At 36.6% G+C, this 72,089-nt stretch overlaps 3 protein-coding genes across 10 annotated transcripts in view; all 3 read right to left on the bottom strand.

Annotated features, from left to right (window-relative positions):
- Positions 1-12,432, bottom strand: part of LOC138692184 (oocyte zinc finger protein XlCOF7.1-like) — a 241,847-nt gene extending 229,415 nt beyond the window's left edge. For all 5 annotated transcript variants that reach the window (XM_069815251.1, XM_069815244.1, XM_069815243.1 and 2 more), the window contains exons 1-2: positions 12,238-12,432; positions 10,877-11,014 (exon numbers count right to left, since the gene is read on the bottom strand). The gene's annotated coding sequence lies outside the window, so the exon portion shown is untranslated. The remainder of the gene's footprint in view (positions 1-10,876; positions 11,015-12,237) is intronic.
- A 10,424-nt stretch (positions 12,433-22,856) lies between these two features.
- LOC138692182 (zinc finger protein ZFP2-like) lies at positions 22,857-58,312 on the bottom strand. 4 transcript variants are annotated; one of them, XM_069815239.1, is made up of 5 exons: positions 58,089-58,312; positions 35,942-36,079; positions 32,791-32,928; positions 29,529-29,611; positions 22,857-27,237 (listed from the first exon to the last, which is right to left on the bottom strand). In XM_069815239.1, the coding sequence occupies exons 1-5, from the start codon at positions 58,203-58,205 to the stop codon at positions 25,896-25,898; spliced, it is 1,818 nt and encodes a 605-aa protein (XP_069671340.1). In that variant the 5' UTR covers positions 58,206-58,312; the 3' UTR covers positions 22,857-25,895. The 4 variants fall into 4 exon arrangements, with proteins under 4 accessions (XP_069671340.1, XP_069671339.1, XP_069671341.1 ...); XM_069815238.1 differs by lacking the exon at positions 58,089-58,312 and adding an exon at positions 37,959-40,409; XM_069815240.1 differs by lacking the exon at positions 58,089-58,312 and adding an exon at positions 37,959-38,084 and having other exon boundaries at positions 35,942-36,154.
- A 6,892-nt stretch (positions 58,313-65,204) lies between these two features.
- Positions 65,205-72,089, bottom strand: part of LOC138692183 (uncharacterized) — a gene marked incomplete at its 5' end in the record, with an annotated part of 13,583 nt that continues 6,698 nt past the window's right edge. The window contains 2 exon segments of the mRNA XM_069815241.1: positions 65,205-66,580; positions 71,097-71,176. Of these exon segments, the coding sequence (XP_069671342.1) occupies positions 66,547-66,580; positions 71,097-71,176 (114 nt within the window).

Genomic DNA, 72,089 nt, shown 5'->3' with positions numbered 1-72,089 from the left:
AATAGGTAAATAATTAAAACAAATCAATAAGTTATTAAACAATTAATAAACATATCAATAAGTAAATAAATAAACAAAATAACGCGCTAGAACATGAAATGCTTACACAAGACAGAAGTCCTGTTACATGTATCACTGCATGAAGTAAAGAACGAGCAGCAACACATCTTGGTATACTATTTATGTATTAGTAAGCAAGCTGAATTCTAATAAATATTATTCAATTTCTATTTGTCAGTATTTAATACACGTCAAGATATAAAATAATAGGCCTAATCTTCTTTTCTAATATAAATGTAGGGAATAATAATATCTTAAAGATAGAAGATGTGAAAACGTTCGCATCTTGTATTGTATCGGTATTTCAACGTACTCGTGCCCTTGCGTATTGTCGTGCCGACGTCATCAACAATGGCCGACAGACACGACAAGACGGATCGTTTCCATGGAAACACTGTGGTTTGCTTTTCTCGGAAGAATAGTTCGGTATGTCTGGAATGCGAACTGCGTTTCATTTGCTGAAGAAGGGAGGCTATCCCTTCACGGGGGCAGCTGCATTTGCTGGGGGCTCTCGTATGGGAGCCTTCCAGACGGCGGGAAGACCTGCGTATGCGGTTGGACCGCGGAAGGAAGGACCAGCGGTAGCGGAAGGCGGGCCCCGATTTTCGTTCGGTAAGCCCGATTTGGTGGTCAAAATTGTGGGGATGGTTGGGGCGATAGGGCTGGGGGGCTACTACCTCTGGAGTAGTGGCAGTCCAGGGGACACGAGGGGTGCCTCCACGCCCCCTGAGCCTGTCCCTCCGCCTTCATCGCCTCAGCCTTCCCCAACACACCCCCGGTACTGTACAAAATTCAAATACTTTTATGCTCCCCCCTGCACTGAAATACACCCACAACAAGTGAGACGACGATCACGCCGCTCACGCCGCACACACCCACCGCCATCTTCTCCGCCTAATCCAGTACCGCCACTACCCCCGCCACCCCCCCATGGTATTCTCAGGGATCCTGAGAAAGACCTGGGTGCCGACCGTCCGCGCCCGAGGGTCACGTTTGACCTTCCTCCTGAGGACCCTCAGGAGGAAGCGATGGCGGGACCTTCTACAGCGGGCGGCCTAGGCACTGACACTACCCCCCCACACAATACAGACGACAGTCCTCCCCAGTCCAGTCGGCAGGATGAGTCCAGTACGGACAGTGAGGACTCTGACTCAGGCAGGATGTCGAAGGAACAGAGACCCTTTGAACCCTTTCGACTTTGGAAACCTATCCCGGCTGAGGAAGCTTTGGAAAGATTTTTGGACTCGGTTAGAAAACAATCTGGACGGAAGTAGGGGAACACTTCCGCGGCTGCGGTCCTGGATCCAAATTCTGGTCGACCTGGTTGGCGAGTTGGTATAGCGCTGGCCTTCTCTGCCCAAGGTTGCGGGTTCGATCCCGGGCCAGGTCGATGGCATTTAAGTGTGCTTAAATGCGACAGCCTCATGTCAGTAGATTTACTGGCATGTAAAAGAACTCCTGCGGGACAAAATTCCGGCACACCGGCGACGCTGATATAACCTCTGCAGTTGCGAGCGTCGTTAAATAAAAAACATAACATTTTATACAGTCGACCTGGTTGGCGAGTTGGTATAGCGCTGGCCTTCTCTGCCCAAGGTTGCGGATTCAATCCCGGGCCAGGTCGATGGCATTTAAGTGTGCTTAAATGCGACAGGCTCATGTCAGTACATTTACTGGCATGTAAAAGAACTCCTGCGGGACAAAATTCCGGCACACCGGCGACGCTGATATCCCCTCCTTTTGCGAGCGTCGTTAAATAAAAAACATAACATTTAGGCCTATATATAGTCGACCTGGTTGGCGAGTTGGTATAGCGCTGGCCTTCTACGCCCAAGGTTGCGGGTTCGATCCCCGGCCAGGTCGATGGCATTTAAGTGTGCTTAAATGCGACAGGCTCATGACAGTACATTTACTGGCATGTAAAAGAACTCCTGCGGGACAAAATTCCGGCACACCGGCGACGCTGATATAACCCCTGCTTTTGCGAGCGTCGTTAAATAAAACCAAATTAAAAAAAAAAATAAATAAATAAATAAAAAATAAAAAATTAAAAAATTAAAAAAATTGCAAACCACAAAAATTGAATGCACTGCCCAATGGTAGGGAGGTTGGGATGGGCAGGGCGGAACTCGACATGCAGCCACCTCCACGTGGTGAGTTCTGGGTTGTTTCAGTTCATACGGAATGAAACAAGCGAAGAGCTGCATCTCAACTGTGAAAGGTGGTACAAAAATTCATACAGGGTGGAAGATGTTCGATAACAGTAAGTTCACGCACTAAGTGCTTAAGATTAAAAGAACAGAAGCTTCCTTCTCCATTTCTTTATTTTTATTTAGTAAGTTTCTAGGAAAGGTCGCTATATCGCAGTGAATTCAGTAGCAGTTGCCAACAGATGGCAACACTCTTCCCTGCAGCACAGATGGCAGTCACGAGGAGATCGCCCTCACACCCTGTACCCGCCGTGCTCTGGCTTAAGATGAATGTAACAAAAACATTATCGTCGTTGTTCCTACAATATCTCCTATGTGCAAAATATAATTTTTTCAGTAGGAAGAATAAACACATTTATTAGTGGAATTTTGTTCATTTATTTATTCTACACATTTAAATAACATCTCTGTGCAGTCAGACTACATAATTGATAACAATAATCTACGCTTAATAAGCCAGCGTGTCACAACTACAAAAATATTTGCTTAATATTCACATAGGAGATTACATGTTCCTCTACTTTACATGGGAGGAATTGCATTGCATAGGCTACAATATAACAAGCGGTAGTAACGCGTATACAGTTACAATGAGACTCACAAATTGAGTTTAATTAAACAATTTAAATTGTTCAAAGTGTAATATTTTTTTATGTGTATTAAGAGTCATAAAGCGAATAGCACTCGACCGACTGCGCCATGCAGACCGACTACTTCACTTTGCTTATCCCCTCTTCTACTTTGTGTGTCCTCATTTTCACAGCTCTCCGTATATAAATATTAGATATATTTATATTTAGTTGGTACTATTCTAATACACGCTTCTATTGTGACGAGAAACGACCAGTAGATTTTATCCAGTGTCCTCTCTTTCTATGCAAGCTTGTTCTGCTTTAAAACTCCAAGTTGAGAAATTAAAATCTGTAGATTGAAGTGATCCCCATTCGAGGTAGGATGCAAAAAGACTGGAAAATACTCCCTAATGTCGGCTTTAGGCATAGTAAAGGTCATGTAGCACGTATGGGCGAATCCAGAAATACATATAGAGTGTTAGTTGGGTGACCGGAGGGAAAAATAAAATTGGGGAGACCGAGACGTAGATGGGAGGATAATATTAAAATGGATTTGAGGGAGGTGGGATATGATGATAGAGACTGGATTAATTTTGCTCAGGACAGCGACCAATGGCGGGCTTATGTGAGGGCGGCAATGAACCTCCGGGTTCCTTAAAAGCCAGTAAGTAAGTAAGTAAGTAAGTGCAAAAAGTTATTGCTGTATCATCAGCATATTATCATTGTTCATAATTATAATGTCCCGTAACAAATATTTATTTTCATCAACGATGCCTTCGAGTAACATAATCAAGATCAGAACCGCCTCAATGTAATGCTTTACTGAAGGCAAGGCTGGATATTGGTCCCAGCGTGACGTCATCTGTGCAAGTGAGAGGGGACGATAGCTGCGTACCGCCTCGCCGGTATTCTTCCACCATGGGACATACATAAATGGGCAGGTCCTTCAATGCAAACCCAACATTCTCCAATCTGTCCTATTTTCTGTCTTCCTCTTAGTCTCCGCACATAATCCACATATCTTAATGTCGTCTATTATTTGATTTCTTCTGCCCCGAACTCTTCTCCCGTTCACCATTCCTTCCAGTGCATCCCTCAGTAGGCAGTTTCCTCTCAACCAGTGACCCAACCAATTCTTTTTTCTCTTTCTAATCAGTTTCACTATCATTCTTTCTTCATCCACTTTTTCCAACACAGCTGCATTTCTTATTCTGTCTGTTCACCACACGTTTCATTTTTCTCCACATCCACATTTCAAATGCTTCTATTCGTTTCTCTTCATTTCATCGTAATGTCCACGTTTTTTCCTCACACATTGCCACACTCCACACAAAACACTTCACTAGTCTATTCCTTAGTTCTTTTTCCAGAGGTCCCCAGAAGTTGCTCCCTTTTCTGTTAAAAGCTTCCTTTGCTCATCTTTGCGATTTTTCTTCCCATTGCTTTCCGCACACCACTGTCTCTTTCGAATCTTAACAGATCACAGGGGCCCAAGCGTGGCGGTGAGAGAGTGGATTTGACTAATTGGGCCCTCCGGACTTCACCGAAATTCACCGCAGGGGTTAAATATTAGTTCTATCAGGAATTTTGACCTGATCAGAACCGGGAAATCATAAATAGCCTTTGCCCCCCGCATCCTGGACGAACTTGTACAAATCGTCGGGAAATCTTGGAGGGGGTTGGGCCACTTTTTCCACAAATGTTTGTTTACTTGTGCCCTCGTAGTTCAGTCGGAAAGACGTCGGAATTTAGATGTAAACGTCTGAGTTTCAATTCCTCGTCACTGCTTTTCATGTTATTGTGTTTGAAGATAGTATAATATAATAATATAAAAAGAAAAAAAACTAACACCAGTATTATGCAACTGTATTGTTCCAAACTTAATATTAAATGTATGTTATTTATGTCGCTTAAGAACGATAAGAGAATATGAATGATAACTTCAATATTATTTATACAGGATCACTAAAGAACGATAACAATATAAATGGTAAATATCGGTTTGTTTAATTTATATAAGATATTATATAACATACAATTAATTATATAAGGCGGTCTTGGAACTGTGTGGAGGACGGTTGAATTTCATTGGTAGAAGGGGTGGGAGTGAAGTATATTCGAAAACTCAGGTGCTATAAAAATTGAAGTAAAAATAAAATGATATCCCTGTAGTAAACCATTCGATATGTACATTTAAGGTTCAATTGAAGTAACAATTTTATTTCATGGGTTTGAGCTACAAAATTAATTAGGTTTCCATCACAGACATTTCATTTAGGAACATTTATATATTTGGTTAATACTAAAAACATTAAATTCGGAATGGATCAAGTTTGTTGAAACGAAATGAGTGAATCACAAAACTTATCAGGAACACGCGTAACTTATTCCTGAGTTCGTTGTGCGCAAGAAAGTGGCTTGTATTCAGAGTGTTAAGAATCTATTTCTCTTTAGAGAGCAGATCACTGTGAATCAAACCGTAACCCGTCTCCATCTACGCATGCTTATGAAATTTATGTCCATCCAACATCTACATAAGCGATTCACATATTTCCGGGTAGGTGAATCTAATCAGGACGCGAAGTCTAAAAACAAATTTGCTGTTGAAGTTGTTGTTCGCACTAAGAAGAAACTATCAGGTAGAAAAATAATACAATGTGAAGTAATGACAAAGATTATTTTCTCACTCTTCTATACATAGCAATATAGCTGTAAGAGAAATAGACCTACAACTAGCATCGGTCTGTTTTGATCAGAGCGTGTTGGTAATTTGCTGGATTGTGTACGCAAGCGGTGGGTTATATACGTCTATTTGATATTGCTTTTATTTATGTTTACTTAATTATCGGTCTTCTGACTTTATTAATACTTAAATTGCAACAGCGAAATAAATATACTCCTATGAAGAACACATCAATGGAACGAATATTGGAAACGTGTAGTTGATCTATTTCATTTCGAAAATTGTTTCCATAGTAACATCACAACAATGCGTTTAGGTTACAATGATAAGCAGTGTTAATGCGGAGCTTCTCCAACCGCCTCCAGTATCTCGCTGCATCTGTACTAAGAATAATAACACACATCAAACAATAAACGCTTATATTTCAGAGCATTTACACGTATCCACAAATTTATCGCTTATTTGAATGACTCGGTGCAACACTCCCCAACGCACCTTTGTGCGTCAATTGATTTATGTGCTGCTGCTTGTGACCCTGACTGGTGCAAGAAATTATGTTTCGAGTTGTTTCCGACCTCTGTTGGTTAGTATTAAAAGATGCTTTTCCTGCCGCTGCTTTGTGGCACAGATGTTCTAACTCACTCATTTATAGTGCGTAACACAACTTCGGTATTCAGCGTAATGGTTGTACCAAGAACTGACGTTCTTCTGCTTAAGTAGTAAAGTCTCTTGTAACCTAAGCTGTGTGCACACATTACGCAGTTCATAGCTCTCGCTGTAATGAGTTACGGATCTTATGGACCTAATTTGTAAATTAGTGAAGTAGGGACCCAATGTCTGCCATACATTTTATCGTCGACATACCGCATTTGAATTTCTTGCTTTCTGTATGGTGGTGTCCACACCTGTGGAGTAACGGTGTGCGCGTCTGGCTGCGAAACAAGGTGGCCCGGGTTCGAATCCCTGTTGGGGCAAGATACCTGGCTGAGGCTTTTTCCAGGGTTTTCCCTCAACCCAATACGAGCAAATGCAGGGTAACTTTCGGTGCTGGACCCCGGACTCATTTCACCGGCATTATCACCTTCATATCATTCCGACGCTAAATAACTTAGATGTTGATACAGCGTCGTAAAATAACCCAATAAAACAAAAAAAAATGTATGGTGGTATGCATCGTACCTTAAACCTATTCGGGAACATTATCACTGCCCATCGACATCGCCTTCACACCTGTACGTAAACATACATGCCTTCAGAGATTAGACAGAGTTCCGGAACTCTTACCACAGAGATCGCTCTTTTATGGCTTCTCGCCTGTGTGTACGCGCAAATGTAATTTTAGTGATGCACAAACATCGCATACGAACGGCTTCTCCCCCGTGTGTCAGCGAACATGGCGTATTTGACTTTACAAATTAGAATAAAGTTTACCACAAACATAACAACTGAACGTTTTATCGACGGCGTGTGTGCGTGAAACATGCCTTTTGAGAAGGACGGAATTCGAATAGTATTCTCCACACACATTACAACTGCATTGCTTTTCAACGGCTTCCGTGCATTTATGCCCTCTCAGACTTCGCGAAAAAGAGAAGCTACAGATCGAGCTTGTTTTCAAGTGATACAAACAATATCACAAAGATTGGCGTTGATATGGATGAAAAGAATCTTAAATTATGACAGAAATCTAATATATATATATATATATATATATATAATATACAATATATATGTACCAATAATAAAAAATGGCCACATGCACTGTGTGAGCTTTGGGATCACATTCTTCAACAGGAAAATAGGTTTCATAATTTCCGATTTCTCGTCTTGTATATTAAAATTACTATTCTTAACTATAAAACTCGTTTCAATACCTTACCCCAAGAAACCCATCTTCCGTGTGATAAAGAGTATTTTCATATAACGAATCCACACTTTCACAAATTTTGCTGAAAATACGAGTTTGCAACACCCTTCCTTTGATGGAATTTGCCACTTTGTATTCAACTATTTACTTACTTACAAATGACTTTTAAGGAACCCGGAGGTTCATTGTCGCCGTCACATAAGCCCGCCAGCGGTCCCTATCCTGTGCAAGATTAATCCAGTCTCTATCATCATACCCCACCTCCCTCAGAACCATTTTGATACTATCCTCCCACCTACGTCTCGGCCTCCCTAAAGGTCTTTTTCCCTCCGGTCTCCCAACTAACACTCTATATGCATTTCTGGATTCGCCCATACCTGCTACATGCCCTGCCCATCTCAAACGTCTGGATTTAATGTTCCTAATTATGTCAGGTGAAGAATACAATGCGTGCAGTTCTGTGTTGTGTAACTTTCTCCATTCTCGTGTAACTTCATCCCGCTTAGACCCTAATATTTTCCTAAGCACCTTATTCTCAAACACCCTTAATCTCTGTTCCTCTCTCAAAGTGAGAGTCCAAGTTTCACAACCATACAGAACAACCGGTAATATAACTGTTTTATAAATTATAACTTTCAGATTTTTGGACAGCAGACTGGATGATAAGAGCTTCTCAACCAAATAACAATACGCATTTCCCATGTTTATTCTGCGTTTAATTTCCTCCCAAGTGTAATTTATATTTGTTACTATTGCTCCAAGATATTTGAATTTTTCCACCTCTTCGAAGGATAAATCTCCAATTTTTATATTTCCATTTCATACAGTATTCTGGTCACGAGACATAATCATATACTTTGTCTTTTCGGGAATTACTTCCAAACCGATCGCTTCACTTGCTTCAAGTAGAATTTCCGTGTTTCCCCTAATCGTTTGTGTATTTTCTCCTAACATATTCACGTCATCTGCATAGACAAGAAGCTGATGTAACCCGTTCAATTCCAAACCCTGCCTGTTATCCTGAACTTTCCTAATGGCATATTCTAGAGCGAAGTTAAAAAGTAAAGGTGATAGTGCATCTCCCTGCTTTAGCCCGCAGTGAATTGGAAAAGCATCAGATAGAAACTGACCTATTCGGACCCTGCTGTATGTTTCACTGAGACACATTTTAATTAATCGAACAAGTTTCTTGGGAATACCAAATTCAATAAGAATATCATATAATACTTCCCTCTTAACTGAGTCATATGCCTTTTTGAAATCTACGAATAACTGATGTACTGTACCCTTATCTCACATTTTTTCTCCATTATCTGTCAAATACAAAAAATCTGATCAATAGTCGATCTATTACGCCGAAAACCGCACTGATGATCCCCAAGAATTTCATCTACGTATGGAGTTAATCTTCTCAAAAGAATATTGGACAAAATTTTGTACGACGTCAACAAAAGTGATATTCCTCAACTATTACCACAGTTTAGTATATACAGTTGCGAAGCTCAATACTTACTAAATATGCAAACATAGATAGTTGAAATATGCATCCATAGATAGTTGCTAGCCACCAGGATCGCTACTATCGCCTCATCACAGAGACTTTCCCTAGCAGACGATAAAATGTATTGTACTTTTGATATCGTGCTCTTTTGAAAAAGTAACACCTTCCTTCCACTATTGAAATACGAAATACATAAGGTTTATATATTATTTTCATAAAGTATATATTATATTTTATAAACTCACCTTCCTGGATCTTTCGGAAGGATAACTTTGACCTCTTTTTCTTAGAATTTATAGTGCAACAAACGTCTCCTTGGCCCATATTATTACTCAAATTATTATGTTTTAGCCATTTGCAGTTATTACAACCGATAACGAACATTTCACAGTTTACACAACTTTTCACAAAAATGCGAAATACGGCACAGTCAATGCCTTTTCGCTCTAGGCCAGGCCGTAATGAATGTTCGGGTTTTCTATTTCAGTGTATGGAGCTCAGTGAATTATTATATTATAACTTTATTGCGTATCATTGCTAAGTTTTATTTAGTGTAATGTGTCCATAAGTTCCGTTTACTTCTTGTTGCATAATATGTTGCAGAAATAATTACAAAACTGTGTTATTTTAATGTGAAGAGAATTTTGCATGTTAACATAATCTTTTCGCATCAACATTTTAAGTTTAGAATGGAAGCTATTTTGAGGTTTAATAAAAAAGAATTTATATTGTGATTTTAATATAGCACATCTACCTTCCTTGATAAAGACACAAAATTTATCATACCACTCTTATGAAATTAGTGTACGTACGATTGTTACTTCGTCTCTTAGGTAGTAAATAAATACAATAATTCAATACTCAATTGTAGTATTAAAATACAGACAAATTGAATGTGCGGAGTATCATACATGACATTATGCTTAACAATAATGTATAATTGGGAATTTAGGAATATAAGATATAGTAAACATAACCTATAATATTTCCATATGAATGGCAGGGCATTGGAGACCTGTAAAATTAGACAGAAAGGGGCAACTGGGACAGTAAACATAACCTATAATTTCAACATATCTAAATATTCGTGCGGTGCAACTGAAAATTATTGAATCGTGCATAAATGAATGTACAATAATTTCGCAATATTTAATCGAATTAAAAGCAGGTAGGTCTATTATACATACGAACAACGTAATTTTTACACCAAAAATAATATTACACCTTAACTCGCAAGGAATTGTGTCAGAAGTATCTCCTAATTAATATTTTAAATTTTATTAATGCAATTACGCTATAGTTTAGAGTCATATATGTTACTTTTTATGCATTCCATTTAATTTATATAGTTGAAACGCCGCCCTTTGTGATGGGGTTAAGCGAGTCACATGGTCTGCGTTACGGCCTGTATTAGATCATGATGGCAGTGACACAGTCTATTGTTCCTAGTACACACAGCGCTCCAAGCGGCTAGCAACTCTCGCGAGAAATGCAAAAAATCACCCCAAACTTCGTGACTGTATATACTAGACTGTGCTATTACCGCAGCGCCATGGTGGTAATGGCGAGAAGTACTAGAAACGAAGCTTAACTAACATTTCGTGCAATTGTTACTCCATATATCATGCAACTGTCACTGTATGGCGCGGCGTTCGTTAGTGGAAGCAGGTGGGAAATACACTAGCTGCGCGGGCAAGAAAACCCTGCGGCGTAACACAACAGTGTCACTGTATTTTCAAGCACACTGTGGAATGTGTTTCTTGGCAACCATTAAGAGTGTGAGTGTAACAAGAAATTTCGATATCATATTTAAGCGTAAAACGAGATAACAGTTCAACGTTAAAGTGATGAGATTTTGTTGTCTCTGTCATAGAGGGAAAGGCATTGCATGTACTGTTGTAAAAAGGCAATATCCGTTACTATCAAAATAGAAGATAAACACTGGAAGAAGAACAAAAAGTGCATTCCTTGTGGTCCACTCACCTCTGGTTCTCGTTTGACCACTGGGAACGAAATTGGCACTGGATCTTCCTCAACTTTTACCTCAGATAAGAGATCAGGGATCTGGTTCACATATTCCTCCTTTATACCAGTCACATGATGATCTAAGAAATTCCGTTCCTGCAGTACAAACAGACATCTTAAATGAGCAATTTATTAGTGTGTTAGAAGACGACTTCTAACTTTACAAGCTTTCTCCTATCTTCCACTTAAATACATTGTGAAGAGTAATTCTGTTCCGCTAAGTGGAAGCGAGCCTTACAAGAAATTTCAAACTTGAAACATGAAACCAAGTAACAAGTCAACAATAGAGTTGTGCAACATAACTTGTAACAGTAAACATTGATGATATTCAAGGTTGCCAGATTTTAGATATACCAAAGAGGGACATCTTTTTTCCATTATAGTCTTACTCTGGACTTTAAAAAAGGGAATAAAAATTATCCCTCTACGTATATGTAGTTAGTGACTAATATGTATCTCAAAATTGCAATTTTAATAAAAATCAAATTGAAGGAACAGGTTTCCTAGTACAAAGCAATATTTATCTAGCTGTAAGTTACATCACGTTTCTCTGGCGTCTTTCTCAAGGGCTTGTGGCAATAATATGTTTAACTTATGCAAAATTATTAGGCCTAACTTAATGATAATAGTAGTTCTGTCACATAGTTTTTTATTAACAGTAAAGCACAAGTTCCGAAAGATGGCTCACGTGTGACAAAATAATTAATTTGCAATGTTTATTAATTGATTACAATGACAAAATTTATTGATATCCAACTTCATATTTTACAAACTTCTGCTCAGAACCCATCATTTAACATAGAGTATACATTTACAGAGTTTGTATTTATTACTGGACTTCAGCAATCAACAAGCTTTTATCCATTCTTTGTACCACACATTTCTGATGAACATCTCTCCTTTTTTTTTTAATTTTTAGAAATACATTCTATTCACCATTGAATTCGCTGTTGCAAACCTTACACTTGATTCGTTTTCTCTATTGTTAAACAAAATAATCTTAAATGTAATGTAATTGTTTTGGCCTAGAAGAAAATTGTTACTAGGTAACGATAAAATCATACAGGTGATGTTAATTTTCTGAAGGAGAGACTTTTTGCGGCTCGCCTCGAATCGAAGCAGGACTCGAAAGTTTTATATGAAAGTCGGAACATGTCCTGCCAAACCGGGACATCTGGCAACCCTGATGATATTTATTCTATCTCCATCATAAAGTGCAAGGCACTACAAGTACTGTTGTAAAGAGGTAATGTCCTTAGAATCAAAATATAAGATAAATGCTTGAAGAACAAGCAGAGCATTCATTGTGCTCCACTCACCTAGGCTTCACTTTTCAATACAGCGGACGATATGGACACGGAAAATTTCACCTCAGATGTGAGGGCATGTCCCTGGTCCATATATTCCTCGGAGTAATAAGACATCATTTCGTAGGATTATGTATGACAAAACTAACAAGCGTTAAATAGTTTCATGCACCACCTCCATTATGTTACACGTTAGGTCAGGTGAGGTCAGGGCTGCCTAAATCCTTAACAAAGTTTCTTCCAGAAGGCCGTGAAATGATTAGACATTATAGTAGGGAGCAAAGATATTGGCGGGTCGTACATAGCACATTTTTGCACGTACCACCCCCTCTCTTCTGACCTGTCCATGGGGATGACTGGCTGATAGTGATGGGCGAAGTTGTTCTTTTCCCGGAACAGTTCCGACTGTTCCGGTTCCGAAAAAATACTATGTTCCAAATAACAGTTCCGAAATAACAGTCACCAGTGGTGATGAGTCGGAGTCGTTGAGTCGTTCAAACGAACGGTACAGTATCCTCCCTTTTTACCATGCTGCTCACACTGGAGCACTCATAGGCATGACATAGTACACATTCTTATCTATAGATGGCACTGCAATGCACATTCGAATCGATTTTGGAAAATTGCTGTGCATGCGGACAGAACTCAAAAGCTTAATGTTAGTAATTAAACAGCTGTTGACTACAAGGACAGAATACAACACTTTGTTTTCGTACATAAAGTTATAAAGACATGGTAGCCAACTAAAAAAAATAACATAACATTTAAAACATATGGTATGTAATTTCTGTTCTCTCTATTACATAATAAAAAAAACAAATCATTAATTTTTATTTTTACTTTTCTTAATGCACAGTTATAATAATAATAATAATAATAATAATAATAATAATAATAATAATAATATATATTACAATTTCATAAATAAAAAAGATATATATTGGCAGTACTGAAACCTGGAAACCCCGCAGTGGGTTAGTAAAATGTTGGAATCGCATCTTTACCAAAGTGTAATTTAAACTTCGCATTAAACCTCGCTCTCCAAATCAGTACTTATATGGGTAGTTTCCAACAAATAATGCTACAACATTTTTGTCGTTCTTTGATAACAGAGAAGATTGCACAAAAACTTGTGCTTGTCAGACTTAACCTCAACAAACGACATACAGACATTGTAACTAAACCACTCATTACCATTTACGACTTTAACCTTTGTATAGAATCAGCTGATCAATGAATTAATAATAGTATGCGTACTTTATGACTTTGTAGAATGTTTATAAAACAGAATTGGTCAACTAATGGTGAAATAAACCATAAAGCGGGAATGAATATTACAGATTATTAAATACTTACTATAACATTACAGATGATTGGCCAGTCTTACAAATGTTGATATTAAAGTTCGCGCCACCGCAAGGATTTCAATTTCCATGCGCCCCCCTCCAACCACGTGAGAGTTTCAAGTACCAACTTCATCCAACGAAGTTCCAAGTATAACATAAAGAACAACGAGAACAGTGTAACTGCAGCTGTCGGTTCATCGGAACAAGCTCCGACGTTCCGACTGTTATCTCGGAGTCGGAACATACCTTGTGCAACGCGGTACTGCGAGCCCGCAACAGCTGGGCAAGTGAGCAACTCGGAGTCGGAACACTGTTATTTCGGAACAGGAGGTTCCGACCTACTGTTCATTTTTGCAACAGTTCCGAGACCGGAACAGTTCCAAAATAACTGTTGTGTTATTTTTTACCCATCTCTACTGGCTGACAGTGTATCGATGCGTTCGGGTGTAGTTGCTTGCAAGCCAATCGTTGTGTATTGAGAGAGTATATAGTCATCGTAGCTGTTGTTTGTTCACTGTGTACATATTCAAACAGTATTTTTCAATACTAACAGTGGAATTAATTGCTTCTGTGTCTAGTTGAGCGACATGTCTAGAAAGGGAGCGGATACGCGGAGCGAAGCGAAAAGAATCATTTATAGTGTTTATGAATACTTAAAAAAACTTAAAACATGTGAGGACATTAACAGTGTTATATCTGCAACTCAGAAAGCTACTGCAGATGCATGTGGAGTTTCTGAGCGTACAGTTCAAAGAATTTGTGCAGAAGCTAAATCAGCAGGAGAAACAATAAATATGGAAGTGCCAGGGCTATCTTTCTCTTCCCCCAAGAAGAATGTACCACATACGAAGGTAGTCACTGAAGTTGATAATTTCGAGAAGGAGGTGGTTTGTAGGACAGTTCAAGAGTTCTACGAGAAAGGATTATATCCCACCAGAGGTAAGGTAACGGAAATCATGAAACAAAAAACCAACTTTACCGGTTCAAAATGGTCGATGGGCAGAATTCTGAAAGATCTTGGTTACCGTTACAAGAAGTGCAACGATGGTAGACGCTTTTTAATGCAGAGAAACGACATAGTAGCATTGAGAATATCATTTTTGAGAAAAATGCACTTAATTAGAGAGGAGGTACCACCACGACCAGTCATTTATGTAGATGAAACGTGGATTAATCAGAATCATTCCAGGCAGTACATTTGGCAAAATTCCACCTCAACAGGTGGACTTAAGGTGCCTGTTGGGAAAGGTTCGCGGCTAATTGTGTGTCATGCAGGTTCAGCACAGCATGGATTTATTGAAGAGGCAAGGCTTGTATTTCAGGCAAAGAATTCCGGGGACTACCACGACCAGATGAATGCCACAGTGTTTACAGAATGGTTTGTACATCTACTGGAAAGAAGAAGGTAGTGTCATTGTGATGGGCAATGCGAGTTACCATTCTGCGTTAGTGGAGAAACTTCCTTCTTCGAACTCCAGAAAGGCAGACATTGTGTCATGGCTTACGACTAAAAACATTCCTCACGATCCTTCTCATACAGTTCCTGAATTGTTGCATATAGTGAATCAGCATAAGTCCATGTATAGGATGTATGAAATTGATCAGATCGCATTAAATATGGGACATGAAGTAGTAAGGCTTCCTCCTTATCACTGTCACTACAATGCGATCGAGTTAATGTGGGCGCAGGTGAAAGGCGAGGTTGCTGAAAAAAACAATACTTTCAAAATTAGTGATGTTAGACGTTTGTTGGACGAAGCATTAGACAAAGCTACAATTGACGACTGGAAAAAGTGTGTCAGACATGCAGAGAAACTACAGGAAGAAGATTACAGGAAAGAGTGTATTCGAGACGTAACTACTCAAAATGTAATCATTAATTTAGAAAGTGACAGTTCTCACGATGACTTCAGTGCAAGTAGTGAAAGTGAAGATATGTGAAGTGACTAATTTCAAAATGTAGGCTACTAAATGAAATGGTTTCCTTATTTTCAGTTTTTATTTCATTTCGACATATAATTGTCTTTAATATACCATTTTTATTACATTTGGTGTCAGTAGCTTCGTTTATGGTCTTCCAAAATTGCTTTGGATTATTTTTGTTTTTGTTGAATTTTTCAGAATAATATTTGATTCTCCGATTTCTTATTACATTAGTGAGAATATTAATTCTATATTTTCTGTAATAATTTAATCAAACAATGTTTTGTGGGTCACGTTTAACTTGCTTAGCTAACTTATCCCTAAATCGTATTGATTTAACAATACCTGTGGTAATCTAAGATTTAATTTTTTTGTACTTACTTGCGAATTTGAGAGGGACATGATTAGAATATTTACAAATTAGGCTACAGAGTATTTTATAAAAATTATCGAAACATGTATCTGTGTCTTCATTGTAGAATATAGATTCCCAATTCATATTATTAATATGAGATATTAGGCTTTTATGATTTACCTATATTTAGCTTATAATTGTCCGAAGATTCAGTGGCTTCTCTGCTAATACTGTTATTACTGATTGACAACGAGATCTGTAAATTGGTTAGGTTAACAAGAGTATCATTAATAAGTGTTAATTGAAAATGTCTATAGCGTTGCAATGGGAAATGTCAATATCACTTAAAGACACTACGATGTTTTCCTTAAAATATACATCCATACCATCACATTTATTATACTTATTATTTTTAACAATTTTTTATAACCATTAATATCATAGCCAGAGTCATGATCAAGCCAGGTTTCAGTTAGAACTATAATATCAAAGTAAAAGGAAAAATTAAGTAAAATACAGAGTTGGGGAAAAGTTTTTGTTGATGCTACTAATGTTTAAGTGAAATATTTTAAGATCTGATAGTATATTGGCAATATACACATTGCAGTGAAGTAAATCGTTAAAAACCATTGTGTAATTATTATTATTATTATTATTATTATTATTAAATTTGCACTGATGGATTTCATTTAATATAGTATTACTAAGTATTACTAGCCATTGTTAAGGCAATTATATTGTATAATTAAAAGTGGGAACCGACACAATACTATTTATAAAACTTATTTACATCGTCAACATTAGTGATTTTACTCATCTTTTCTTGCAACTATTTTACCGTCTTTTGTCCATACAAATTTATAATTCTTCAGTCGTGCTGCATCCCTTGTCTTGTTCAAAAGGTCTCTGGTCACTGCTTTCAATTGGTCACCTGCTGTGATTCTTCCTGCCGGAAGGTCCCTGTTGACTTTCTTTGTCGCAATCCCAGGACCGCTGTCGTCTTTCTTGGCCTCATTTCTGAACAGCTGGAGCCATTCATCACGACTTCTCCTCTTTGTGAAGCGGATGACAATAGGACGCGTCTTCCCTGGCCTGGATGGTATGCGATGTGCTACGCTTACATCATGTTGCACCAATTCACTACCGCCTAAGACTTCCGATATTTGGTCAATGACTTCGTAAGTCGATTGTTCATCGATCTCCGGAACTCCAAATAGCATTATATTGTCTCTGCGTGTGTACTGCTGCAGATCACTCACTTCCTGTTTGAGATGGTCATTTTCTTGCACTAGCCTCTTCATCTCCTCCTGCGTGGAGTTGAGTCCATGTCTTGTGTGCGCCAATTCCTCTCTAAGACTGTCGAACTTGGAAGATAAGAATTCAACTGATTTTCTTAGTTCATTCGCCTCAAAATACGAATGCTATTCGATACCAGTATAGTAGTTATAAAATCATGTCGCATATTGTATACCAGTAGTTTGTATGATAACAAATGAAGTGTTCACATGTGCTGTTGTTTAATGAAATAATTATAATGCTGCGCAGAGAAATTACACTAAATACTGACACACAAACAATGTTTATATATAAACACTATTTCGATGTTATAAATTTTAGGTTACGTAGCGAGGAGTGAAAGATGTTTCGGAAGCGACCCTTCGAAGAACGTTTACAGTTAAAGTAGGGGTGGAGCGTGGGTTGGGTTAGTATGGAGGGGTATACCTCCATCCGCCAATATTCCTGCTCCCTAGTATAGCCACGTATAGATGGGATAAACTGTTCTTTTTAAGAAACGGTTTCGACTGTAACAGTTTCATGAACGAAGCTGTTCCAAAATAACAGTTTCAAAATAATATAATTACCGTATGAGCTATTCCATCTCAAATCGACCGAAATATAGAGAAAATTGACTTTACAATTTCTAAATACAATGAAACTTTTTTTTTGTACGTAGAGAACTATGTTACAATGCTTTGTGCAAAATTTGAGGCATCAGAACTTCATAGTGTTTAAATTAAAAAATATTTAAATTTATCGTATTTTCATAAAATTAGCAACTTTAAACTGTTGTGGCTCCGAAATCCTTTCACCAAATGATCAAAATCATGGTTTATTTTGATGCTGAGAAATTAAAGTATATATTGACATATAAACATAACTATGTGGGTCCCTATCACCACGGCATACCGCGTCCACAGGTTGCGGATAGAGATGGCATCCAGATATGGAGGGTAGCTGCGAATATATTGAATAAGCAGTCGTGGATAGCCGATAAGGGGTGGTCCTCCAGCTTGGGGGTTGGGCGAAGGGCTAATAACCAGGGGCGGCTTTCGAAGAGGGGCTGCGGAGCTGCAGCACCCCCAGACATTTGTGGCTCTTGTCTGGTTTTATGTTGTGAAAAACATTTATTATACAGTCTCTATTTAACAGCTCGAATTTTTAAAAAAAATTAATGACATGCACGCAATCGTTAGTGAAGTCACTTCCTCCTCTGGTGCTGCCAGAGCGAAACCAGAGACAAGGACTATAGAGTGAAGCCACTTCCTCCCCTGGAGCTGCCACTTAAATGCCATCGACCTGGCCCGGGATCGAACCCGCAACCTTGGGAATAGAAGGCCAGCGCTATACCAACTTGCCAACCAGGTCGACTATATATATATTATACAACCAACTACAACATCGCCACTTAGATATTTCTAAGGTTCAAATCTGTATATAAAAAATTAAATTGCGGTTTATTTAACGACACTCGCAACTGCAGGAATTATATCAGCGTCGCCGGTGTGCCGGAATTTTGTCCGCAGGATTCTTTTAAATGCCTGTCTCATTTAAAGACACTTACAAGATAAGGCGTATGGAACTAATCTTTAAATAAAGTAAGTTGCTTGGTTTACTTTGGATGCACCCCTCCTTAATTCAATACCTACGAGCCGCCACTGCTAATAACCCATCACCGTAAAAAACAGCTTGTTACGAAACCTAACAGTAAGCGTCAGAATGGGACTGATTCTCCGGCACGACCACAGCAACGGAGGGAAAAGACCTTTGTGGAGGCCGAGACGTAGATGGGAAGATAATATTAAAATTGATTTGAGGGAGGTAGGATATGATGGTAGAGACTGGATTAATCTTGCTCAGGATAGGGACCAATGGCGGGCTTATGTGAGGGCGGCAATGAACCTACTGGTTCCTTAAAAGCCAGTAAGTAAGTATTGACATATAAACAGATTTTCTTACTTTTTGTGGAAATGGAGAAATTTGGATATTTCCTCATTACGACGCCTTTGGCTAGGAAAATATATTTTAAAAATATATAGCCTAGTTAGATTCCGCATAGACAGTACACATAAACACATATTTTTTACTGATGGTATGTTGATAAGAAAGTATTGAAAATATTAAAATAAAGAAAATAATAGTATGCGCGTGAAGTAACCAGCTGACTGTGAGACGGGAGCTAGCCGAGAGAAGCAAGGCCAGGAGACAAACACGTGATGTGTCGTCTAGCAGCGCATGGCTGTGCTAGCTTTATCACAGGTTTTTATAAACACAGGAGTAAAATGACGCCCAACGCTCGCTTATCTTCAGCTGTCGGCCAGTGCGTGCGGTACTGCGCCATTCAAGTCTAGGAGTGTGAAAATAATCTATTTAATACCCTCGAAACGTATTGCCGTACCACTACGCAAACAATGCGAAATCCCTCTTAATAATGCAAAGTTTTTTCTCAATGATTTTTTATATTTTTACAAAAGGTCAAAAAGCCTAAAAGCAAGTAAAATCTGATTAGCTGTCTCTCTGTGTACAATAAAAATAAGGATTACTTGTTAACATAACCTACCAAATTTCAGCTTCAAAATAAGCTCTCGTTCAATCTTCTGCAGTAAATGGTTCCAGAGTTCTGAGCGCTGAAAGAGGCTTGTTTTTATAAAATTGTCGCTCAATATTACGAAACCCGTTTGACTTCCGATAGCATATTTTTGAACATGCACTCCCCTCTGCACCTTGTATAAGTAGGGAAAAAATTAGAGTATAAAAAAATGCGAGGTTTTTCACTGATCGATTTCATAATATGGAATATGCCATATGTACAACATGTAAAACATCAGTGCCAACTGTTCCAAGTGTTGCAACTGTTTCAACCTCTTATCTGCTTCGGGAACATGTTTCAAAGCCCTTGAATCGGCTTTAAATCAGCTGTTCAGTGTATTATGATGACGAAAGTCATTTTTCATAGGTTACTGTTAAGTTTACATTAAATAACTACAATTTAAAACGAATCGATTTTAGTAAAAATTATGCTTATAACCCTAGGAGAGTTTAATAAGGATGGGATTAACCGGTGGTATTTTTCGCGGTATATTAATAATTAACACTATGTTAGGACACCATCAACATATTCTCCATCAATGGACAGCTAATAATATCACATTTATTAGCGAGTTTGATACGTACAATTAAATTGAGCGATCGTACATGGCTACTGTTGCACGAAGGCCGTGTGGAAAATGGATATTATATCAACTTTCGATTGGAGGTCAATGTTAGGGCTACAATTGGCCTTTGCAGACAGCAAAGAAGAGGAGAACTGTTTAGAAACTGAACTGTTTATTTCTTGGAACCATGTGGAACGTTGAAGTGATCACTGGAGCAGTGTTATACTCTTTGGAACAGTTGGAACAGCCTCAAACGCTTAACGGCGTCTTATTACGAAACTAATGTACATAGACACATGGACGATTTTCGTGTACATAAAAGAAAAAATTGCAAATTTGATACCTGCCTAGCATGACAAGACTTGGCAAAACAAGATCACTTGAAGAGCTTAAATATATAGGTAACTTAATATGCTAAATGACAAAAGCATTGATTTCTTATTTTGTCTTAAAGTGTGCTATGAAACAACCGTTATTTAAATACAGAACAGCGAAATAAAACGTGACAAAAAGTAATCCTAAATCGCATACATAGACGTAGCTAGAAACATCACTGTTTCCAGGTATAATGAATTAAGGCCTGTTACCAAGCAATTATTACATTGAAGGTGTCATAATTTTTGTAAGCATTACACCTTCTTTTGTCTCATGATATCGTTACAACATGAGTGATAATGCTTGTAATGCAATAAAAAAAGATGAAGAAAGGACAAGTTCTATGGAGCCTCATTGGAAAAAGATTCGTGACAGTGAAAAAATACTAACAAATTATTCATTTCGTTCAAATCTGAATAACAATCACGAGTGAATAAGGTACTATACCATAATAGTTTAATTTAAAATACAAAATTGCACATTTAACAAGTTTGTCAAATCGTTAATAAAGTTGAAGCTCTGTAATCAAGATGTACAAGAAATTGGATGTTATTGTTCTCATAGTTTTACGTCATGGCTAAGGAATGACCAAAAATAATTTGTTTTAGACCTCTTTCTTAAACCGTCATCGATTTTTGCACAAAACGAAAATAGCAAGATTAAGTGCAACTGTCAAGTACCATTAGATCTATTAAAAGTAATTATTGTTTTATAAAAAAATCGACCATTCATACGTTGCAAATATCTAACTCAGGCATGTCAAAACCCTGCACATTGTGCACTGGTCTCTGTGCAATGTGCAGTTCCTATTCCCCTACCTGGAGGGAGTGAATCGATTTGGAGGGGAACGCGACAGGGCTGTACATTACCTACAGTAGCAGAACAGCTTTGGTTTCTGTAACACAGATCAGTACGGGTGCTCATTGAGCTGTGATTGTGAATGCGTTATGAATATAAAGTGAGGAGTCCACAGATATAATGAAGAAGAGAAATCACAAATCATATAATGTAACTGTTATGATGTTTTCCTCAGCCAATAGTAATTATTTTAAAATGAAAGGCTTTCATCATATCATGTGGACCTAATTGTGATGTGAGAATTTAAATCAGATTAGTAAAGTTCTCAAAATATGATGTTCGCCAGCTCTTATTTCTTAATTAGTACTTTGACGGCAAGATAAACATGACAATGATGTTTTGGAGTCTGTACTAACACAGCCATGAATGGTTAGACGACTTACAACTTTTATTTGATAAGCTGATAAGTGATGAAAATATTGAGTGAAGAACACATAATATGAGGGTCTTGAGGTTGTAAGGGAAGGAAGAAAGCAACTATTTGTAAAGCCAAAACATTTTCTCGAAAAATAATATATAATGGCGAATTTTCCATCTCACGTTACTATATTATCACAATATATTTACGTTAATAAATCTTTAAACCTGACATAAAGAAAATGTCCCCGCTTCACAGCTTGTGGAGTACTCTTTTAACTCAATTCAGTAACGCTCCCAACTTGCTGATACTTGCTCAACGTTTTCCAAATAAACTATATATAAATTTAATTTCAAGCTTAATTTATCCGATTTATTAATAATAATGTGAATTTATATTAATATACAGCAAGGAAAAAAGCCTCACAATGTCCTGTTGCATGTAATTGGGAGTAAAATATTTTCTTTAACATTTGTGCACCAATGGTCCCAATAATGCTTGAGGAACAATGAAAGAGTATTACTTTGAAATAATCAGTACCTACTATGTATAATGAAATACTGTGTTCGTTTTTTTTTTTTGTTTCGAAATTACTGCAATTTTTACATTTTCTTCAAATATTGTATACAAATCGTGTAAATAAGTAATTCTTTACAAACGACTGCTTTGCGAATTGTTACTGAGTAAGTCTATTGTTTCTTGTGTTACAATTATTGTCAAATATAGACACTGCCAATAAATGTGTTTTTTCCTTCTGCTAAGTATGTTTATAATGTCCAAATGTCAATTTAATTGAACACTAGAAGTGCAGAATAGATTCTTGTACATGCCTCCCGCTAAGAACTGGTAAGAGCAACACGTGAATGACGGAATCTGCACAGGCCGGCATTCCGCGCACATACACTGCACTTTCAGTGTCTGATTTCTGACATGCCTGATCTAACTCATCTGAGAACAATGGCTTTAAAAGTGCTTCTCAAGACACACTTCCAACAATTAAACTTAAGATCTCGAGAACTGAGTGCATAAGAATTACGACTGACAAGCCTGGAGTAACGACAACTCGAACAAATGTACAGCGACCTTGAATAGTTGCCCGAGAATGCAGTTTTCGGCATGAAAGTGAATTTGAACAATATTCCTCTCTCTCTGCTGCCTTTAATTGTATCAGCAAACTTTCAGCCGGAAAGAGAGGGGCTTGCAAGATATTATCTAAAGAATGAAAATAAACCTTTTTATAAAATCCTCATCAATATTATTTCAAACAGAAGATATTTAACAAAATAATGGTTCACAGATGAAAGATTTACTTCAACTAATTAAAAACCTTTCACTATTTTAAGGAAAGTTTATTCTTGATTAAATAAGTATAGGTTATTATTTTTGTACGGAAGAGTTGAAGGAAACAATCTGTTTCTATATCCATATTGATCAATTTTATTCCACTCATACTAAGTACAATATACTTCACATTGCCCGTTATATTTCGTAGTCTTCTAGCACAAAGCCTCATAAAGAAGTACTAGAAATAAGAAATAACTTAATAAATATACAAAATTATATTTACTTCAATAAAATTTGGTAAGTACACTGGAAAACTACAAAAGTGTTTTATGATTCACAATAAACCATCGAACAGAATCGACAATGTGCATAACTGAACAATGGCGTTCTTTCGTGAGTATAAGCCAGTTAATATAAACAGTTTCATTCATTCATTCATTCAATGTTCTGCCCAAGTGCAGCACTTTCACGCAAACCCAGCTTCCCGAATCTTTCCTATTTACTGCCTTCCCTTTTGCCTCTTCATAAGATCCATAAATCTTAATATCATCTATTATCCGATATCTTCTTCTGCCCCGAACTTTTCTCCCAATCACTATTCCTTCCAGTGCAGCCTTCAGTAGGCAGTTTCTTCTCAGCCAGTAACACAACCAATTCCCTTTCATCTTCCTGATCAATTTTAGTATTATTCTTTCTCCAATGAATCTTTCCAACACAGCTTCATTTCTTATTCTGTCAGTTCACTTCACACGTTCCATTCTTCTCCATATCCATATTTCGAATCCTTCTATTCGCTTCTCTTCATTTCGTCGTAATGGGCATGTTTTTGTCCCATACAATGCCACACCATACAAAGCACTTCACTAGTCTCTTCCTTAGTTCTTCCAGAGGTCCACAAAATATGCCCCTTTTCCAATTAAAAACTTTCTTGACCATTACTATTCTCCTTTTGACTTCTTGGCAGCAGCTCATATTACTGCTTACAGTATATTCCACGTATTTGAAGCAGTCCACTTGCTCTACTGCCTCATTTAGAATTCGCAAGTTTACCTTCTATGTTTTTGTTCGTATGACCATGGTTATCGTCTTATTTGAATTAATCCCCATCTCATACTACCGCTCACAGCTGTCATTTAGCTCTAGTGGCAAATTCCTTAGTATCATCTCTTCTGCTAACAACGCCATATAATGAGCAAATCGTATGTACTTAATTCTTTTTCCTCCTGCTATCATTCCTCGCGTGGTCTGAAAACAGTCCTTCAAACACAGATAAACTTACTACCAAATTTAAAACAAAGAATTTTTTAAGAATTCAAGTGGTAGCTTAATACTGAAAGTAAGTCTAATGAAATCCTGTGTTAGTTAGACACCACGGATAATAAAGATATCTTTTACGGCCTCCTTACTACAAAACATAGCTCTATGCTGACAACAGAGTGAATCAACTTTCACATTCCCTGCAATTTTCTCGTTATTTGCAAAAAGCTCACCTTTCAAAGTATATACTGTAAAAGTAAAGGCTGGTTCACAATAAACCGGAAACAAGAATCGGAAAGAAAACGCAAACGGTAAAATTGTTAAAAATGTATACATTTAAATGTGAGCATTCACAAATTAACGAAAAGCTTGCCGGAGCCCGAGATCGGGAACGGAGAGTTGGCCAAGTTTCAACTTTGGCGTTCATGTTTCCGATCACAGCACACTAATTTCATTCTATTGCCATCTAAAAGCTATTTTGTCGTCATATATTTTGTAGCAAGAAGATAGTGACATAACATATGCATTATTTTGTTCTGTGCTGTGCATCATGGGGCAAGTTTTATTAGAGGAGATTCTAATATTGAAATCCTCACGTTTACGATAAGCGGCGCGCCTCGTATAAAGATGGCTATCAATAGCTGCATCTTTGAAAACCGACAGGAAGCGAATCATATTTTATTACTGTATTGGTTGTATTACACACTACTTATTCACGCTTCAATTCAATAAATATTGTTGTGTTCATTTTTGTTCTATTACAAATGCCTCTTCTCTATTTTACGTTATGGTAGGCTTAAAATAGGTTGTGATGATAAAGATGCATGGGCATATTCATAGTACCATACCTAATGACAAGTTTCAGTTGAAATTTCGAAGTTGGTTAACCTGTGCTTATGTTGGCTGCCTTGTACTCATGACAGAACGCCACTGGTCAATTATACATTAAATAACATCAGAATGCGTAATATCGACTTTACATATCGTTATTGACATACATATGGATATGCATAGTCGTCTACGTTATCGGTTTATTGTGAATCAAAAATTTTCATATTCACGTCCTCTGCTTCTCGTTCCCGGTTTATTGTGAACCAGCCTTAATTCCATTCTCGTACTAGTTTTCGTTCCCGGTTTATTGTGGACTAGGCCTAAAATTTTTAGCTTGCAGGACAGAGAAAAACACATTTTACAGTCATCGCATTACCAAATCTTTTCGTCACTGTTAGAAAACATATTTTAAATAGCCTTGCAAAATAAACGTTTCAGATACCAGACATGAAAGGATTCTCGCCTATAGGCGTTAAGGGCTTTTTAGGATACCCGCCCGCGAAAATAATTAACCACAAAACTCGCATTAGAAAGGATTGTTACCAATGGGCTTGAGTGCATCAACGCTATAGCTATTAGCAAAAGACATTTGACGGCCGTCACGTTGAGTGCTAGAGTTCATGGCATTTATGACTACTAAGCTCAGGCAATCATTCTAAACGAACATCGCATTTCAAAAGTCTGTCGCCTCTGTGCTGGCGTCCATGGTATCTTAGGGTACTCAACTGGGTGAAACTTTTACCACAAACGTCACATATGAAAGGTTTCTGACCTGTGTGCAGGCGTTCATGGTTTCTAAGGACACTCGAATCTGAGAAGCATTTACCACAAACTTGACATTCGAAAGGTCTCTCGCCTGTGTGTCGGCGCAGATGTCTTTTTAGGACACCGGATGTCGTGAAATCCTGACAACAAATGTCACATTTGAAACGTTTCTCGGCTGTGTGTATCCGTTTATGGCTTCTTAGGTTAGACAAATCCGTGAAACACTTACCACAAACGTCACATTTGAAAAGTTTTTCGCCTGTGTGCCTGCGCAGATGGCTATTTAGTTTAGTCAACATCGAGAAACCTTTACCACAAACATCACATTTGAAAACTTTTTCGTCAGTGTGCTGGCGTTCATGGACTTTTAGAGAATACGAATGCAAGTAACCCTTACCACAAACATCACATTTGAACGGCTTCTCCCCATAGTGCACACGCTCATGGGCTTTTAGGTTACCAGACTCAGAGAAACACTTCCCACAAACATCACATTTGAAAGGTTTCTCGCCTATGTGCACACGTGCATGCTTTCTCAGAGAACCCAAATGCGAGAAACACTTACCACAAACATCACATTTGAACGGCTTCTCGGCTGTGTGCAGACGTTCATGGGTTTTTAGGTGACCCGACTGAGAGAAACGCTTACCACAAACATCACATTTGAAAAGTTTCTCGCCTGTGTGCACACGTGCATGTTTTCTCAGGGAACTCAACTGCGAGAAAGACTTACCACACACATCACACTTGTAAGGTTTTTCGTGAATGTGCGTGCGTTTATGAGCTTTCAAGTAACACAAAATAGAGAAACACTTACCACAAATATCACATTTGAAAGGTTTGGAGGCAATGTGCACGCGTTGATGTACTCTTAGGTAATACAACTGCGCGTAAAACTTGCCACAAACATCACATCTGAAACGATTCTCCTCAGTGTGCAGGCGTTTATGAGTTTTTAGGTTATGAGAGTTAGAAAAAGACTTCGCACAAACATCGCATTTGAAACTTTCCTTGCCTAAGTCATTGGATAAATGACTGTTCAGTTTTCCCGTAGTCGAGGAACATATTTTAGAGAATTCTAATTCGAATTGTTTCTCATCTTCACGAGTCCGCACAGGCTTTTCCAAGGAACTTGAATTCTTGGGAATCTCGCGCACAGTCTCGTTCTCTTCAAGAGCAAGACTGTCCAATTCTAATGATACAGTCCTCTGATTGGTAGCTGCAATCCTGAAGCGAATATACTATCAGTCTATAAAATAGTCGCAACAAATATACATTCAATTTATTGAATATTCAAATGAAGAAAAACCTATTTCATGGAGATATATTGCGATTAGAGATATAGCCTTGTAATTAATTAATGAGTAAAAAAGGATGTATCAGAGTGTCTCAACAATTTGGACTTCACCCGTACAATATATTTTATAAAGAGTACACCACGTTAGTCAAGTCTTGGTTTTTATTTATAATAAACCTCTCTGTTCAAACTCACCTGCCTTTGCTTTACTATTTTTCAACAATCGTGTTATTTTAGGTAATTGTTTCGAAATTCGGGATTGCAAATGTGCTATAAAGTTCTGTATCTCTTATTCTTGTGATATATGGGATCTATATAGTATGCTAATTCTGTCACTTTAAAATTAGAAAAATTTGCAGGGGAACATAACTGATTCCATTTCGTAGCAAGCGTAATACTGAGAAAATCTATATTGGTATTATCTCTAACTTTATATTTGTTGTCTTGCGAACGTTAAATTAATAACAATGCTTTAAAAGTACTGCAACAATTTAAATTACAATTGTAAAAGAATATAGGCATTTTTAAATAATGTTTATGCCTTATTTCTTTTTTTTTTTTGTACAAGCTGTTATATAAATTAATTACACTTAAGGGGAGAGGATGGTATTTTGTGCTGAAAAATGAGTAAATTTAAAAAAAAAAATGCTTTAAAATACTCTGTGACATGTGTGGAACGCATAGCATAACATTTTGTGCATATCTGTGCCCTTATCGGATGTTGAGACGTCATTTTTAAACTTCCTGGGATATGAATTTTTAAATCACACGCCCGCTTATATCGGTTTCCAGTAACTTCATTTTTTTACCACATTGCCAACTAATAAGGATATAATTTCTGAACTATTAAAGATACATGCATGAAATTTACAACACACATTCATATTAGGAAACTTTTCTCTGTAACAGAATTTTGTTAATTGATTTGATTTTAAAAATACGTCCGTGTGTTTGCAAGAAAGGAAACCAGATAACTGTTATTAAATTTTAATTGTTTATTTTACACACGTAGGGACGAATATCAAAATTCTGTTACAGACAGTTTGTAGAACATGCTTTTACAAATATATTGCAAAAAATTGTTTGAATCTATCTTTAAAAAGGGTTTAGTTATATCGGTTTTAGTACAATCCTGCATTGGGTATTTTTTTTATTTCAAATTTTGGCCCCCAAATATTTTTTCTTCAAAATATTTTTATTTGGTTCAGTTGTCACAGCTATGAGCTCTCTACATAAAAAAATTAATATTTTACAACAAATAGGAAAAATGTTAAAAAAAAATACCATCCACTCCCCTTATTTTACTGCTGACTATTGTGCTTGACGTATTTCAGGCACTAATAACATGAAATATTTCATTTATATGAATGTGATTTTCACTACAACTATAATACCTCACTAACAGTAACACGTTCTACATCCATGTCCGAACGCTGACTAGTCATACAGTTATAAGCAGTCTTTTACACAGAATCACACGGCCATCCCATAACCATAACCTCTAAATCATAAGTTGCTACGCTGATTTCGTAGCAGCTCTGCTCTAAACTCACAGAGTGTGAGAAATATTGGAGAGTAATAGAGTTAACGACTTTATTGCTAAGAACTCTGTATTAGTTAAGAATAACAGCAGCAAGTTTTGTGTCTGAGTGGGACAGTAGGGCTAGGTCTATGCAGTGGAAGAAGAATCAGTGGCTAAACAGAAAGAAATCCAACCCCTAATGAAACATTGATCATGAACCCTTGTATGTATTATTGTAGTTGTAATTTTGGTGGTGTGAAAGTGAAAGACTGATGCCTTAACCACACCAGAATGCATGAACGAACAGAGAAATAAATAAATGAAAAATAAAATAAAATATGAAAATTAATGTTACACAGTACTGTAAAGGTGATGAGCAAAGAAAAACACTTGGAATGGACTCAAAATGGTAGTTCAATATTTCCCTGGAGTACAATAAGAGTGTGAAGGCCCACTTCTTGCACGTTCTTCCACATTATATTCCTGAAAATCTACGCCCTTCTAGTGAACAACATGAAGAAACGTTTGAACAGAACTTATGGAAACCAGATACCAAGGGAAGTGGAATGTGAAAGCTATGACTGATTATCGCTGGATGACTCGTACAGACAGTTCTTCTGAAGCTGCTTCTGGACAGTGAAGAAAACGGACACTTCAAACACAATGAACTCTACGTGAAGACTCGCACCCCACACTCACCTTTCAATGAAATCCTCGTTGTCCTCTGCCGTTACTGCCATCTTTGGCTCCTCAATCACTGTGTCCATGTCTCTTTGCTCTTCCTAAAAATACAGAGCAAATAAAACAGAAAGATAGCACTATTTACATTAACAAAAGCGCATCAAGTTTAGATTCCACAGAACTCCATTCAAGTATTGTTAGGGCTACCAGAGTTTTAGCTAAAAGAAGCCAATTCTTGGACCAGATTTTTCACGGGATAATTCTTTTCCTTATAGAACAGCGTTTTCCACCCTTTTTCAACATGTCGCACAATAAAGGCGTAATTTAAAATCCTGCAGCACTCTATATAAAGCTGTTTTTCCAAGCTGGAGGGGAATATTGAGGGTTTTAGGACAGAATGATCGCTACCAAACACAAATAAAGCAAATAAATGTATGTATATGCATTAATATATTAAATAAAACAGTTTTAATTTTATATCAATTATTTCTTAGTCAACATATCGGGCAATAAATAGTTGAAAGGCACATGGTACAAAAAAAAGTTAGAGAAGAGAAACAAAATACATATTATTCACAAATTGGACTAACACAATTTATGTAGCTTTATGTAAAGTTTATGATAGAAATGCAAAATTTAATTACTGAGAATTATTCCAGTGCAATAATTTGTGTTAATTATTCGTGTTTTTCTTTTAATTTGTTATTTAGGAAATTAGAAAACATACAATATCATCACATTGTTGCTAAGTATTTAATGAGCGAAACATGTTCGTTCATAAAGAGAAATAAAATTTTAATTTTAATTAAATTTAATTAACTGTTTTAAATTCTAATTTTACTGATATGGCTACCCTACATGCGTGTCAGTCATTTTCGTCTCTGCTGCTCGTACACCTACGCTGTGTTTACTGAAGGTTGACTGCCGCATGAGTGGATAGTTGCAGCGTGCCGTGGCAAACTGGTGGAAAATGGCTGTTATAGAATAACTATTTAACTACTGTATAGCCCTAATAGCAGTAATTATCTATGATCGAACAATCTGATTTATAGTGACGAATATGGTAGATTATTTAAGTGCTTTATTTTACGACACTGTCAACTGTAATGGTTCTCTAATGTCTGACCGAAATACAGGTGACAATGGCAGCGAAATGAGTACAAGATCCCGCACCGAAAGTTCGGCAGCATTTGTTTTCAATAATTGTTTAAATGATAAACCCAGAAAAACTTCAACCAGGTAACTCTTTCATTAGCAGGTACCTATATAATGGCCTGATTCAGTTTGCTTTTGATAGCACTTCTGTGCTCATAACACCAGCAGTTAAAAATCGTATTCTATTGACTATTACACTACGTCACACTTACTTTTGACCAAATAAACCGGTACGAAAGGACGTCTTTCAACCAATCATGGCTGCTTATCGCATAATTGTATCGCGTCCCTAGCATTTGTTTAATTTTACCGCGTCCCTAGCGTTTGTTTCTTTTTATCACTACCCTAGCATTTGTTTCTTTGTTTGCCAACATTTCAAAGTGCACTGGTCTGGACGTCAAAAAACAGAAAATTACAAACCACTCCAGTCGATGCATAGCACTTTCAAATACGACTCGCATTGGCATTCAAGAACAAGAATTAATAATGATCACTGGTCATACATATAGAGCACCATTCGGAAATCCTGAATAAGTTGAGGGATACACCATGTACATCAACGAGTTCACTTCTTTTATGCACACGTCCAATATAACATCAACTGAACCACCAACCACTAAAACATTCAAATTTGAAAATTGTACTTTCAATAATTGTTTCTTTTAAATTATTCATGTTTACTTTTTATTTCATCATCGTTAATTAAAACGTTTCTTGTTTATTTCATCATCCCTAATTAAAACTTTTCTAACACTTGTTTATATTATTTAGGTTATGTTTGTTATAGCTTCTGCTATATGATATAATGGACAGTCACGTATCAGAGATTGTTTAATACTAAGATTTATTGAAAATCATCTGTCAAGTAACATAGATTACTGGGACCCGGATGACTGAAGTGGGATGCAAATGTTATAATAAAAATGAAACTAATCAACAAAGCCTTCTTGACTAGTAACCAACGAGTTGGATCCTAGTATTTAACTCGTTGCTAGTAACCGTCCATAGAGTTCAATAAAGATTCCATATTTGGCACAACTGATAACAAGAAAACATAATCACAAAACACTGCTGCCATCTAGCGTAATGTTGAGATGGTACAATAATACAATTTGAAGACACTTGTATTTTCGTAAGGAAATTAATATTTTATAGTATTGGAGTACTTTGTTATTTTTCTAATGTTTATTTATTATCTTCTAATCGTGTAATATTCAATTAAATCCCACTCGAGTTTTGATTTTCTCTAGATAAATCAAAATCTCTAGTGAGATTACTGTTGATAATTAAATGTTGCGCATATGTGAATAACAATGTTAATACTGTCTAATTTATACCAGTTTAGCTCCATAATTTCTGCGAGGCAATATCATGTACTATGAAATTAAACCAAAGCTGTAATATACAAAGATTCCTTTGCTGTGACCACAATGATCATTACACCACATCGTAGAGATAAAATTGGTTGCAAAATTCGTTCGACAATTTCGTGAACTTGATAACTTGATAAGAGTAAAAGAAATAAACAGTAGTTTCATACATGCTCTGCCTGCACAGATATATCAGAACATTTTGTTAAATTTGCACTGTACTCAAAATAAGCTACATAATTTATTTTTAACATACAAATTATATTTTCTTTACAGATAACATAATGTTCTAAAAAGATACATTGCAAATATGTAAATACTTGGAAACACAGGTTGAACAACAAATGAAGATCAGTGATAATGTTGCAAATACATCTAAAGCAAAATCTATTATTTGGAAATAGTAAAAGGTATTGAGAATTTAGAAAAAGACACAGAAAAGACAAAAAGAAGTCGGGGCCTTGAAAATAACATTTTTTCAAAAGCACTGTGGGAATGTGTAACTTTGTAACAATTAAGAGTATAACAACCTTATCCGCTTTTATGATTAAAACATAAAACGTGATAACAGTTCAATATCAGTTCTCTGAAACATGACATGACTTGTAATAGTAAATAGTGCTAAGTGTTTTTGTCTCCATCATACAGTGAAAGGCACTGCAAGTACTGTTGTAAAGAGGCAGTGTCCGTTACAATCTAAATACAATTTAAAACTCGAAAAAGGACACACAGTGCATTCCTTGTGCTCCACTCACCTCTGGTTCTCGTTTCACCCCAGGGAACGAAATTGGCACTGGATCTTCCTCAAATTTTACCTCTGATCTCAGATCAGAGCTCTGGTTCACATATTCCTCTTTTATGCCAGTCACATGATGATCCAAGAAATTCCGTTCCTGCAGTACAAAGAGAGTCTTAAATGAGCAATTTATTACAGGGTAATAGAAGACGACTTCTAACGTTACAAGTGCCCTTTATATATCCGCATATAACGACTTGACATGTTGAATAGGGCTAGGATTCATATGCAAAAGCAAATATTTGATGAAAAACCAATTTTTAGACATGTTATGAACGACTGGCATAATACGAAAAGATAATTGTGCATATTTCAGCCATTCCTGTATATAATATACAGGGACACCATTTTATTTTTACTAACATTTCTAATATTTACCTGGCTATGCCTTTGGATCAACGATTGAAAACCGGAAACACCGTTTGCTACCCCCTTCAACGACTGGAGTTCGATGATACTGATGTAATAATTAAAAACAAATCGCTCTACTAGGAATAGGAGGGAAGAAAAGTAGTTCATCGATTTACGTAAACTAGGAAATATCACGCTTTTGAGTCAGATAATTTTCATTAGGTTTTTGTTTAATTAAAATACAGTACAGTATTAAAAATAAGTGTTTTTACTCACGAACTGAGGTGTCCATGCGGACGTATTCATTATGCAGTGTATATTGTACTGTCTACAGCACATTAACGTACACTATAGAGAATGAGGTTAAATTGAAAAATAATCATAATATGGATATGTAAACACATTTTTCAAAATGGTGGCCGTTCATTTCGATTCAGGATTCAGTTCTAATGTCTGTAATTCCAATTACCAGTTTCGTCCTTCGTACTAGCAACTCATGTTGAAATAATTCTGTACTTACTCTGTAAAAGAATACCTTACGTGCTGTAAATTCAATCTTCACTTCTGCTCGATCCGAAAAGATAAAATTACTCAGACATGCTCTCTACTGCCCGTCCAAGTAGTTATGTCTAAGGATCGTAGAAAGAGGGGAAATCACGTGACAGTTAATTACTTAATGAGGCCCTTATATTTAAGTTATTGTAAACAGTTGTATGGGTATAATATTACTTAGACGTCCAATTCCTAACCGAAATTAATGTTCTCAGAAAAGAGCTAAGACAGCCCAGCCACTAGCCTTTACAGAGAGGCGAATAGAAGCAGGTGGGGGAAACCGGGATGCGAAGTAGGCAAATGGAAAATGATTCAATATTGAAAGCTCTTTCATCACTGGAAAACGCGAACATATTTTTGGAACGCGCTGTTTACTATGACCGTAAGGCTACTATGACTGTACATGCGGTCTTGGATCTATGTGGAGGACGGTTGAACTTCATGAGTAGAAGGAGTGGGAGTGAAGTACATTCAAAAACTCAGGTGCAATAAAAATTGAAGTAAAAATAAAATGATGTCCCTGTACTATTGTGTATATATTGTAGCATATGTTCAAGACTGTGTTGGACTAAACCCAAAATTTAAGTTGTTTTCAAAAAAAAAATAATAATAAGACTCTGGATCAATTGTTGGCATAGATTTCCGCGGACTGTGCACATGGTGTGTGGAGAAGTTCCTGGGCTTATACCGCGTTGTCTTGGTGCTAGTGGCTGACGTTTCAACCACTGTGTCGTTTGTGGTCATTTTCAGAGCTATCGAATAAGGTAATAATGTGCGAGCTTGTATATATATATACATACTAGGTTCAAAAAGTTCCCGGAATTTGCTAGCATCATAGAAACAACGTACCTTAAACACTATTCTACAGCATTCCCTTCAAAATAGTTGCCTTCCGCAACAACACACTTTTGCCAACGCGTGTAGAGATCCTGGAAGCAGGCCTGGAAGCCATTTTGTGAAACCCGTCTTAGTGCTCTCGTCGCGTTTGCGATAACCTCTTCAGCATTGAATCTCCGTCCTTTCAGATGACTTTTCAGACGGGGAAACAGAAAGTAATCAGGTGGTGAGAGATCAGGAGAGTATGGTGGGTGATCCAAAGCAGTTATGTTGTGCCTGGCAAGAAAATTCTTTACAATAATTGCGCGATGAGCAGGTGCATTGTCATGCATAAGGAACCAGTTGTTTTCTACCCACTTTTCTGGACGTTTCCTTCTCACTGCGTCCCAGAGGCGACGGAGGGTTTCTACGTACAATTCTTTCGTTACAGTACGACCTTCTGGAATGAACTCATGGTGCATGAGACCCTGAGAGTCGAAGAAAACTTCCAACATAACTTTGCTTTAAGTGTGCTTAAATGCGACAGGCTCATGTCAGTAGATTTACTGGCATGTGAAAGAACTCCTGCGGGACAAAATTCCGGCACATCCGGCGATGCTGATATGACCTCTGCAGTTGCGAGCGTCGTTAAATAAAACTTAACATTTAAAATAACTTTGCCTTTGGAAGTGTCCCTAGGAAATTTTTGCTTCCGAGGAGATGTTTTCGATTTCCACTCAGATGACTGTCGTTTAGGGACTGGGTCGTACAAGTAGCACCAGTTTCATTTTGTTTAAGAAATCACCATCTTCATCAGCCATACTGATCATGTCCCCAGCAAAACACAGAACTTGATGTTTGTACTTTGCTCTGTGGACATAATTACAAAATGCGACGAACAAACAAAACACAATGATAAACAATTGCCTACAACTCAAAACCAATAATTGCCATTATCAGCAAACTTTAAGGAAATGACATCATGAATGTTACCAACAAAACAAATGTATAATACCCCTTGTTATATATTAATACGAAAAATGGTAGTAAAATCCCGGGAACTTTTTGAACCTAGTAGTATATATATATATATATATATATATATATATATATATATATATATATATATATATATATATAGGAGTCTCAATGGAAGAGGACTTCCAATGATAGGCCGTAGGTTCTAATAGACTTTTTTTCATCAGAATGATTCCAGAAATCAAGTCCTAGAGTACTGCCCAACCTCTGTGAATCACCCTGTATATATGAGATTTTATTGCCGAATCACAGAATGAAATACGCTGCAGGTAAAATAGACAACTTACATTACAATCAAAACAAAACAAACATTAGAAGAAGAAGACACAGTGCATTCTTTGTTCTCCACTCACCTCAGGTTCATGTTTCACCATAGGAAACGAAATTGGCACCGGATCTTCCACAAATTGTATCTCAGTTGTGAGATCTTGGCTCTTGTCCTCATATTCCTCCTTCATACCAGTCACATGCTGAACCGAAAAATTCAGTTCCTGCAGTACAAAGAGAGTGTTCCAAGACGACTTCTAACTTTACAAGTTGCTCTCTATGTGTCTGTATGTCACAGCCTGATCAAAACGGACAGTATGTGCTTCACATTACGATGAATAAGGACAGGAAGCATATGTAAATCCATATATTCATGCAGAAACATTTGTTATACTCGTTATTAACGTCTCTGGTGATGAATATGCAAAGTTAACTCTGCACACTTGTTTAATATTTGGGCCATTACTGCATATAATACACTACTGTGCATTATACTTAGCGTATCTTCAACACTGTGTTAGATTAGCAACAATATTTGCGTAGTTTAGTAAAAGAAACAATTAGAGTCTGGATTATTCCCTAGTCAGCACGTAATATTTTTTGCTTGACTGTACTCGATGGCTAAAAACCCCTTGTGTATGAAGGGAAACTGTGGAAAAAACACGACAGCCCGATTTTGTTCTATTGAACTACTCAGCAAAATTCTTTTCACAAGCTGCAAGTAAATGGGTACTTAAGGGGAGAGGACAATATTTTTTTGGTGTAAAATGAGTAGATTAAAAAAAAAATCTTTAGAATACTCTGTGATATGTGTGGAATAGATTGCATAACATTTTGTGAGTATTTGTGCCCTTACCGTATGTTGAGACGCTATTTTTAAACTTCCTGCGCTATTGATTTTTAAATCAGACGCCCCGTTTTATCTTTATTTCCGGTTACTTCATTTTTTTGCTACATTGCCAGACAAAAATGGATATAATTTCTGAACTATTAAAGATATATGCATGAAATTTCGAACACACATTCTTTAGACCATTAGAAATATTTTCTCTGTAACAGAATTTTGTTAATTGTTTTCATTTTAAAAATATGTCCGTTTGTTTGCAAAAAAGAAATAAAAAATTATTATTAAATTTTAATTGTTTATTTTCCAAATGTAGGGACTAATATCAAAATTCTGTTACAGACAGTTTGTAGAGCATGCTTTTACAAGCACATTGCAAAAAGATGTTTGAATCTATCTTTACAAACGGTTTAGATATATCGGTTTTAGTAAAATTCTGCAATGGATATATATTTTTTTTTTCAAATCTGGCCCCCCAATTTTTTTTTTAATTTAAATTTGGTTGTGTTGCCACAGCTACGAGGTCTCCACATACAAAAGATTAATATTTTACACCAAATGGAAAAAAAGTTTTAAAAAATACCATCCTCTCCCCTTAAGTGGCCATTCAAACGCTCAGGTAGGCGATATGACCCAATTAGATGATCTTGCAATCTGCAATGCCGACCTTGATATTTACAGCGAAACTGACATGATCGCCTTAATCTCGGTTCACAAACTGTAAGTTCCATAATATCCAAAAATGTTCAGTAAGGCCTCTATTTGTTGTTCTTGATCTTCGTAATCTATGCTGTATGCATAATTATTATATTTTGGTTTGACACCCTCAATCTTTATGAAGCAATTGCGATATTATCTGCACGTACACCTAGCCTAAAACGAAATTAATCATTTGAAACATTACCGTAATTGAGACTTTTAGGCAAAAATACAGAGAAAACAAAAGAAAATCGAGACCATAAGTATAACAACACATTATTAAATACACTGCAGAAATGTGTAGCTTTGCAACATTAACAGTAACTGTAACAAGAAACTTCGTTTTCAAACTTGAAACATGAAACCAAGTAGCAATTCAACAATAGATTTCTCTGAACCACGACATAACTTGCAATAGTAAATATTGATGATAATTATTATATCTCTATCATAGGGTGCAATGCACTACCAGTACTGTTGTAAAGAGGTAATGTCTTTAGAATAAAAGTATAACATAAATACTTGAAGAACAAGCAGTGCATTCCTTGTGGTCCACTCACCTCAGGTTCACGTTTCAATACAGCGGATAATATTGGCACGGGATCTTCCTCAAATTTCACCTCTGATGTGAGGGCATCTTCCTGGCCCACATATTTCTTGCAGTAGTGAGACATCATTTCTTAGGTCTAAGTATGACAATACTGACGGTCGTTAAATTGTTTCCAGCACTACCTCCATGAAGTTACACGGTCATGTCAGGGCTTACTGAATCCTTAATAAAGTTTCTTCCAGATGGCCGTGAAGTGATGAGAGGGACAGACACGATCGCGATTCATAAGGGCTGTAACGGCTGTACTTTCATGTTTCATCATTCATTGATGTTATTACAGTATTATTAGTTTTCTGTGAATATTGCTGATTAAAAGATTCACGATAGAACATCCACCCCCCACTGTAAAGGAATACTGCACACTTGTATCACTGCCAATGTCAATTACCTTGAAAATGCGTAGGCTTTTTAGTGTGAAATAGTAGAAAAAGGATGTGATCAGTTTCGGAGCTGTATGATTACCCGACTCGCCCTAATTACATTATTCTTACTTGTATACCAAATCTGTCCTGCATGAATGAAGAACACCGCCATATTTCTTAAATGTCCTGTAATTTGAGGTAGAGAATAAAGATGATTTCAGTGTCGCCAACACCTCTCACATAATAGTAAGGGCGAAGGAGACCATTAGAACAGATTGTGATTTATCATCTCAACACATAATTCTCATTAAGTGGCCAATACTGAGAGCAGACGACAGGCCTTCTCATGTACTGGCTGCTATTATCCTTCCATTTAATTTATGGTTTTGAACTCAGTGGATGCATTTGTGTTATTAGAAACTTTTTTTTCCCCAACTTCTTAAGGATATTCTGACATCATGAACGTTTCAGAGAAGAGTTTCATTATGTTATATTAGAGCATAATAAATTCAGATTTCGAAAATAATTGTAGATATGTAATATTTACTTCTTGGTTTTCATGAATGGTCGTAGTTGGTAATTGCATATGGAGCACATTGGTTCAACATTTGAACAATGTTAAGAACTGTTCCACAACATTAACTTAACAATACTGTGAAAAGCTAGGTATTTAAAGTTTAATATAACGAATTTATTCATGACATGGCTGGGGGGTGGGGGTGAAATCTGAATGCAATTAGGCCTGGTTTGTGACTTTCCCCTCAGTATCTAAATTGACGGTTTTTGTTTAAATTGAATTCAATTTAAGTAATTAGTTACTGAGACTGTCAAGTTTTGAAATTGAAGTCCTGTATGTAATTTCTGCAAATACAAAATTCTAAGATGTTTATTAAGCAATGTCTTATATTTCTTCGCCATTTTATATTTTAAAAATTGATAATGTAGTGAATAAAAAATGTAAATAGAAAAACTGTACGAATGTGCCTGTTTCTTTCCTACACACTTAACCTCACCTGTCACATAATATTACACACCTAGCCTATAACTTGTAAATGTATGATTTTGAATTCCCAATTTTAGAAAAATGGCTGTTTTGTTTTTGAAACCTTCACTCATTTCAGGGGACCTTGAAAGATTTGTAAATGATCTTCATCTCAACATTGATGTTGACAAGTTTCATGAATATTTTTGTACCTTTAAAATATCATTACTTACTGACTTACTGGCTTTTAAGGAACCCGGAGATTCATCATGTTCTGAAATCGGTTCCTCAAACCCAGATTAAACTTCTTCAAATTTATGACTCAGAATCTTTTAAGAATTCTATTTTAATCGTAATTTGGTCAGATACACTCTGAGTTAATTAGACACGATGGATGAAGAGGATATTCTATTACAGCCTCCTAACTGCAAGATATACGACGAGGAAATAGCTTAACGAGAGCAATAGAGTGATTGTTTGTTGTTAATTGCGAATGCTCAATTTTCAGTATATGTAAATTAACAACATTTTCGTTCTTGTTGAAGTTTTCATTCCCGGTTAATTGTGGATGATGAATAAAGATTTTAGTTTACAGGACTGGGCAAAATACGTTCCACAGACATCACATTATTAAATCTTTTCGTCCGTATGTATTGAACACAGTTAAAATAGTCTTAGAAAATAAACACCTTTGAGAGATGTCAGACTTGAAAGGATTCTCGTCTCTACGTGTTAAAGCCTATTAGCCTACACATTTATTTTTAGACCACCCAACATCGTAAAATCCTTATCACTAACGTCACCTTTGAAACGATTCTGGCCTGTGCGTAGCGGTTCAAGGTTTCTTAAGATACCCAAATCCAGGAAATATTTCCAACAAAGATTGCATTTAAAAGGTTTCTCGCCTCTGTGGCGGCGCAGATGGCTATTTAGATTATTGGACATCGAGAACTCTTACGATAAACTTTACATTTTAAAAGCTTTTCGCCAATGTGCATGCGCTCATGAACATATAATTAATAGAAAATCGAGTAACACTTCCCACAAACATCATTTTTCAAAGGTTTCTCGGCTGTGTGTGCAGACGTTCATGGACATTCAGGTTACCCGACTGAGAAAAGCATTTACCACAAACAGCACATTTGAAAGGTTTCTCGCCAGAGTGCACACGTTTATGTTTTTTTAAAGAACTCAACCACGAGAAAGACTTACAACAAACATCACATTTGAAAGGTTTCTCGGCTGTGTGCACACGTTTATGGGCTTTTAGGTTACGCAGCCGAGAGAAGCATTCACCACAAACATCACATTTGAAAGATTTCTCGGTTGTGTGCAAACGTTGATGTCTTTTTAAGGTAGTCGGCAGTGAGAGGCATTTACCACAAATATCACATTTGAAAGGTTTCTCGTCCGTGTGCAGATATTTATGCATTTTTAGGTTATCCGACCGAGAAAAGCCTTTACCACAAACATCACATATGAAAGGTTTCTCGCCAGAGTGCAAAACTTCGTGTAGTTTCAGCTTACGCGATTGAGGGAAACATTTACCGCAATCATCACATTTGAAAGGTTTGTCGCCTGTGTGCACATATTCATGATTCTTCAGAGAAGACAAATGAGAGTAAGACTTATCACAAACATCACATTTGAAAGGTTTCAACCCAGAATGCCGAAGTATGTGGCTTCTCAGGTTAGAGAACTGGGCAAAACTCTTACCACAAACATCACATTTAAAAGGTTTCAACCCAGAATGCAGAAGTATGTGGCGTCTCAGTTTACAGAACTCGGCAAAAGTCTTACCACAAACATCACATTTAAAAGGTTTCAACCCAGAATGCAGAAGTATGTGGTGTCTCAGTTTAGAGAACTCGACAAAACTCTTACCACAAACATCACATTTAAAAGGTTTCCCGCCAGTGTGGAGCCGTTTATGGAAACGTAAACGATTCGCCAGGGTGTAACATTTTCCACAAACATCACATTGGAAAGGTCTCCTGCCAGTGTGCAGAAGTTCATGGTTTTTTAGGTTACGCGACTGACAGAAGCATTCACCACAAACATGACATTTGTAAGGTTTCTCGCCAGTGTGAGTGCGTTTATGTGATTTTAAACCACACGACGAAACGAAACACTTACCACAAACATGACATTTGTAAGGTTTTTCGCCATTGTGCGTGCGATTATGTTTTTTTAAGTAATCCATCAAAGAGAAACGCTTACCACAAACATCACATTTGAAAGGCTTCAAGCCACTATGGAGAACTATATGGGTTCTCAGGCTATACAACTGCGAGAAACTTTTACCACAAACATCACATTTGAAAGGTTTCCTTCTTACGTCCTTGGACTTGTGACAGTTCAGTTTTTCCCCAGTTGAGAAACATACTTTAGGAAGTCGTAATTCCAACTGCTTCTCACCTTCACGACTCCGCACAGCTTTTCGCAAGGAAAATGAATTCTTGAGAGTGTCACACACAGTCTCATTCTCTTCAAGTGGAAGACTGTCCAAATCTGTTGATACATTTCTGTCATTCGTAGCTGCAATCCTGAAGCAAATATATTATCAATCTGTAAAATTGTCGCAACAAAGACACATTCAATTTATCGAATATTAAAATAAAACACACCTATTTTCATAAGGAAGTACATTATGATTAGAGATACAAGCTTGTAATTAATTTATGAGTAATGTTTCAACAATTCGGACTTCACCTGTATAATTATTTTTATTAGAATTACAAACCGTTAGTCAACTCTTAGCTACCGTTTACCTTTTATTTTTAATAAACCTCTCTGTCCAAAATCACCTGCCTTTGTCTTACTTTTATCGAGACGAGCGAGATAGTTTATGTGATTGTTTCGGAATTCGGGATTGCAAATGTGCTATAAAGTTTGCTATCTCTTATTGTTATGACATATAAGACCTTTGTTGTTCGTTAATTTTGTGACTTTAAAATAGGAAATCTTGCAGTGCAACATTACTGATTCCATTTGATAGTAGCGTAATCATGAGAAAATCTGTACTGGTATTATCTGTAACTTGATATTTGTTGTTCTGCGAATACTGAACTAATAACAATGCATTAAAAGTTCTGCAACAATGTAATTTACAATCGTAAAAGAATATAGGCTTACTAAATATAAGTTTTCCCTCCACTTAATGATAGGAAAAATCCGAGCCCAGTAGATCTGGGTTCGACATGCAAGGATCCGCATCCGGAGGGTTGGGTTCGACGTGCAGGGAACTGCATTTGGAAGGCTTGGGTTCGATGTGTTGTGAACAGTATCTGGAAGGCTGCGGATCGACGTACATTGAACTTGAGTGAGTGAACGTGAAGAACTAGGCAAGGCGAACGAACTGTGAACTGAGAACTGTCAGTTTTATTCTGCACATAGTGCACATTAGGAGTACATTTTTGTTCTCAATGATACACGTGTATTGTCATAGTCGTCGTGAGGAGTGCAATACGACTATTGAGTTGCTGTGTTGAGTGGAGTACCCATTGTTGTGGAGTAAATTATTAAACTTTGTTATGCTTGCCTTGTGATATAATACTGCCCAAAACCTGTAGGCCTTCATAAACAGAGTAAATACTTGTGTCAATTCCTGAAGGAAAGAGAAAGACATCAGATATAAATAAACAAAAACAAGTATATAAACAAAAAAGTCGGTGTATGTAGGAATTATTGTTATTATTATTATTGGGATATTTTACGTCGCTGTATCAACATCTAGATTATTTAGCGTCTGAATGAAATGAAAGTGATAATGCCGGTGAAATGAGTCCGTGGTCCAGCACCGAAAGTTATCCAGCATTTGCTCATATGGGGTTGAGGGAAAACCCCGGAAATAAACCTCAACCAGGTAAATTGCCCCAACCGGAATTCGAACCCGGGCCACCTGGTTTCGCGGCCAGACGCGGTGACCGTTACTCCACAGGTGTTGCCTGCATTTAGTAATAATGCCATTCAATTTTATATGTGGTATAGAACTACATCACGTGTGCTACCTACAAACACTTGAACATAATTGGAATTATTTCTTCACCATTTTGTCCAGTGTGCGGTCTTTAGGAAGCAGTACAACAGAATCATTAACAGCGATGTCCAGCGCGATCCTCTAAACCAGCAACGTCATCAATTTCTCTTACGTGGTTTCTTCAATTTTGTTCCAGGACACCACGTGTTCAAGCCTTACCACCCCTGATATCCCTCTCCTACCTGCAGTCTTATGTTAGACGTCATAGGGAAGTACAAATTTAATGCAATGCATCACTCGACCTCATGCTTAAGAGCAAAGAGCATTGAAGGCTTCATCACAATATCCTCAATTATATCCATGTTCGGCAGTACGTATAAATGTATCCAGTTCTTCCCTTTCATGAAACTTAACAAATCTAATCTAAGGAGTCGACTGGCAGACAATAATTTGCGTTCAGTTTTATGGACTGCACCCGCTAACGTAATATTACCGACAGAGAGAATGTTATATATAAAAATGAACTTTAAACAGACGTCTGGAGCAGGGGCTTCAAGTGAGAATATTAAATCTTGTAAAGTAAAAAAAAGTTTTTCGAGATTATAAGCAGGGTAAGTCACGCACTGCAATTGCAAACAAATAAGCAATGAAATAAAAGCTTAGGATATAACTACTTTTTTGTTGTTATTCAGTTTGTGCATGTATTTACGTGCCAGAATACGGTTCTTTCTTTTCGTTTAGAAGAATATGCTATATTATTTAACGTGACATACCGCTAATTAATAAGCAAATAGTCATAAACCCTTAAATATATCAGAAATAATCCAATTTTTAAACAATGCCTATGGTCTATTCCATATAAAATCGATCAGTAAAAAACCTCGCATTATTTGTATACTGTAATTTTTTCCTTATACAAGGTGCTGAAGGGAGTGCATTTTCAAAAATATACTATCGAAAGTCAAACGGTTTTCGTATTATTGAGCGACAAATTTAGCATATTTTGTAAAAACAAGCCTCTTTCAGTGGTCAGAACTCTGAAACCATTTACTGCAGAACATTGAACGACAGCTTATTTTGAAGCTGACATTTGGTAGGTTATGTTAAGAAGTATTTTTTTTATTGTACACAGAGAGACAGATAATCTGATTTAACTTGCTTTTAGGCTTTTGGCCATTTGTAAAAAGTAAAAAAATATTGAGAAAAAACCTTGCAATTTTTATTGTGATTGGGCATTGTTTGCTTAGTGGTACGACAATAAGTTTCGAGGGTATTAAATAGATTATTTTCACACGCCTAGACTTGAACGGCGCAGTACCGCACGCACTGGCCGAGAGCTGAAGATAAGGGAGCGTTGCGCGTTATTTTACTCCTATGTTTTTGAAAACCTGTGATAAGGCTAGCACAGCCATGACTGCTAGACGACACACCACGTGGTTGTCTCCTGGCCTTGCTTCTCTCGGCTAGCTCCCGTCTAACAGTCCGCTGGTTAGTTCACGCGTGTACTATTTATTTTCTCTATTTGATATTTTCAATACTTTCTTATCAACATACCATGAGTAAAAAATATATCTTTATTTGTACTCTCTAAGCGGAATATAACTATATATTTTAAAAACATTTTTTCCTAGCGAAAGACGTCTTAATGAGGAAAAATCTAAATTTCTCCGTTTCCATAAAAAGTAAGAAAATCTGTTTATATGTCAATATAAAGTTTAATTTCTCAGCATCAAAGAAGACCATGATTTTGATCATTGGGTGAAAGGGTTTCGGGCTACAACAGTTTGAAGTTGCTAATTTTATGAAAATACGATAAATTGAAATATTTTTAATTTAATCACTATGAAGTTCTGATACCTCAAACTTTGCACAAAGCATTGTATCACAGTTCTCTACGTACAGAAAAGTTATATTGTATTTAGACATTGTAACGTCAATTTTCTGTATATTTCGGTCGATTTGAGTTGGACTAGTTCTTATGCCTTATATCTTTGTCTTCTATAGAAGTTGTCACATAAATTCATTACACTTAATTTACTCCTGATTATTACTGTGCATTAATAACATGAATTGTTACATTTATATGATTGTGATTTTCACTACAAATACAACACCTTACTAACGGTAACACGTTCTACATCCCTGTCTGAACGCTGAGTAATCACACAGTTATAAGCAGTCTTTTACACAGAATCACCCGGCCATCCCATAACCATAACCTCTAAATCATAAGTTGCTATGCTGATTTCGTAGCAGCTCTGCTCTAAACTGACAAAGTGTGAGCAATATTGGAGAGTAATAGAGTTAACGTCTTTATTGCTAAGAACTCTGCATTAGTTAATAACAACACCAACATGGGTATGTTGAGTAATATCTGTAGCATTCTCCTGAATGCAGGCTGTTTGTGTTGTATGGGGTGATTAGATGTGTTGTGTATGTGTGTGGTGGTGGTTGGTTTTCTGTATATTTTGTAGGTGTGTTTGTTGTCAACTTTTGTTATGGTGATGTCCAGGAAATTTATGGAGTTGTTTTCGAGATGCAGTGAGTATTGGAGTTTAGGGTGCATTTGGTTTATGTATTGATGTAGTTTGTGTATTTGTATAGTATGAGTATTTCGTCTACGTATCTATGCCAGTATATTATGTTGCCTGTATGAACGAACGGACAAACAAAGATACAGAGAAATAAATAAACGAAAAATTAAATAAAGTAGGCAAATTAATGTTACACAATAACTATAAAGGTGATGAGCAAAGAAAAACACACGGAATGGACACAAAATGGTAGTTCAATATTTCCCTGGAGTACAATATGAGTGTGAAGGCCCACTTCTTGCACGTTCTTCCACATTACATTCCTGAAAATCTACGCCCTTCTAGTGAACAACATGAAGAAACGTTTGAGCAGTACTTATGGAAACCAGATACCAAGGGAAGTGGATGTGAATGTGATCACTGATTATCGCTGGATGACTCAGACAGACAGTTCTTCTGAAAATGATTCTAGACAGTCAAGAAAACAGAAACTTCAGACACAATGAACTCTCTACGTGAAGACTCGCACACCACACTCACCTTTCGGCGAAAACCTCGTTGTCCTCTGGTGTTACTTCCATCTTTGGCTCCTCAACCACTGTGTGCATGTCTCTTTGCTCTTCCTAAAATACAGAGCAAATAAAACAGAAAGATAGCACTATTTACATTAACAAAAGCGCATCAAGTTTAGATTCCACAGAACTCCATTTAAGTCTTATTAGGCCTAACAGAGTCTTAGCTAAAAGAAGCCAATTCTAGAAGCAGATTTTTGACGGGATAATTCTTTTTCTTATAGAACGGTGTTTTCCACCCTTTTCCAATATGTGGCACAATAAACGTGTATAATTTAAACTCCTGCGGCACTCTATATAAAGCTGTTCTTCCAAGCAGGAGGGCAATTTTGAGGGTTTTAGGACAGAATGATTGCTACTAAATACAAATAAAGCAGATAAATGTATATGCATTAATATCTATACTAATAATAAATCTGTAGCCGAAATTTTTCTGGTAATTTTCGATTTTCCAAAAATACTTGGTCCTAACACATATAATTAACCGCCCTGAAACCGAAAATCGCTTTTTTGACATTTTTTTTGTATGTCTGTCTGTCTGGAAGTTTGTTACCTTTTCACGCGATAATGGCCGAACTGATTTACATGACAATTGAAATATAAATTAAGTTCCTTGTACCTTAGAATTTAGGCTATATGGCATTCAAAATATTTTATTTAAAAGGGGGGTTATAAGGGGGTTTGAATTAAATAAATCGAAATATCTTCCTTATTATTAATTTCGTGAAAAATATTGCATAACAAAAGTTTCTTTGAAAATAATTTCCGATAAGTTTTATTCTATGCAAAACTTTGATAGGACTGATATTTAATGAGATAAATGAGTTTCAAAATTACAATAACAACGCCATCTAAGGTGGTGTAATGAAATAAAAAATAAATGACTTCGTCTACAAGGAGCCTTGGACAACGACAATCGAAAGCTATGAAACATAGTCTACAGAGAAAGTTTCTGTGTTTGTATGAAGTAATATCGGAAGCTAAATTAACCGATTTGTATAATTAATTATTAATTCTAGATGGACATATTGCTATAATGTTATTACAGTAACTTCTGAGTGAATCGAGGACAGGTAAGATTAAAATAGATTCTTATGCACAGAAAACTTGATAGGCTATTCTGTACATTCGTTTCCTCTATTTCCTAAAATAATTTTTATGACCAAATGAGTGGTCTCTGGATCAAAATGGTCGCATTTCAATTTTTTTAATTCAATATAAATTAAGTAACATAATAAACGATTTATCCTTCTATCAAACACGAATGTTCCCTGGATCAAATGACCTATTTTAATTATGTAATTACTTTATATTTATTTCTAACGGGAGCAGCGGAGTGCATGGGTACGGCTATTATTTAATAAAACAATTTTAATTTTATATTAATTATTTCTTAGTCAACATACCGGGCAATAAATGGTGAAAAGGCACATGGTACAAAAAAAAAACGTAGAGATGAGAAATAAAATACATATTATTCACAAATTGAACTAAAACAATTTATGTACCTTTATTTAAAGTTTATGATAGAAATGCAAAATTTAATGACAGAGAATTATTCCAGTGCAATAATTAGTGATAATTATGCGTTTTTTTAATTTGTTATTTAGGAAATTAGAAAACATAAAATATCATCACATTGTTGCTAAGTATTTAATGAGAGAAACATTTTCTTTCATAAAGGTAAATATAATTTTAATTAAATTCTAATTTTACTGATCTGTCTACCCTACATGCGCGTGTTTACATGAGTGCAACTGGCAAACTGGTGGAAAATGGCTGTTATAGAATAACTAATTAACTACTGTATAGCCTTAATAGCACAAATTATTTATGAACGAACAATTTGATTTGTAGTGACGAATATGGTAAATGATTTAAGTGGTTTATTTTACAACACTCAACTGTAATGGTTCTATAATGTCTGACCGAAATACAGGTGACAATGGCAACGAAATGAGTACAAGATCCAGCACCGAAAGTTTGCCAGCATTTGTTCTCAATAATTGTTTAAAGGATACACCCTATAAAAAACTTCAACCAGGTAACTCTTTCATTAGCAGGTACCTATATAATGGCCTGATTCAGTTTGCTTTCGATAGCACTTCTGTGCTCGTAACACCAGCAGTTAAAAAACGTATTCTATTGACTATTACACTTTAACTACGTCACATTATTTTGACCAATAAAACGGTACGAAAGGACGTCTTTCAACCAATCATGGCTGCTTATCGCACAATTTTATCGCGTCCCTAGCATTTGTTTTATTTTATCGCGTCCCTAGTATTTGTTTTATTTTATCGCGTCCCTAGCATTTGTTTCTTTGTTTGCCAACATTTGAAACTGCGCTGGTCTGGACGTCAAAATATATATATATAAAATTACAAACCACTCCAGTCGATGCACAGCAGTTTCAAATATGACTCGCATTGGCATTCAAGAACAGGAATTAATAAAAATCACTGATCATACCTATGCATCTTCTGAAATCCTATTTACAAATAAATGAAGAGCACCATTCGGAAATCCTGAATAAGTTGAATACACCATGTAGGCCTAAATCAACGAGTTCCACTTCTATTACGCACACGTCCAATATAACATTAATTGAACCACCAATCACATTCAAATTTGAAAATTGTACATTCAATAACACTGAATAACAAAAAAACACTTTCGGTGGATATCTTGATATCCAACAAGCGTTCTAAGACAACTGGAACATGCTGATTCCGAATGTGCAAACCATTTGTCTCTATTACCCACTGTTCTTGAGATATACGACATCAACCATTATGTTTAACAACTGACAGACAGGAATTTCAGTAGAGCATTTATTCCTACATGGAGTAATAATGAACATGGCTTTAGCTAAGAAAATGGTGCAAATGTGCATATATAGAATATACTTCCTTAATTTAAGGTGTGTTTTTTTTTTTTTTTTTTTTTTTTTGTTTGAATTTCTTGACTGTAGAATTTCATTTGTGCTGAGCATTTGTCATGTCGCGCTCAAGCGTCCAGCAGTAGTCAGCCAACATCGCTGCATTCCCATCGACCATGATAGCGTGACTCCATCACAGAGATCTCTTAATGAAAACGTTCATCATATTCGTCGCTGACTGAACCTAGGTTCTCCGGGAAGAAATCAAGATGTGAATCGAGGAGATGCATTTTGAGGGACGTGTCGCAACCTAGCTGTCTGTACGCACAGATGCACTTCTGCACAACATTCACATAGACAGTCGATTTATTATTTGCAAGGAAGTTGGCTACAACTGACTTCAATGCCACCCTTGTGTCTCTTCGAGTATCATCCAGTAAGTCTTGGAAGTGGCTGTCAGCAATGATCTTCCTTATTTGTGGACCTATGAACAAACCTTCTTTCACTTTCTCGTAACTCAACTTCGGAAATTTGTTACACAGGTACCAAAAGCATCTGAGTCATTGTCTAGTGCCTTCATGAAATTCTTCGTGAGATCCAGTTTTATATGAAGCTCTGGCATATAACTTTGTCATGCTCAACCAACGGCACACGAAGGACGTTTTTACTTCCTGTCTGCATTCTATCTCTGATGGCCAGTTTTTCTTTATATAGTGGTTCTTTCTGTCTCTGCTGTCCCATTCGCAGATGAAGTAGCAGTACTTGGTGTACCGTGTCTGCATTCCCATGAGAATTGTGATAACTTTTAAATCACCACAGATACGCCAATTGTACTTGCGACAGCGTATTTTTTAAGAAGTAGAGATATGGTTTCGTACGTCCATTTCTGGTGCGTAGAATATGCAACCGGTACTAAAGAATTTCTGTTTCCGTTGTGTAATAATACTGCCTTCAAACTTGTCTTATATGAGTCTATTTTTTTTTGGGTTATTTTACGACGCTGTATCAACATCTAGGTTATTTAGCGTCTGAATGATATGAAGGTGATAATGCCGGTGAAATGAGTCCGGGGTCCAGCACCGAAAGTTACCTAGCATTTGCTCGTATTGGTTGAGGGAAAACCCCGGAAAAACCTAAACCAGGTAACTACCCCGACCGGGATTCGAACCCGGGCCACCTGGTTTCGCAGCCAGACGCGCTGACCGTTACTCCACAGGTGTGGGTATGAGTCTATGAATAGTCGCCATCTTTCAATGCTGTGTTCCACCCGGAGACTTGACATAAGACCTTGAACGTCTGTGGAGTAGCCAATAGTGTCACTCATTGCAAAAAACTTCACAAGTTCTTTGTGTCTGTGCCGAAACTGTGAATTCCTTGTGCAAGGAAATTAAATGCTTTAAGACGTACCGAGCAGTTCAACGTCACTTTTCGTTAGTGCCGGGTCCCATATGAGATCGCATAATCCCGTATGAGTTTAACATTATTCATCAAATGAATATCTTCTCCAGGTTGGTAGTAATCAGAGTCTGAGTCGTTGACAGCAGATGAAAGAGGACATTATTATTGCGTTTATTCAGTAACTGTGTATTCTGCAGATGCTGTTGGTATTGGACAAGTGACGGAATCGTATGGAATTGGTTTACAAATTGAAGAAACGTCAGGTTTCTTTATAGATGCACGAGTTTTGGAGGACGAGTGACGTTTGCCAAGCAGAAATAACAATCTGTGATGTGGTTGCTACATTCACGCCATATCCTAGGAACTCGAACCAGATTGTTATTCTTCTTTTCCTTACTTAACCAACTGCGCAAGTTGCATGCACAGGTCGAACAGATGAACTGTGGTGTCTACGACTTACTACTATCCAGCTTAGAATCAAAGAATAGTTCATATGCTTTCTTCACAAAACGGCGTAAAAGTCTTCCGATGGGATTTGTCTATTACATAGCCGCACACGTAGCAAAACACTTCTGGTGAATTTCTACAACCTCTGGATGCCATAATAACCACCGTCCACTGTCATTGTCAATGAAAATAAGTAAAAACGAGACAAATGAAAGTATATTAATGCAACAGAGCACAAACGACGAAATTTTTCAGCATTACATTAAAAATAACGAAAAATGACAAAAAATTCGACAGTGTTCCATGTAAAATAAATTTTCGTCGATAATTTCAAAACTTGACGTGATAGAGCAAAACGTTTTTCAGATTTGAAATCAGCATGAAAAACTACATTACAAACAGTAAACATGATGTCAGATATCTACCACTTGTTTATCAGTGTAATTATTCCTTTTAAAATTATTCATGTTTATTTTTTATGTCATCGTCATTAATTAAAAATTTTCTAACACTTGTGTATATTAGTTAGGCTATGTTACAGCTTCTGCTATATGATATTATCGATAGTCACGTATCAGAGATTGTTTAATATTAAGATTTATTGAAAATCATCTGTCAAGTGATGTTGATTACTGGGATTCGGATAATTGAAGTGGAATGCAACTGTTTTAATAAAAATGAAACTGAATCAACAAAGCCTCCTTGACTAGTAACACCGCCATCGTGTTATAGATCGATAACTTCTCGACGAGAAGGCATTGCTAGTAGGCCTAATCATAACTCACTACTGCCATCTAGCATGCATCTAGCGTAATATTTGTAATGTTGAGATGGTACAATAATACATTTGAAGACAGTTGTATTTTCGTAAGTCAATATTTTATTGTATTGGAGTACTTCGTTACTTGTAATCTTTATATACTGTCTTCTAATCGTGTAATAGTCAATTAAATCCCACTCGAGTTTTGATTTTCTCTAGATAAATCAAAACCTCTACTGAGATTACTGTTGACTATTACACTTTTACTACATCACACTACTTTTGACCAATAAAACGGTACGAAAGGACGTCTTTCAACCAATCATGGCTGCTTATGGCACAATTTTATCGCGTCCCTAGCATTTGTTTATTTTTATCAGTACTCTAGCATTTGTTTCTTTGTTTGCCAACATTTCAAATTGCACTGGTCTGGACGTGAAAAAACAGAAAATTACAAACCACTCCAGTCGATGCACAGCACTTTCAAATATGACTCGCATTGGCTTTCAAGAACAAGAATTAATAAAAATCACTGGTCATATATGAAGAGCACCATTCGGAAATCCTGAATAAGTTGAGGGATACACCATGTACATCAACGAGTTCACTTCTTTTACGCACACGTCCAATATACCATCAACTGAACCACCAACCACTAAAACATTCAAATTTGAAAATTGTACTTTGAATAATTGTTTCTTTTAAAATTATTCATGTTTATTTTTTATTTCATCATCCCTAATTAAAACTTTTCTAACTCTTGTTTATATTATTTAGGTTATGTTTGTTATAGCTTCTGCTATATATTATTATGGATAGTCACGTATCAGAGATTGTTTAATACTAAGATTTATTGAAAATCATCTGTCAAGCTAATTAAAACGTTTCTTGTTTATTTCATCATCCCTAATTAAAACTTTTCTAACACTTGTTTATATTATTTAGGTTATGTTTTTTATAGCCTCTGCTATATATTATTATGGATAGTCACGTATCAGAGATTGTTTAATACTAAGATTTATTGAAAATCATCTGTCAAGTGACGTTGATTACAGGGATCCAGTTCATTGAAGTGGAGTGCAGATTTTTTTAATAAAAATGAAACTGAATGAGTTAGATACTAGTATTTAACTCGTTGCTAGTAACCGTCCACACAGTTCAATGAAGATTCCATAGTTGGCACAACTGATAATAAGAAAATATAATCATAGCGTAATGTTGAGATAGTACAATAACACATTTGAACACACTTGTATTTTCGTAAGCCAATTAATATTTTATTGTACTGGAGTACTTTGTTACTTCTAATCTTTATATACTTTCTTCTAGTCGTGTAATAGTCAATTAAATCCCAATCGAGTTTGATTTTCTCTAGATAAATTAAAAACTCTAGTGAATTTACTGTTGATAATTAGATATTGCGCATATGTCAATAACAATGTTAATACTGTCTAATTTATTCCAGTATAGCTCCATAATTTCTGCCAGGCAATATCATGTACTAGAAATAATACTAAAGGTCCAGTATACAGACATTCCTTTGCTATGACCATAATGATCATTACACCGCATTGTAGAGACAAAATTGGTTGGAAAATTCGTTCAGCCATTTCGTGAACCTAATAACTTGAAAAGAGTAAATAAAATAAACAGTAGTTTCATGCATGCCGTACTTGTAGGCCTATATATCAGAACATTTTGTCAAATTTAGAACCTATTCTGGAATTCACTCAAAATAAGCTACATAATTAACTTAAACTTACAAAATACATTTTCTTTACGGATAACATAATGTTCTAAAAAGATACATTGCAAATACGTAAATACTTGAAAACAAAGGGTGAACAAAAAATGAAGACAGGTGATAATGTTTGTAAATACATCTTAAGCAAACTCTATTATTTGGAAATAGTAAAAGGTATTGAGAATTTTGACAAAGACACAGAGAAGACAAAAAGAAGTAGCGTCCTTAAGAATAACATTTTTTCAAATGCACTGTTGGAATGTGTGACTTTATAACCATTAAGAGTATAATAGACAGACAGACAGACAGATAAATAGATAGATTTATTCGTTCCATAATATTCTTCCATTTGCTTTATAGCATAGATTAAAGAACATGTCCAATTCTTACGTTTAACATATAAATGCAATATATATAAAATGCAAATATGAAATATGTACAGAATTAATACCTTAATAACAATAATATTTTATACAATGTAATATGTTTACCGTTTAATAGCATTAAAATAGTTACACAGTACTGTGAAATGTCAAGAAATTCATCTACACAGAATAAAATTGTGAGATATTAAGTAATTTTTTAGTTTTAACTTAAATAATGCAGGGTTATGCTATGATTCTTAATGTCTTCGGGAAGACTATTGAACATTTTTATCGCTTTGATAGCAAGATTAATTTGATGATGGCGTATGAAAATAATTCTTTCTGCGGGTATTTATACTATGTATGTCTGAATTTGTTGGAAAATTTACATAAATATATTATTTATTATTATTTATTATAGAGTATATGTACTGATATGTTAAGGTCAGAATCTCTATTTTTTTTTTAAATAATCTACATGATTCTCTCGTTTTCATAATTAAACATAAAACGAGATAACAGTTCAATATTAGTTCTCTGGGAGATGACATGACTTGTAATAGTAAATAGTGATAAGTGTCTCCATTATACAGTGAAAGGCACTGCAAGTAGTGTTGCAAAGAGGTAGTGTCCGTTACAATCTAAATACAATTTAAACTGGAGGGACACTCAGTGCATACCTTGTGCTCCACTCACCTCTGGTTCTCGTTTGACCACAGCGAACGAAATTGGCACCGGATTTTCCTCAAATTTCACATCTGATACGAGATCAGGGCTCTGGTTCACATATTCCTCTTTTATACCAGTCGCATGCTGATCCAAGAAATTCCGTTCCTGCAGTACAAAGAGACGTCTTAAAAGAAGAATTTATTACAGGGTGTTAAAAGACGACTTCTAACCTTACAAGCATAAAACATAAAAGGAGATAACAGTTCAATATTACTTCTCTGGAACATGACATGTCTTGTAATAGTAAATAGTGATAAGTGTTTTTGTCTGTATTATACAGTGAAAGGCCTGCAAATACTCTTGAAAAGAGGCAGTGTCCGTTACAATCGAAATACAATTTCAAACTCGAAGAAGAACACACACAGTGCATTCCTTGTGCTCCACTCACCTCTGGTTCTCGTTTGACCCTAGGGAACGAAATAGGCACCGGATCTTCCTCAAATTTTACCTCTGATCTGAGATCAGACCTCTGGTTCCCATATTCTTCCTTTATGCCAGTCACGTGATGATCCAAGAAATTCCGTTCCTGCAGTACAAAGAGACGTCTTAAAAGGGCAATATATTATAGGGTGTTAAAAGACGACTTCTAACGTTACAAGCACTCTCTATATATCCGCATGTAACCACTTGACATGATCAATAGGGCGAGGATTCATATGCAAATGCAAATTTTTCATCAAAAGCCAATTTTTGTACATGCTATGAACGTCTGTAATAATACGAAAAGACGATCGTGCATATTTCAGCCATTCCTGTATATAATATACTATTGTGCATATATTGTAGGATATGTTCAGGATTGTGTTGGATTAAAAGCAAAATTTCAGTTGTTTTGCAATAATAATAATAATAATAATAATAATAATAATAATAATAATAATAATAATAGTAATAATATTTATAATAATAACAATAATAATAATAATAACAATAATAATAATAATAATAATAATAATAATAATAATAATAAGAAGAAGAAGAAGAAGAAGCCTCTGGATTGAGTGTTGGCATAGACTTCCGCGACCGGTGCACACGCTGTGTGGAGAAATTCCTGGGCTTCTACCGCGTTGTCTTGGTGTTGGTGGCTGACGTTTCGACCGCTGTGTTGTGGTCATCTTCAGAGCAGTGGAATAAGGCAATAGTCTGCGAGCTTGTGTTTATATATATAGGAGTCTCATTGGGAGAGGACTTCCAATGATAAGTCGTAGGTTCTCCTGGACTTGTTTTCATCAGAATGATTCCAGAAATCAAGTCCTGGAGTATTGCACAACCGCTGTGAATCACCCTGTATATATGAGATTTTATAGCCACGTCACAGTCTGAAAGACGCTGCAGTTGAAACAGACAATGTACATTACAATCAAAACATAAGATAAACATTGGAAGAAGAAAATTACGTTGTTCGTATGTGTAATAGACCTACCTGCCTTTATTTCGATTAAATATTGAGAAATTATTGTACATTCATTTATGCACGATTGAATAATTTTCAGTTGCACCACACGAATATTTAGATATGTTGAAATTACAGGTTATGTTTACTGTCCCAGTTGCCCCTTTCTGTCTAATTTTAGTGGTCTCCAATTCCCTGCCATTCATATGGAAATATTATAGGCTACATTTATTGTATCATATATTCCTAAATTCGCAATTATACATTATAATTAAGTATAATGTCATGTATGATACACCGCACATTCAATTTGTCTGTATTTTAGTACTACAATTGAGTATTGAATTATTGTATTTATCCACTAGTGGTATGATAAATTTTCTGTTTTTATCAAGGAAGATAGATGTGCTATATTAAAATCACAATATAAATTCTTTTTTATTAAACCTCAAAATAGCTTCCATTCTAACCTTAAAATGTTGATGCGAAAAGATTATGTTAACATGTAAAATTCTCTCCACATTAAAATAACACAGTTTTGTAATTATTTCTGCAACATATTATGCAACAAGAAGTAAAGGGGACTTATGGACATATTACACTAAATAAAACTTAGCTATGATACGCAATAAAGTTATAATAATTCACTGAGCTCCATACACTGAAAAAGAAAACCCGAACATATATTACGGCCTGGTCTAGATCGAAAAGGCATTGACTGTGCCGTATTTCGCATTGTTGTGAAAAGTTATGTAAACTGTGAAATGTTCGTTATCGGTTGTAATAACTGTAAATGGCTAAAATACAGTAGTTTGTATAATAATATGGGAGAAGGAGAAGTTTGTTGAACAATAAATTCTAAGAAAAAGAGGTCAGAGTTATCCTTCCAAAAAATCCAGGAAGATGAGTTTATAAAATTAATATACTTTATGAAAATAATATATAAACCTTATGTACATCAAGATTTCAGGTATAATTCCCTGTAAAGTTGATTTGAATAATTTCGAGGGAAAAATTGTTCCGTGGCCTGGTATCGAACCCGGGACCTTTGGTTTAACGTACCAACGCTCTACCAACTGAGCTACCCGGGAACTCTACCCGACACCGATCCAATTTTTCCCTCTATATCCACAGACCTCAAAGTGGGCTGACAATCGTCAAACAATCAACTTCGAGTGCACACTAACTCCGTGTGACTTAAATTGTGGTGTGTGGATATAGAGGGAAAAATTGGATCGGTGTCGGGTAGAGTTCCCGGGTAGCTCAGTTAGTAGAGCGTTGGTACGTTAAACCAAATGTCCCGGGTTCGATACCCGGCCCCGGAACAATTTTTCTCTCGAAATTATTCAAACCTCATGTATTTCGTATTTCAATAGTGGAAGGAAGGAGTTAATTTTTCAAAGGTACAATACATTTTACCGTCTGCTAGGGAAAGTCTCTGTGATGAGGCGATAGTAGCGATCCTGGTGGCTAGCAACTATCTATGGATGCATATTTCAACTGTCTATGTTATGTTATGTTTTATTTAACGACGCTCGCAACTGCAGAGGTTATATCAGCGTCGCCGGATGTGCCGGAATTTTGTCCCGCAGGAGTTCTTTTACATGCCAGTAAATCTACTGACATAAGCCTGTCGCATTTAAGCACACTTAAATGCCATCGACCTGGCCCGGGATCGAACCCGCAACCTTGGACATAGAAGGCCAGCGCTATACCAACTTGCCAACCAGATCGACTTTCAACTGTCTATGTTTGCATATTTAGTAAGTATTGAGCTTCGGAACTGTATATACTAAACTGTGATAGTACCGCCACAGTCTATTGTTTCTAGCACCATCAAAACTCAACCTTCGTGACTGTATATAGTAGACTGTGATATAAGATAAATACTTGAAAAAAAATAAAAAGCAGTGCACATATTGTGCTCCACTCACCTCAGGTTCACGTTTCAATACAGCGGACAATATTGGCACGGGATCTTCCTCAAATTTCACCTCTGATGTGAGGGCATGTCCCTGGCCCACATAATCCTTGGAGTAATAAGACATCATTTCTTAGGACTATGTATGGCAATACTGACGGTCATTAAATTGTTTCCTGCACTACCTCCATGAAGTTACACGGTCATGTCAGGGCTTGCGGAATCCTTAACGAAAGTCCTTCCAGATGGCCGTGAAGTGATGTGTGAGAGAGAGAGAGAGAGGGGGGGGGAGAGAGAGAGAGAGAGAGACGATCGCGATTCATATGGGCTATACTTCCATGTTTCATCATTCATTGATGTTGTTTATTTTTAGTATTATTAGTTTTCTCCGAATATTACTGAATAAAATATTCACGATAGAACATCCACCCTCCACTGCAAACGAATATTGCACACTTGTATCACTGCCAATGTCAATTACCTTCAAAATGCGTAGGTATTTTAATGCAGATTAGTAGAAACCGGATGTGATCAGTTTCGGAGCTGTATGACTACCCGACCCGCCCTAATTACATACATATTCTTACTTGTATACCAAATCTGTCCTGCGTGAATGGAGAACACCGCCATATTTCCTAAATGTCCTGTAATTTGAGGCAGAGAATAAAGATGATTTCAGTGTCGCCAACACCTCTCACATAATAGTAGGGGCGAAGGGGACTATTAGAACGGAATGAATTTATCATCTCAACACATAATTATCATTAAGTGGCCAATACTGACAGCAGATGGCAGGCCTTCACATATACTGGCAGAGTCCGTGGATATATCAGAGTAGCGGAATCACCGAGTCCGGTGCCATTGTTATTCCTTTTCAACACGCCATGGATAGGAATATTTAAAGTAAAACTCAGATATTTTTTATTTGAAGGACAGAAACTTCTAAAGGATCTTCTTACATTTTAGAACATTATTGTCAGTCAACATACTAATGTATAAAAACTATATTTAATAATTATTACACCACAAATATACATTTAAGTGTTCAATACACACCTTCATAAACGTCACAGTTATAGGTATTACAGCAGCATGAACTTAATAAATTACAAGTACCAAATGCAAACAACAATGTTGCAAATAAAATAACAATTAATCTAAACATTTCCAACTGCATGCCCCGTGCAAACTCTCCGGCTTCTGCACATAAGGGGACACTATACTGAAATCTCTCGAAGTTCATTAGTTTTAAGAGTTCATAACAGTGAAATCAATAACTATCATACTTACGAAGCTCCACCAAATTATCACTGGTATATCTGCTTAATAGTGACAAGTGTACAAAATTGCATCCGCTCTATGATACGTGGTTTGCATTTTATTAATCATTTTATTAAAATATTGAACTGCTTTATATAAAAAGTCGCTTGCATTACAATTGACATTATTCTTAAATGATTTTCAATTATATGGCTCCTTACATACACAGAATAAAAGCTTATTATAAGGTTTTGCTGTAAAATTAATCAGTAAATTACCAGAATTATTTATTATAAATAACAAAATTAAGACATAAAAAATTCCTAGTAATTTGCCCATTCGCTGTACTGAAAATTCCAATAGTAATGTTTGTTCCAATGTTTATAAAGAATCATGCAAGTTTCTAACAGTTTTATTGTTAGTGTTATAATAGTGTCTACAGTCCATAGTGATTTGTAAATAAAATTTATCTATTATAATATTTTCATAAGATTACATAATTTTTTTAGTCATCTTGATTTACTAGTGTAGGTTAGGTGTGCACAGCGTGGTAATGTGCATAAGGATAAGTTCTGTATATAATATGCTAGTTCTATATGTTTCAAAATGCCTAGAGAAGAAAAAAAGACACAGACCTGCTTCATTATTATTATTATCACAAACTTTGACGTCGATTTTCTCCACTATAATGTTCTGTAAATTTTGCATTGCTCAAAAAACTACTCTTTCTACAGATTCTGTACTACATGCATGATTTTTGTAGAGGTTTTTGAATATGTTCTTAACAAAACTTACTATCAGTATTATACGTAACACTCATTTTTTTTGTTGTATAGTCAAATGTCCGAAGACAGGTTTGAACCTCATAAGTACCACCGATAAGGCATCACTCATGAGACAACTGGGCCAAGAGATAATGGGGTAGGGTGGCCAGTTTCTTTCCCCCTCCAATGCATAATTCGCCGATTAGCTACATATTCCACTAATCACACTTCAGATGCATACAAACAATTGTCCTAACGATACATCCTATTTCACTTCAGCCCATTTCTTAATTGGCGAACCTCTCACAGCTCTTCCCAACTGTAACCCTGAACATTGTTCCATCAATAGTCTTTCCAAATGGAAACATATCCAAAATATGACTCACGACTTCTGGCGGATATGGCACAAGGACTACCTACACACACTACAACAGCGTCACGAGTGGACACAAGAACAACCCAACACACGTCCTGGCGATCTTGTGCTCATAAAGGATGACAACCTGCCCCCACTTCGATGAAGAAGAGGCTTGGTAGATACAGTCCATGTCGGCGATGATGGTCTTGCCACGGTGGCTATTGTCAAAACCAGTTCCAGCGTCATCACACGTCCTATCAAGAAATTGTGTTACCGAAACCTGACTAGAAGTGACTGTGAAACATAGTCACAACATTGTATCAGACTTTCGCTTTGATGCAACTACTACACTCATTCCAGTAACTAATCCTTTGCATAAGGCCACTGCCTTTTGGTGTGGCGGTATGTTAGGTAAATTTCATCTTTAATTATTATTAGTGTCAACTTTTCATTATGAATTTGTATATTGGCAACATTTGTTAATAAACTTACGAGAAGATGGCTGACAAGCAACTAAGTTTCATTTCAGCCTATGACCGACCGTGAAACAATTTTACCAGAATTGCCTTACAAAGATTCATTAAAAATAAGCTTCAGTACATCAATACTTACGCTATACTTAGTAGCTAAACCTATTGGACTGTCACATTTAGAATGTTTCTCGCCTGTGTGCAAGATTTCATAACTTATATAAGCATCAACTAAGAGAATCACTTAAAACCAACATCGCATTTGAAAGTCTCCTCGCCTCTGTGCTGGCGTTGATGGCCTGTTAAGGCACCCTTATGAGTGAATCTTTTACCGCAAACGCCACATATAAAGGGTTTCTGGCCTGTGTGCAGGCGTTCGTGAACTCTCAGGGCACTAGAATCTGAGAAACACTTAAAACCAACATGACATTTAAAAGACTTCTCGCCAGTGTGCCGGCGCAGATGGCTATTTAGATTACTGGACATCGAGAAAAAGTTTGACGGCTGTGTGCTGGCGTTCATGAACTTTTAGGTTTTATACATTCGAATTACACTCACCACAAACATTACATTTGAAAGGTTTCTCGGCTGTGCTGACGTTCGTGGACTTTTAGGTAACGCAACTGAGAGAAGCATTTTCCACAAACATCACATTTGAAAGGTTTCTCGGCTGTGTGGATACCTTCGTGGATTTTTAGGCTACCCGACCGAGAGAAGCTTTTACCACAAACATCACATTTGAAAGGTTTCTGGCCAGAGTGCGTCCGTTTATGGCAATTTAAGGCACTCAAATTAGAGTAAACCTTACCACATATAAGACACATGAAAGGTTTCTCGCCCGTGTGCACAACTTCATGATTTTTCAGAGATCCCGAATGGGAGAAAGACTTATCACAAACATTACAATTGAAAGGTTTCTCGCCAGTGTGCGTGCGTTTATGAGATTTTAAGTAACACATTAAAGAGAAACACTTACCACAAACATCACATTTGAAAGGTTTCAAGCCAGTGTGCTGAAGTATATGGGCTCTCAGTGTAGAGTACTGAGCGTAACTCTTACCACAATCATCACATTTGAAAGGTTTCTCGCCAGTGTGAATGCGTTTGTGAGTTTCTAATTCATTCGCTTGACTATAGCATTTACCACAAACATCACATGTCAAAAGTTTCTCCGCCGCGTGCAAACGATCATGATCTTTTAGGTTACCCGACTCAGGGAAGCACTTACCACAAACATCACATTTGAAAGGTTTCTCGCCAATGTGCAGTCGTTTATGGACTCTTAGGCTACACAACTCAGAGAAACACTTACCACAAACATCACATTTGAAAGGTTTCTCGCCAGTATGAGTCCTTTTATGAGATTTCAAGCTACACGACGAAACGAAACACTTACCACAAACATGACATTTGTAAGGTTTCTCGCCAGTGTGAGTGCGTTTATGAGATTTTAAGTAACACAACAAAGAGAAACACTTACCACAAACATCACATTTGAAAGGCTTCAAGCCACTATGGAGAACTGTATGAGTTCTCAGGCTACCCAACTGCGAGAAACTTTTACCACAAAGATCACATTTGAAAGGTTTCTTTCTTACGTCCTTGGACAAATGGGTGTTCAGTTTTTCCCCACTTGAGAAACATACGTTAGGAAGTTGTAATTCCAACTGCATTCCACCTTCACGAGTCCGCACAGCTTTTCCCAAGGAAACTGAATTCTTGAGTATGTCACTCACAGTCTCATTCTCTTCAAGTGCAAGACTGTCCAAATCTGTTGATACATTTCTGTCATTCGCAGCTGCAATCCTGAAGCAAATATACTATCAGTCTATAAAATAGTCGCAACAAAGACACATTCAATTTATTGAATATTAAAATAAAACACACCTATTTTCATCAGGAGGTACATTATGATTAGAGATACAAACTAGTAATTAATTTATAAGTAATGTTTCAACAATTCGCACTTCACCCGTACAATGACTTTTATAAAAATTACAAACCGTTAGTCAACCCTTCGCTACCTTTTACCTTTTATATTTAATAAACCTCTCCGTCCAAAACCAACTGCCTTTGCCTTACTTTTTTTCGACACGAGCGAGTTATTTTATGTGATTGTTTTGTTATTCGGGATTGGAAACGTGCTATAACGTTTGCTATCTCTTATTCTTATAATATATAAGACCTTTGTAGTTCGTTAATTTTGTCACTTTAAAATTGGAAAACTTGCCGTGGAACATTATTGATTCCAATTCATAGTAGCGTAATCATGAGAAAATCTATATTGGTATTATCTCTAACTTGATATTTGTTGTTTTGCGAACAATGAACTAATAACAATGCATTAAATTTCTGCAACAATGTAATTTACAAATGTAAAAGAATACAGGCTTACTAAATATAACTTTTTCTTTCCACTTAATGACAAGAAAAATCCGATCCAGGTATATCTGGATTCGACATGCAAGGAACATCATGTGGAGGGCTGGGTTCGACGTGCAGGGAACTGCATTTGGAAGGCTTGGGTTCGATGTGTTGTGAACTGTATCTGGAAGGCTTCGGTTCGACGTACAGTGAACTTGAGTGAGTGAACTGGAAGAACTAGGCAAGGCGAACGAACTGTCAACTGAGAACTGTCCGTTTTGTACTGGACATAGTGCACATTAGGAGTACATTGCTGTTCTCAATGATACACGTGTATTGTCATTGTCGTCGTGTGGAGTGCAATACGACTATTGAGTTGCTGTGTTGAGTGGAGTACCCATTGTTGTAGGGTAAGTTATTAAGAATAAAAGTCGCATTGTTGACGGGTTGAGGTTAAAAGTACTGGGTGTTCATTTCAAAGTGTGTCATGACGTCACTGTTGATGAGTCAGTGCTTTGAAGCGAGTTTCAGCTTTTGTGTCAGGGAAGTTGCCTATTAATCAAGGCGTTCAATCTGAACTTGAGAACTTGTACGGTATAACTTGAACGTCGTAGCAACAGATGGCGGCCTGTACGGTCTCTGTGCCACCATAACCTCTTTCGATCTGTGTTTTGCGCGGCCAAGTCGTATGCAGGGCATTTGTTATCATCGGTTGCTTACGGCAACATTCCACAATACAAATCAAATGCTCCGTGTGCATTTTGACCGTCGAAGTTAATGTCAGCAAATACGTAAGTAATCGTCTTAACCCTCTCCCCATATCCCGACAGTAAGAAAAAACTCACCTCAGTACATGTTTCGAAACAGTTCACATTCCTGCCACTACCAGTGTTACCGTATGTATCGGTAAGTAGGCTACTCTTCTGAATGAAAGCCGTACTTGCTAGGCAACTTCTCTAGCAGATAAGTAATACACATTGCGGAAATGTAGTAAGAATGAATTCTCTAGGCTCATCGACTAGCCACGTGACGGCATACAGCGAGCCATGACACACTTTGACTGAACACCCAGTAGAAATAAACGTTACAGTATAAACGCCTGCACGTCAGCAGATGCAAATACATATCATACTCATAACATGTAAGTATACAAAAGAGGGAAACCAGATGAGTCTCCAGAGAACAGACAAGAACCAAGGAATGACAACTGTCCAAGATGTTATGTTAGTTCGCTATGGTACAGAGAGAAGCGTAACGAGTGACATCATCTTCATAAGCTGTAACATGACAGTGAACTTTTTGCTCAAACCGTAGTCCTCATTTGCAGGAAAAAAAATTGACATACCCAACCGTTCACAAAAGCCAAAGGAACAGAAGTTTTTTCGTCTCTTTTTGGGGTCATGGTGATTTGCCTGACAATATGTAATCCAAGAAACAAAAAAAAATTTGTTGTGCTGCTGTGATCACACAGAGACAGGGAGACAAAAATTTCATTTTAATAGTAATACTCGACTGTAAGCAGGGGTGGATGCTATACACAAGACAACATTAGACAGTACACAACTTGTGAAGGAGTCTGTGCGACTGTTGTGGAAGGTAAATGACGTCACTTCTGTGAGCACTCTCTAGAACCCAGAATGGAAAATTAAACAAAACATTATAGACTCCTATTCCTGCTAGGACTAGGTGAACAGCTGGTACGTCCCTGCATCACCCAGAGATCTACGATTGTAGCATTGAGAAAGCCAGAGCGTGTTTGCATGGAAGCACTGGGTATACACACTCCATAGAATGATCGCTGCATTAGCCAATGTATCAGCTGGAAATGGAAGGAAAAGTGGACACTGCCACATGCGCCCAAGGTTGCCGGAGAGGAAACTGACCTGAAGCTTCTGATAATAGACGACATTAAGACATATGGGTTGTATGCGGAGACTATGAGAAAGGCGGGAAATAGCAAAGGATGGAGAAAACTGGGTTTGCAAAGACAGACCTGCTCTCCAGCAGAATACTATGAATGAATGAATGATTCGGAGTGTTGCACAGTAGGACGGATTGCGATTCTAGCAGGAACAAAATCTAATATTGATAAATCCCTTTCGAATCGTTGAAAATAACAAAATGTAGGTAAATTATTATGACATTTGATGAAATATTTGTATGAGAATTATTATTTTAGTATAGAATACCTATTTATTAAAAAGGAATCGTACAGTAATAGAAATTGCATAGGTACAACTAATGCAAATAAAAAATTAAAGTAAACAGAAATTTTTTTACAGACTACTATGAAGAGAAAAGTGATATATGTAGTAAATTTATGACTCATGTTTAGAAATCTTAAGCGTCTGTTGTATCTCCAGAAGTGTCGGATCCGCTAGCGCTACTGTCGTCCTCATCTTGGGGTTGCAGTTGAGCAGTGCTGTTGTTGGCACTCGCTGCTGGTACTTGTAGCAGTTTAATTACCTCAACTTACATTTTTTATTTTCTTGTATTTGGATGTCGATTGATCTGGGATATGATGGGATCAGAAGATACTAACATGTGTAGGACATCTAAGTTTTTCTCACGAGGACACTTCCTAGCGTGGTCTAACCTGTACTTTTGTAAATGTTTGTGTCTTGCCTCTTGAGCATCTTCAGATAACATCCCAATAGGAAGTATCGCAGTTTCTGCAATTTTTCCTACATGTATCAGTATTTCATGCACGCTGGATGGCATGTAGTACCATGGATATATCTATTGTACATATAAATGGGCTGTATCATTGGTGTACTTCTCAAACGCCTCAATATACTGTATATTGAATATCCACATGAAATGGTGCATAAAATTACAGAAAATCTGTGAATGAGGTCTTACTAATGCCCGTAATTTTGGCTGTAATTTGTGGGTTTTCAAAAAAACCAACGTGCTATAATGCCATCATTTGATGTCCCAGGGCCACCAGATTTCGGTTTGTCAGTAAGAAGACCTAATTGAGAGCGAAATCTAGAAATAATTCCCAGTTTTCTAGTTTCATAAATATATTTATTGTTGCCTCTGACCTGCCAAGAACAATGTTTTTTAGAAAATAATCCTTTTTTACTGTGACACTGCATCCAACGTCTGTTAAAATTATTTCGAATAATTGTCAAAATATTAGGAATGCACTTTTCACTATTAGAATCACATGTTTCAATACATAATTTGTTCAAAACATATCTATATAGTTCATCCAAGTCGCCACGTTTATTGGCAAGTATTGGAAATAGATCACGGCACGAAATCACCAGTAGCAGTTCCGAGTCTGAAAAAAATTAACCACATGCAGAGTGGTGAGTAGGAGCAAATGAAACTAGGTTAGTCTTAAAGTGCACACATAAACCTACGTTCTGACATAAAAATAAATGTGACTCTGTGTGACTCTGCTATTATAAGTCAACGTTTATTTTGATAAATAGTTTTAAAAAACCGCATTTTCCGCCGTTAAGTTAACATGCCGTTTCTAAAAATTCAAAGTTATTATGAACATAAAATTTATATAATAATTATCTATCAATCTCGTTCTTCATTTTCCATTTCAGAATCACAAAATGTTTCACTCCCTGATCACAAAAAACAAGCTTGCTTCTTACACTATTTCAGCGTTACTGAGCAATAAAACTGGTTACGGAGGGGAATCCTCGTCAACATCATTGTGTGACGTCCGTATGTTTAGTGTCAAAGCTTCTTTCTCATAGATAAGCATTCTGTGATTCATTAGCAACAATTTGAGATAGGAAACGGATAAAAATGAGAACATGTGAAAATTGATTTTGTTCCGGCTAGAAACGCAATCCGTCCCACTGTGTGTTGGTTGGATGAATACAGTATATGTTTGGTTCAGTGTCTGCTATGAGCTTCCCATGTTACTCCACTCAAGCACTTGATTAGGATTGATCTGTCCCTTACACTATTAGTGATACTGTCTAAGCGAAGTGGCTTTCCAAATTTTATAGAATTCCGAGTGAGATATATATGCAGATATTGGTGGGCCTCATTTTTGATAATGGAAAATAAAGACGTTGGACAAACTAATGAAACCATTCCGAATAAGAATAGCTACAGCATGGCACAATAAAGATTCCTCCAAGTGAGAAAAATCAACTCTTGTAATATAAGGAAATGTTTTTCGACATTATAAGAACGCATTGCAATTGCAACTAATAAGGAATGAAATATAGGCTTACGAAGTAATTACCGTAAAGTGGGGTGACTTTGAAGGCCGAGGTGACTTAGAACAGTAATTTAGCGCCTTTCTAAATTAATGCTGTACCCAATTACGAAAAAACTGAACTAATTTATTGACAAATTAAACAGTTTTTTTGCAATTGGGTACAGCATTTAATTTAGAAAGGCGCTAAGTTACTGTTCAAAGTCACCTCAGCGTTCAAAGTCACCCCACTTTACGGTACTTCTTTGTTATTCAGTTTGTGCGTGTATTTACGTACCAGTTTATGGTTCTTTCTTCTAATGTTTCGTGACACAATATAATTCAGGTATAGTACATATCATATTCATTTAGAAGAATATAACTTAAAGAGCAGTATTGTTCATTTATAAAAAAATAGTCATAAAATCATTATTATATATCACAAATGGAGATGGAAACGATACGAAGAAGATGGGAACGATACGATAAAAGAGCTTACATGGGAAACTTTGGAAAACAGACCTAGGAAAACTAGAATAACATCACTGTATAGAGCACATCTAGGTCAGAAAGCATGGGTAGACATAACGGCTCGGTTAGAAAAGCCAACGTACTATGGTAGGAACAATCATGATTTTAAAATTAACTGTAGGAAACAGAAAACAGATGTAGGTAAATTCTCATTTTTAAATAGAACTATAAATGACTGGAATGACCTACCTGCAGCGGACTTTGAGGGCTGTCCTTCCTTAAGGAGATTCAAGAATGACTTACAAAGTTGTGTATAAAGTGCAAATTAAAATTAAGGTGACATTTAACATTTAATTTATTTAGCCTGACGAGTTACTCCCTTGGTTTGAATTGAAAAATTATTTAAAAATAGCGTGCAAGAGGGCCTTAGACTAGAAATGTTTAGTTTAAATGTAGTTCAGTTTATAAGTATGCATAAACGTGTAATTATCTGTCTTATTTGAACTATTATATCAGTGAAGCGAGGTGAGTGAGTGAAGTTACGGTTTAACAGTGCAGTAATAGTTCCGATTAGTGATAATTTATAGCATCAATGAAATGTGTTCTATAGTGTCAGTGAAATGTCATAGGGCCACTACAGTGAGTAAGATGAGAGTAAAGTGAAAGACTATTGAAACTTACGTAGGGCCTATACATATGTAGATTGTATTGTAAATTTAGGTTATTTTATGTTTTATTATTAACCCAGATAAGCCCAAAAAATTTTTGTGATAAAAATACAGTAGCACATTAGTTACTCTCAAAAATCGGTTAAATGATGTTGAAATAAACTGAAACAAGGAACGTATATTTTCTAAAGCTAATAAATACTACCAACATTATCGCACAACTTATAAAATGTCCCTAACACCAACAAAGACATAATATCGAAGGCACTGCAATTGTCCTTAAAAAGGACGGTGGGAAAATCTGGGTTAATTGTAATTATTGTACTGAGTATTCTTATTGTACTGAGTATATAATTGTATTGTGTATTGTAATTTTATTATTTTTTTTATTTTATTGGGTTAATTTACGACGCTGTATCAACATCGAGGTTATTTAGCGCGTGAATGACATGAAGGTGATAATGCCAGTGAAATGAGTCCGGGGTCCAGCACCGAAAGTTACCCAGCAATTGCTCGTATTGGATTGAGGGAAAACTCCGGAAAAAACCTCAACCAGGTAACTTGCCCCAACCGGAATTCGTACCCGGGACACCTGGTTTCGCGGCCAGACGCGCTGACAGTTACTCCACAGGTATGTATTATTGCAATTTTATTGTGTATTGTTTATATTGAGTATACCACTGCCACCGGGTGCTTGCCCACTTGCAGTGTAAATAAATGCATACATAGAAATATTTCAGTGTGTAAATCATGTTTCTGTCGTAGTTGTCTGTCTTTTATAGAATTTTTCTAAATTCATTGCACCTTTTTTAACGCTGATTATTATTGTACATGACGCATCTCAGGTAGGTATTAATAACATAAACTACCTGATTTATATGACTGTGAGTTTCTCTACAACAACAATTCCTTACTTACTGTAACACTTTGTACATCCCAGCCTGAATGCTGGTAGTCATACAGTTTAATGCAGTCTTTTACAGAGAAGGATGCAGCTATCCCATAACCATAACTTCACAACCATGCTGTGTCCTGAGTGAGACGGTAGGGCTTGGTGTACTCAGTGGAAGGGAAAAGAAATCAGAACCAGGAGAAACAACATTGCTAAACAATCATTGTATGTATTATTGTAGTTGTAACTGTAGTAGAGTGAAACTGAAAAACTGATGACCTTAACCACACCAGAATGCATGAACGCACTGACGAACAAAGAAACAAAGAAAATAAGTAAATAAATGAAAAAAAAACAATACATAAAATAGGCAAATTAATGTTACACACAGACTGTAAAGGTGATGAGCTATTCACAAAAATATACTTGCAATGGATTCAAAATGGTAGTTAAATATTTCCATGACCTGCAATATGAGTGTGGATGTCCACTTGATGCATGTACCTACTTACTGGCTTTTAAGGAACCCGAAGGTTCATTGCCGCCCTCACATAACCCCGCCATCAGTCCCTATCTTGAGCAAGATTAATCCAGTCTCTATCAACATATCCCACCTCCTTCAAATCCATTTTAATATTATCCTCCTATCTACGTCTCGGCCTGCCCGATGGTCTTTTCTCCTCCGACCTTCCAACTAACACTCTATATGCATTTCTGAATACACACATATGTTCTACATGCCCTGCCCATCTCAAACGTCGGCATTTAGTGTTCCTAATTATGTCAGGTGAAGAATACAATACATGCAGTTCTGTGTTGTGTAACTTTCTCCATTCTCCTGTAACTTCATCCCTTTTAGCCCCAAATATTTTCCTAAGCACCTTATTCTCAAACACCCTTAACCTTTGCTTCTCTCTGAAATTGAGACTCTAAGGCCGGTATTCATAGTCAGTGACTTATTTGTTCAATAAGTATGACTTTGCTAAGTTATTATAATAATAATAATAATAATAATAATAATAATAATAATAATAATATTAATGGTTTATTTTAACTGGCAGAGTTAAGGTCATTCGGCCTTCTCTTCCACTCAACCAGTGCGATACAAAAATACAAAATTACTATATTGCTAAGGAGCAAATATTCTATAGAACAAAGCTAAAAAGTGAAGGTGATAGTGCATATCCTTGCTTTAACCCACAGTGAATTGGAAACGCATCTGACAGAAACTGACCTATACGGACTCTGCTGTACATTTTACTGAGACACATTTTAATTAATCGAACCAGTTTTTTGAGAATACCAAAATCACTAAGAATACCATATAAAACTTCTCTCTTTACCGAGTCATATGCCTTGACTGTACATCTGTATTATTTTTTCTGAAAATCAGGGCACTTTTAGTGACGAACATAAAGAAAAGTTTGAACAGTACTTAAGGAAACCAGATACCAAGGGAAGTGGATGTGCATGTGATGACTGATTATTGCTGGATGACTCAGACAGACAGTTCTTCTGAAACTGCTTCTGGACAGTCAAGTAAACGAAAACTTAAAAACACAATGAAATCTCTACGTGAAGGCTCGGGCATGACACTCACCTTTCGATGAAAATCTCGTCCTCAGCTGTTCCTTCCACCTTTGGCTCCTCATTCAATCTGTGCAAGTCACTCTGCTCTTCCTAAAAAAACAGAGCAAATAAAACAGAAAGATAGCACAATTTACATTAACAAAAGCGCATCAATTTTAGATGCCACAGAATTCCGTTTAAGTCATATTAGCCCTACCAGAGTTTAGCCAAAAGAAGAGAACTCATGGGGCAGATTTTTCATGGGATAATTCTTTTCCTTATAGAAAAGCTTTTTCGACCATTTTTGAACATGGCACAATGAAGGGGTAATTAAAACCCCTGCCGCATATAACATGAAGGTGCTGTTTCCAAGTAGGACGGGAATTTTGAGGGTTTTAGGAGGGAATGATTGCTACAAAATACAGATAAATCAGATAAATTGACATATGCATTGTTGTATTAAACAAAATATTTTCAATTTTAGATTAAATATTTCTCAGTCAACAAACCAGGCAATAAAAGGTGAAAAAGCAACATGCAAAAAAAAAAAAAAAAAAAATGTAGAGAAGAGAAACAAGATACGTATCATTCAGAAATTCAACTAACACGATTTATGTATCTTTATTTAAAGATTATGATATAAATGCAAAATTTAATGACAGAGAATTATTCCAGCGGAATATTGTGTGATAATTATGCATGTTTATTTTTTAATTTGTTATTTAGGAAATTCGAAAACATACAATATCATCACATGTATTGGAAAGTATATAATGAGCGAAACATTTTCTTTCATAAAGAGAAATATTTAATTGTGATTACATTAAATTACTTACTTACTTACAAATTGCTTGTAAGGAATCCGAAGGTTCATTGCTGCCCTCACATAAGCCCGCCATCGGTCCATATCCTGTCCAAGATTAATCCAGTCTCTATCATCATATCCCACCTCCCACAAATCCATTTTAATATTATCCTCCCATCTCCGTCTCGGACTCCTCGAAGTTTTTTTGTCCCTCTGGCC

This window comes from Periplaneta americana, chromosome 16 (genome assembly GCF_040183065.1).
Source record: "Periplaneta americana isolate PAMFEO1 chromosome 16, P.americana_PAMFEO1_priV1, whole genome shotgun sequence".
Lineage (NCBI taxonomy): Eukaryota > Metazoa > Arthropoda > Insecta > Blattodea > Blattidae > Periplaneta > Periplaneta americana.
This window is presented reverse-complemented; position numbering and strand designations above follow the sequence as displayed.

Coding starts and splice junctions, on each gene's coding strand:
- LOC138692182 (XM_069815237.1), bottom strand. CDS start 58,205: ATGATGTCTTATTACTCCAAGGATTATGTGGGCCAGGGACATGCCCTC. Junction 55,288..58,088: donor TATTGAAACGTGAACCTGAG/GTGAGTGGAGCA, acceptor TTTGTACTGCAG/GAACGGAATTTCTTGGATCA. Junction 41,899..46,405: donor AACGAGGTTTTCGCCGAAAG/GTGAGTGTGGTG, acceptor TATTTGCTTCAG/GATTGCAGCTACGAATGACA.